The sequence below is a fragment of the Syngnathoides biaculeatus genome, chromosome 4, assembly GCF_019802595.1.
Source record: "Syngnathoides biaculeatus isolate LvHL_M chromosome 4, ASM1980259v1, whole genome shotgun sequence".
In the NCBI taxonomy this organism is placed as follows: domain Eukaryota; kingdom Metazoa; phylum Chordata; class Actinopteri; order Syngnathiformes; family Syngnathidae; genus Syngnathoides; species Syngnathoides biaculeatus.
This window is the reverse complement of record NC_084643.1, coordinates 28,404,116-28,476,204: the sequence shown is the minus strand read 5'-3', so window position 1 is coordinate 28,476,204 and position 72,089 is coordinate 28,404,116. Positions and strand designations below refer to the sequence as shown.

The 72,089-nt window shown below is 39.7% G+C and overlaps 1 long non-coding RNA gene across 1 annotated transcript; it reads left to right on the top strand.

The window, feature by feature from the left end:
* The first annotated feature begins 12,080 nt into the window (after nucleotides 1-12,080).
* LOC133499426 (uncharacterized) lies at nucleotides 12,081-67,030 on the top strand. The gene is made up of 3 exons (XR_009794650.1): nucleotides 12,081-12,464; nucleotides 62,651-62,781; nucleotides 65,898-67,030. It is a non-coding gene; the product is annotated as an uncharacterized LOC133499426 (long non-coding RNA).
* Nucleotides 67,031-72,089: the final 5,059 nt, after the last annotated feature.

Here is a 72,089-nt window from a genome sequence, read left to right as displayed (position 1 = left end):
AACCTTCAGAAACTGTTTGCAATCTCCAACTTCATATTTTTATTTAATCATTTTCCAGTTTTTTTACGTGGTGTCTTGTATCCATTCAGGGAATTCTATATAATGTTGTGTTCTATGATTTTAGGAGTATAGTAGACCTAGGCCCCAGAGCTCAGTGGTTAGAGCATTGGTTTGGTAAACCAGTGGTCATGAGTTCATATCTTACTGGGGCTTCTACTCCCCAAGAGGGGTTGCGTTAGGAAGAGTATCCCGCGTAAAAACTGTGCCAAACAAATATGGGCGTTCATCTGAGATGTTATGCTGGGGCGACCCCTAACGGGACAAGCCGAAAGAAACTTACTTACTTAGACTTTCACTATTCACGACAGATAATGACTAGGCGCAGCATTGTGAATAATTGAAACTGAATATGGTGGTAGGTCTGGTTAAAAACAAAAAAAAAGTAATGAGTTTCAGGAATTTTCCACCAAAAAAAATGATTAGGAAAAAAAAAGTCAACTAACATGAATTTGCAAATGCATTTCCAACTCCTTACCTGTGATTTCTCCATTTGGTTAGGTTGCTATTCCACTCATGATCACTAGATACATTCCAAATTGTTGCCAACCAAAGAAACAGTCTTTCATTTGTATGCAAATCTCTGCCAAATTTTCATGTGATATTCATCCGTTTTCTGTAGTTTTTGCAGATAATGAGGGGCCAAAGACTGTTTGATTACGACAGAATAACATAACCTCTGTTGCTATGATGGGAATAAATGTGGAGCTGGGATCTTACTCCTGGTCATTGCAGGTTTTGGATCTATTCTAGTGGGATATAGGCCTACCCAAAAGCCTGTGCAAATTCTAGGCCCGTCCCAAGCCAGGATAAATGCAGATGGTTGCATTAGGAAGGACATCCGTCTTTGCCAAACATTAGGGTGAAGCACCCTGGTGGATCACATCTTGTGCAAACAAAGTTATCTGCAGGAGGTTAATGACTGTGTGGCTAGGAGGTTACTGAATGTGTATAAAATGAATCTGGTGGTGAGGAGGAAGATTAAGCAGAAGGGCAGAGCGGCGAACCATGTGGTGGAAGCTGGGAAACGAAGTTTGTTGTGCCGCTCTTCGGGAAGAGGTGAGACAAGCTCTCGGTGGACAGGAGGAGCTTCCAGAAGACTGGAACACAGTAGCCAAATTGATCAGAGAGACAGGCAGCAAAAGAGGAGACGGAGACTTGGTGGTGGAACTGCCAAGTACAGGAAATCATACAAGGAAAGAGGTTAGATAACAAGAAGTGTGACACAGGATTGAGGAGAAGAGAAAAGAATACATGGAGATGTAATGTAGGGTGAAGGTAGAGGTGACAAAGGCCAAACAAGAGGCTGAAGAAGAAGAAAAATATCTATACAGGTTGGCCAGACAGAGGTATAGTGATGGGAAGGATGTGCACCAGGTTAGGGGGATTAGGGATAGAGTTGGAAATGCATTGACTGGTGCCAGTAGTGTGATGGATAGATAGGAGGAAAATGCGGGTCTTTGGACTCCAAGAATTGTGTCGAATTCAGAGGCATTTTTCATGCTGATTTTTTTCATCATCGTCCGAATTGTACGACCCTTGAATCTTTCCAACTTCGAGGTTCCATTGTGTAAACAAAATGTTTAAAAATACTGTAATTACTACAAGCCGCAACTTATGCGGATTTGCGGGTGATTTGTGCATTTTTTCTAACAGCCGCAAGGGGGCACTCGAGCGGAAAAGGTAAGAGTGACACCGGTGGAATATATGTGCCGAGAAAGTGACTTTGAGCTCTATGTTTTTTTTTTTTTTAACCGGCTCTGTTAGCGCTGTGTTACTGCCGTGTGTCAGTGATTTAGGTATGTTTTTTTTTCAGCCGGCCCTGTTAATGCTGTTTTACCGTGTTGCTAATGTGTAGCTGCATCAGCTGTTTTTTTTTTTTTTTTTTTTTTTTTTTCACCAGCCCAGTTCGTGCCATATGTTAAGATAAGGTAAGATATTAAAACTTTGAAAACTATTTCTGTGTACCGTCTTTCTTTGTAAGTGTGGGCACTTGCGCCTTTTGCACAGGTGGGGTTTATGTATGTACCAAATAGTATTTCCTTTCCAAATGTAGTGGGTGTGGCTCATAATCCAGTGTGCTTTGGGGGCCGGAAATTACAGTAAATATGTATAATGAAAAAAAAAATTTTTGCTAGTAAAATAATTTAGAAAAGACTCAAAACTCAATGTAGGACTTGCTACTTGACTCGGGTTTTCCTTGTCTTCACTTGGGGCTTGACTCTAGACTTACATGTCAACAAGGGGGTAATATCATAACATACAGTACAGACACAAGAGAACAAATGTCTCAGAGAGTTGCTGTAATATTAGTTGTTTTTTTTTTTTTGTTTGTGTGTTTTGTTACATTGTCCTTTAACATTGGCTGCCCCATGTGTGTTCAAATATCCATTGCTTAAAGTGTTATAACACCACAACATCATTGCCATTTGTGTAGCCTGTCTATGGTGTTTTTCATTGTGTTAGCCTTGGGCTAACTGACCCTCTTAAGGCAATTATGTGTTTGTTTTGATTGCACAATGTGTAATTCTTTTTGTTTTATGTTGACGTTGACAGTAAACATCAAATGGGAGATGCAATTAACAGCTAGAAACCTTTTTTTTTTAAATTATTCACTATTGCTGCTTGTAGTGAAATGAGTTGCGTTCACTGCCACCACCTACGCGTTCATATTGTAAACATTTGTTTGCAAGTCAAAGCAAAACAACAAACAAACAAAAAACATGTGTCATATCTCAAAAAAAGTGCGGGGTGGGTCACTAGCAAATCAAGGTCACCCTGTACTTTTGTATTTCAAATTATATAAATGGAGTGAGAAGCAGGTTTAATTTGCACAGTGTGTGTTCTGTTTAAGACAATAGAGCGAGAGAGGACATTGAGACAAAGAAAACAAATTGGTGTGGACAGTTGAGTCCTGCTCCTGCATCACAGTGTTCCCATGGTCATCCCCACAACCAAGAGATTTCTTGTCTCTTCTCATTAAACCCACTGATAGGGAGACACCAGCTAATGTGCCAGTCAATTTCCCCTTCCCCTTTGTCCAAGGGCTCTTCCTTCATTCTCTGACCCTCATCTGTTACAACTAAACTACACGCACACACCCCTGACTTTCCCTTTATCTCTTACTTAACTGTCAAAGCCTATCAGACCGGTGGAGGACTGACAAGTGTGGGATGACCGGGGTGAAGTGGTGGTTGGGATGTGCCACTCATTGCTGTGTTTATCAGCGCAAAGGCCAACGACAGCAACCTAATCTGACCTGGCTGCTGATGGCTCGTGGCTCCCTGGCTGCATCTCTGCTCTCAAACAGACCCAAGGAGCCTCGAAGATACCCTCTGGGAGTAGGATAAGCATTTACTTGTGCGCCCACACACACACACACACACACACACATACAAACGAAACACATGTATGTACACGCAATCGCAGACGCGACTATTCTTAGCTCCAATTTCAGATGCGACCTTCTTCTCCTTGCCACTCCTCAACCCCGGCCTGTCATTGTCTTTGTGATGTTTTGCTGCAAGTTTCGGTCATTAATTATGTTTGGTAGAGTTGTCACAAGCATCTTATAACAGCACAATTGTATCGTAGGGCTCATTCTCTTTTCTTCGTGGGTATTTTTTCCTCTTAGGTCACTAAAGGTGAGGGTCAGCCTTGCCTTGCATCCTTTCAAAATTTTACCCCACTTCCTCAGTGTTTCAGGAAGAGGACTGCACTCTCCCAACTCTCAGTGCAAGGTGCTCTTGAATTTAAAGTTCCCACTCTGCTTGGCTGTTGTTTGGCACTAACAGACTATTCTTAAAATACCTACGAAGTTCCTGTTTTGTTCTTTTCCTTCGCTGGAGTAAAGGTTGGCATTCGCGAGCAGGCACCTGCATATGAGAGTGCTCGCTGAAAAAATTTGATCTCATTTTCTTTTTGGCTCGTTGTTGTGCCGGGCCAATGTTTACCTCAGGCAACATGTCATCCAGTGGATCAAAGATTACCCAGCCAATAGGAGGTGCTTTTCAAGCAGCGAAGCTGCGAAATCCACCATTGAGTTTGTTTTACTTTTGACACCCTCTCAAGGCTATGTAACATTTATCCTGGAAGAATAATGTCCAAACTATCATGCATCCTCAATACAAATCTGCTTTAGCTTGGTGATAATTCCATGTGGTTTAAGACTTGATCAAACCTTTGCTGTTAGACGTCTCTCTTGTTCTTCATGTTGTCATTCCTCTGTGTTCCCTTTTAAGATTATCTTCAAAATGGTTGAATTAGATAGCGCTCCGCATGGCTCTGTAGCCAAGATTTTACTGTCAGCATCAAAACCGGCCCATTAACTTATGAAGCCCTCTTTGGCAAACCTCCTTTTCCCCCTCCATTGCCATCAAACACACTATTATCCTTGGCCAGTGTAACATAACTCTGACAATGAACAGAGGATTAGAACATCTCACTATCTTCAAGCGAAGCAGAAAAATCTCCTTTTACTAGTCCATGGTGAACACTGTTTGGCAGCGTTTTCCTCTACAGATTCCCGAGAGGCTTGTTTTTTTTTTCCATTTTTTATTTTTTGCCTTTTACGACACAATTGCTGTGCTTGCAATCAGCCAACATGTGGCATTGTGATCCAATCACGGGATTTCATCCCCCCCTCCACGCATACATGGTTAAGTCTCTCCCTCTATTGTGGAGGAATCTTCAAAGCAGTTGGGAACCGCAGGGGAAAATTGGGAGTTGTTAATTAATACAACAGACTCTCTACAAATGATTTATTTTCCTGATTCCAAAGATGAAAACAAACATTTTTTTTGTATTGAGTCCATTGACAGGCACATCCCTATCCCCGTCTATCCTGGATGGTGAAATGTTGCTCCTCTGAGAAATTCTGCTGTTGTTACAAAAAAAACAAAACAAAAACAAACAAACAAAAAAACAGTGAAAAAAACATCTGTTTATTTTTATTGGATTTCATTGGATTTCCATTCATAGAGATCATCTGTTTCCATCCAGTAAATTGACAACAAATGTTTTTTTGCTGAAATTATATTCGCAGTGAAAATTGCCAAATTACAGCTTTAAAATTTTCAAATTAATAATCATCAATATGTAAACATGAATACAGTCTTGGAGGTGGATAACAGGGTGGATTGTGTCTTCACCCAACGACCAGCAGGGTTAATCAGTCCTGTCCTCCTTTTGACACACTCACCAAGCCTCACACATACTGCCTGTGGCATCACAATCGCTGCCAGATGCTGTGACTTTCTCTAAGACAATTCATTTCACAAGTACATCCGAAGGGGCGATGCCGACAGTGGCCTTCGAGGGAGACAAATGAACACAAGCAGGCATGCATTTGTGAATGATGGCCATACGCCACTGGCAGTGCAGGAGAAGGACACATAGGATGAGGGTGAGTGGAGTCTCATTCACAGCCTTGCCCGAGGACACCTGGATAATGTGAGACATCTTTTCTCACACCATTTCAGCAAGGCCCATGGGGATGCATTGTTTCATTTATTTATTTAATTATTTCTCCCCGTGCTTGTGTGGGTTTTCTCTGGGCGCTCCGGTTTCCTCCCACATCCCAAAAACATGCATTAATTGGAGACTCTAAATTGGCCTGAGGTGTGATTGGGAGTACGACGTCTGCATGTGTCTTGCGATTGGCCCGATGGCAGCCGGGATAGACTCCAGCATTTCTGCGACCCTTGCGAGGATAAGCAGCTAAGAAAATGGAGAGATGGGTGAAGTTCCCTTAGTATCTTTAGCAGGGTTGGAACAAAAACAACCGTTTCTTCTTCTTTTCGGCTTGTCCTAATAAGGGGTTGCTACCGAGTGTCATCTTTTTCCATCTTAGCCTATCTCGTGCATCTTCCTCTCTAGCACCCACTGTCCTCATGTGGTCCCTCACAGCATCCATCAACCTTTTCTTTGTCTTCCTCTCGCTCTTTTGCCTGGCAGCTCCATCCTCAGCACCCTTCTACCAATATACTCACCCTGTCGCCTCTGGACATGTCCAAACCATCGAAGTCTGCTTCCTCCAACCTCGTCTCCAAAATATCCAACATTGGTTGTCCCTCTAACGAGCTCATTCCTAATCCTATCCAACCTGCTCACTCCGAGCGAGAACCTCAACATCTTCATTTCTGCTACCTCCCATTATTACCCGTTTTGTGTTCCACTGAGAGATCCCGTGTAGCACTCATGGTACATGTGCAACCTTTCAGAAATCATTGTCTTAGAGGACATTTGTTTTTGGATTGCTATGATTTTCTTTGATCTATAAGCCAGAATTAGGTTGCAATTCATTAAGTTTCTCACTGCGCACAATTCACGCATTGCATTTTATCAATCAATCAACCGTAAGAGATGTGCTTAGTTTTAAACTGTTGTGGTGGTTATATAGATGTTAATTGTGCAGATTTATGGTGGATAAGACATGCAGAGCAAGCCCTTGGCAGCCAGGCACAGTGCCCTGCCCCAGGGGAGGGGGGATGATGGAGAGCAAACAGCTAATAATTAATACCCTGATTACACAGGCTGACACAACATGGGGAGACAAACTTACACGCAGCCGGGTGTGGACCTGACCAAGACCGATAGCGCAGCGGCATGCAAGTACACACACACAGATGCACAAACACACACCTCCTAAAAGCAATCAACGGCGGCACTCACATAGTTATTGCTATAACATCTACATTTCCACAGTTAGGAAGTATGAAAGTGGAGAATGCCGCAATAAACACTTCCCGATAGTGTGTTGACACGTCGTCATGAGATGGTGTTTGAATTTTCACGGTAAACACAGGATAGGTCCTCCTGTCAGTGTTAGTGGCTGAAGTAAATAAATCACCAGACCAACTGCTAAATTCAAGTTACCATGTATCCAAATGATACCAATAAAATGTGTTTAGGCTGTAACAATGCCACCCGCACCCTCTGTGTGTGTGTGTGTGAATGAAATACCCATGCCATTACCTAAGCCAGGATAACAATATAAAAACATCACTCTTGTTCGCGCCCAGACTTGAGTTGCTTTGATTTGGATGTGCATGCACAGGTCTGCAATGGATTCCATATGGCCACCCACTTCTTAATATAAGCAGCATCGTCTTACTCTTAGATGAGGTGATCCCGATTTCTCAGAAACCTCAAGTATGTTTCGAAATGTGCTTGACATGTCCAGGATTTCCTTCCATTTGAAAGGATACAGCGTTGATGTGTGTTTTCACAACAGTGTGGCTTTCCTACCTCATAATGGCGTGTGCGGCTTTTTGTGTGTGTGTGTGTGTGTGTGTGTGTGTCAGTGAGAGAGAGACAGGTTGTGTCTGAGTAAGAGAGACTAATGAGATGCCAACCATTGAGGGACCATCCAGGGCCCGGGGCCACAGTCTTGGCCACCACTTCCTTTCCTTCATGCCACATTGACTGTTTCCATTACCACAGTGGAAGGAACAATAAAGAGCTGACGTGTGGATGTGTGGTCTGCCAGCAGAGCAGAGGCCTGAACACTATAGGACATATTAAACTGTGCTACTGGAACCTAAACACGAAGTATTCTAGATTTCCGCAAATAGTGGTGTAGGGCATTTATTTACCCAACTGCAGATGGCAGGGTGCCTTCTAGGAGGGAGGCCTTTATTGGAATAAATGCCTTTTTGGAATAAATCAATGGTACATGTGTTAGTTAGTAATTATTTCATTTGGAACTCGAGTTTAAATCAAAATAAAAATGCACACTACGGAAAAATTTAGGAGGAGAGTCCGACATCATGAAACTGGACAAACGTGAGTCCACTTGTACACTAATTTTTGTTCAAGACACCTTCTATACCTGCTGCCATTTTCCAAATATGTGAGGAAGTTACACACAGACAAAAATGCTCAAATGGTGGTCTTCGCTTGAATTACACCCTGTGGGAGATTCCCCCCATGGACTGAGCATATAAATGAACATATTTCTACTTTTTATTAATTCAACTATCAATACAGGAATAGTATGAATGATGAGTATAAGAGAGGTTCCATTTAAATTCCCATTGAGTATTTTTGTAAACCTACGGACTATAACCAACAAGAACATAAACTTGGTTTGATGAAATTTAACTCGTTTGAAGCGAAAAAGTAGAGAACATTGCAACTTACATTTGTCCATTATCAAGCAATAAAAAGTGTTTTTAAAACACATAGTTTACATAAAGTATATAAATACCCATGACAGTCATTTTTTTTTTTTATCAACAATGATCTCACCTTAGTTCCTCCACCAAGGATACTTCCTTCATATTTAAACTAAGTTCAGCATGGATTAGTAAAATCCTTGAAGACCCCTTATATGATCTCCACAAAAGAATGCAAATGACCCAAATGTTCATTTTTCAATGATTTACATTTCATGATCCCAATAGAAAACCATTTTAGCTGGTATTTTTTTAGATGTTGCTTTGTCACCACACCAGAAATGCCACCTTGTGTGGCCACAGATACTGTATTGCTCATACTTTATACCACTACTGCCCATTCTTTGGAAACTCCTGAACAATGTTTTCCGATAATTAAAAGTATACCAAAGAAAACATCACAATCTAAATGTGTTGCTTCATGTTTCTACATATGGATGCAGTAAAATTCACTCTGTCTGGAAGTTTGCAGATTCATATTGACAGTTACATTAAAAAAAAAAAAAACACGACTTGCACTGAAAGAGGCAAATACAGTACACTAAACAGCCAACAGTCAACAAAGTCCTTTTCTTACAGTGAACTTTTAATTGTAAACAACATATTCTCTATTTTCTTTAGCACCATCCCATCTGCTTTCTGAATAGAAAAAAAAGAAAAAAAATTAAGGACATTTTATGACAAAGCCCTCACTGTTGACCCCTGAGTATTACTTGCATAAGAGCCAAGTCAATGCTGAAAGTGATTAAACCAGAAGAAAGGCCTTGACTTGGCAACTATGTTCCAAGCATACATTTGCTTACTGTTTGGAAAGGAATGTCTCATTTCTTCCTTCCTTTGCTTGAGAAGACGATGACACATTTGATCCCGTCTCGTGGCATCACATGTCAGCCTCCTCATCGCTGTCAGTCTGACAGCTCACAGCCCGGCAGGCAAAGGATCATGGGTGCTGTGTCAGACACAACGGTGAGGTCGGAGGAAGGCAAGTTAAATGGTGTGTGTGCGTCGCATGCGTTACCATGTGTGAGTGCAGGGGTGTCAGTCTGAAGGGATGGATACATGCCAAAGGCAAGAGCAACACCATGTCAGAGTGATAGCAGACGATGCCCGTTGCACGTAGACTAATCCAAACAGGCAGCGCAGCCATGAAACCATTCCCTCCCTCGATTCCTGGACTCCCCGCCTACACGTGTGTGCGTATGCATGCATGCGTGTCAGCAGGGCATCCCAAAGTGAAGAATACTTTAGTCTGCAGAGGCCACATTTCATTATCCTACGTTTTATCACGTTTGAGTGGCCCAAACTGAGGAGCGTATTGATTCCAAGTTTCCATCAGTCCTGTCGAAAAGAAGCACGTCTACAGATTTAACTCTTCCGTCCCGTAACACTACACATGTGCACTGTATAGCGGGGTTGTCAAACTCATTTCTGTCATGGGCCACATTGTACTTAAGGTTTTCTGCACAGGGGTGTTTTGAGTCTGAACCCAAATATGTTTCTTAGCCTCATTATGTAGTATGTAAATTGATCAATAGCGAGTTTTGAAATCAGAAGTCAATGGTTTGTTCAACTATTGTTGAAGTGACTACAATATTTATTTTGATACAAAGTTCAGCAATAATCATGGAAGTTGATGCCTATGCTTTTGCAACACACATAAAATGATGAGACCAGCTGGATCTTCCCCCGAGGGCCATGGTTCTGACACCTGTGGTGTACATGAATAAATGCTGCTTCTTTTTCTTACATATTGCTTTGTTTTTCATGCACTTACAATCTAATTGAATCAAATTTACTGTGCTGGTAGCATTCTGTGCCCCCTGAGATGCTAGCATAAAAATTACAAGTTCTCTGATTTAAATACTTCAGCTTGTTTCTGTTTTAGACTGGTAGTCTGCTGCTTGCGTAACATTGCCTTAAGTGACATATTTGTAAACAATTGAACAAGCCGTATTTGTGACAGCAAGTGCCACAAATGAGTGTGTCAATTTTTTTATGTTGTCTGGCATTTTTTTGTGAACGCAACTGAAAGTAGAATACATTATCTGTGTCTATACAATATGAGGAAAGCAACATGTAACTCCCAATTCACATGTGAAACTGTTTTAGTTCACAAAGCTTGATGTAGTTATAAATTGATATGCATATTAATACACATTAGAGCCACAATCTTGTGATCATCTGCATTATTCAACAGAATATATTCATTTAGTAAAACATCCATTGTCTTGACTGCATGTCTTTACTGGTGTGAGCAGGAATCTATTCCAACTGACTGTGGGTCACCCTGGACTGGTCGGCAGCCAATCGCATAGAGCACATATCGATGACAACCATTTATATTCACACCTATGGACAATTTAAGGCCTTTTCAGATTCTCTTAGTTGCTTAGGAAGTTACCTTTCCTATCCGGAAGTACTTGGAGGAAAGGTTGTTTGAATTCTACACAATGCTTAGGAAAGGTGCGTTAATGCTACCTTTAGCGTACGATAGGTAACTCCTGAGCAACATACACTCCTCAAGGATACACTCCAAGTGAACAATATTGTTCAAATATTATCCATGGGTCACATGTGTGAATTATTTCAAAAGGTACAGGATGTCTTTCATTTTAACGTTGAGTAAAAAATGTCAGTCAGTTGGAAAAGTGGAGCCGAATTATTTTGAAACTTGGCTACCCTTTCCTATATTCAATAGGAAGCTACTCTTCGTGTTTCTTGACCCCATGACATATACTGACAAAGGTTAAAGAAAAGTGGCGTAAAGTGGTGTTGGACTTTCTCAAGAGACCTAACTTCAATGAACCAAACACTTTCGGAATGTGGGAGGGAACTCTGAATAGGAAGGTCAGAGCTATGAATAAGATATGGTTAACACCCAACCAATGTGCTCCCTGTATTCATTAAAAAAGATTTGAAATATATTATATTGTTGAAAATGATAGACTGTTGTTTTAGAATATTGCAAACTACATCCACAAATGTACTGCTAAAATAATACATCTCTGACAATGTAAAAACAAACAAAAAAAAGAATCTTTATACCTTGGTAAAAGCAGATTTTTTGATACAACTCTTGCATTGATACCATTATGTCATGTAAGGGGTTCAGCGAGTGCTATAACAAAGGCAACTCCAGGGCTAACGGCGGGTCGTCGCCCGTGATGTGTCCGATTTACGACACTCCCCGGTCGGATCAGGTACATGAAATTCTCCCTCCCCGTCCTGGAGCACGTCGAATCAGCCCTCGATCGAAGTCTTTGTCGGAGGCGGCATGGTGGGTCAGCTGGTAAAGCGTTGGCCTCACAGTTCTGAAGTCCTGGGTTCAATCAAGGAACTGCCAGTGTGGAGTTTGCATGTTCTCCCCGTGCATGCGTGAATTTCCTCCGGGCACTCCAGTTTCCTCCCACATTCCAAAAACATGCAACATGAATTGGACACTCTAAATTGCCCCGAGGTGTGAGTGTGAATGGTTGTTTGTCTGTATGTGCCCCGTGATTGGTTGGCAACCAGTTCAGAGTGTACACCCCCTCTTGCCCGTTGACAGCTGGGATAGGCTCCAGCGCTCCCCCTGACCCTCGTGAGGATGAGCGGTGAAGAAAATGAATGAATGAATGAATGAATGAATGAATGAATGAATGATATGTAAGTGGTAACCTAATGTGGCTGGTCATGTATATGAAGATATTGTTAAACAGTTTTTAACTCATTGTAATTTTTTTTGATTCAATAAAAATAAAATTACATTAAATCAATCAACTAATTAATAATAATTAAACGCTCAATAGATAAAAAAAATGAATACATGACGTACATGCTTGACGTGATGACCTCTAACCTGTTTCGTCACGTGACAAACCCGGAATTTTTCTTCCTGGGAGTTGTCGTTGATTATACATTTCACCTGTTGACGTATTGCGGATGGAATTTATTGGAATTTTATTGAAATGTGCGTTTTCCATCGCATTATGATTACAAATAGAAGCATCAACGCACTGACTATAACATTTTTTTTGCGTTTACATTCAAATATATATTTGTATGTAATACAAAATATTGAAATCTGACGGTATCAGGGAAACCTGTGTTTTCATACTAGAAGCCCTTGTAGTTACAGCAAAATCTCCCCACGTATTGTCATAAAGGCAACAATTAAGTGGAATTGTTTATTTTTCCTTTCACATCCATCCAAAGTGGATGGCGCAGTCGTAACGGACTACGTCATCGAAGGTAGGCTCTATTTCTCATCGTTCTACTTTTCTCATGCATATCTAATTGTTGGCCTAACGAAGCCTTTCAAACTTGGAGAGGAAAGGTTGTGTCACTGTTCAATCCACATTTCTTCCAATTTTCCGATATTTCTCTTAAATTGTGACGAGACATGTTTTGACTGATTGTATTAAATATACGTACGTATTGATATACCATACGTTTGTGTAAGTGATGATTGCTATCCGAAACTACCAAAGTTGATACAAACAGTAGGTCTAATTTAACAATGAGTACTTCTTACCTATCTTCATTGTGGTTTACTAACTCACATTTTATAATTATGCCCACAAAGGTCTGTTATTTTATTTAGTTGACTATGACTGTTTAATCTGAAAATAGTTCTTGTCATAATAAACCTCTGTTGCAGTTAAAAATCCATCTTTGTTGTTTTATGAGTGAACCAGGCGTCACTATCTTCTCAGTGTTTATCTATGATTGGTTCACTGCTTTCCTGTCTGACACACAACTCAATTTCCGTGGTTTTACTATTTACTTTTCCTTAATGTATAAAGTTTTTAATAGAACCCCTTTATTGATGAGTTTACATCTTGCTGCTCCAGGGACAAAATAACTGAAGATAAGTTTTTCTTGGCAAGTGTTTCAATTTAGAAGCCATAGTCAATCACAGCTTGCCGGTATGAATGTGACAAATGTCATTGCCGTGGTAGCTCTGGTCTTAAATAAATAAATGACTGTGCCTGCAGTGTAATTGCCCATCAGTACTCGGAATATTGCATGATTTTGAGATCTGCGCAACAAGGAACATGCTGTAGTTTTGGACAGTGCGTGGAAATAGTCCTGAAGATATGAATAGTAGCCCTATAATAGTTGTGGCTTTTGAAACAGCAGTTGGTTATGGGGTTGCCTTCAAATCCTTTAAACTGTCCACTGCTGTCAAGACCAAAAGCGCCCCACATGTCCTGTGATTTGACCAAGTTCTAATGCTTTTTTCAGGTGTAAAAAAAAGTCTAAGGATAATTGGTAATGGGCAGTGGCAGTAGGCCCCCCTCATGCCACCTGGATAATCGCACTGCTCCTGCTAACCGCTGCCTCTTTACTCCTTTTGTACACACGCACAGCACGGAAAGATGTTCCTTGGAAACAGAAGGAGCGAAAGCTGGCTCTCGCGATGGGGATGTAAAAATAGTCCTCACACTGAACAACAAGTTCTGTTTTGATGTAATTATGGTGCAGGAAAAGCCTGGTTTAACAGGGAGGGCTCTCGGGCAACTGTTAAACTCTTTAACGGAGGGATTTGCTGTTGCAAACGGGTGCACCTGGCTGAGCTTCACGTGTTGAACCAGGGAGAATGAAGAGACTGACATAAAGATGTAGACAAAGAGAGGGCTGAGGGACAGAGATGACACGCACTCCTACATGGCTACGAGGAACACCTGAACCTGATGAGGACCTATTCTAACTTCACCACAAAGAAGAAACAAAAATGATTTATACAAGCTGTGTCAGAGACCCCTCCCAGTGCCACTTATCTTGATTCATCCATCCATCATCTTAAACACCTATCCTTGTCTTAATTCAATACATTCAATTCTGTAACAAATAAGACTATTTTAGAATATTTTAATCTTTGCTTGGTTTACTAAAATAATCAAATGGAAAGAGGTGGTGGGTGGGTAATGCCTTCCATCTCCTAAAGTAATCCAAAGCTTCAGTCAAGTATCCTTTAGGGCAAATTGTAATTTCTATCTGGACCAAGATTTTTCCAGAGGTTCAACAGTTATTAATCGACTATCAAACTATATACTGTTTAGAAATCTTGTTTAAATGCTCTTTGATTTTTGTAGTTCTCCTTGGAAGTAGACATATCTTTGTGTTTAATCAGAAGAAGCCTTCTGCAAACATCTAATTTTGCAGTTTTTAAACAAATGATCAACATTTATGTTGATTTTTTTTTTTTCTGACATGTTACGGAACAGATCAGTCAATCATAATCGACTTATGTTAGAATAATTCCTGCACTGCCAATATGAAATATTGTCAGGACATTATATCATAACAAAGAAATGGAAATTAATAAAAACTGTTTAATTGAAAAAATAATTGAGATTAACTGATTATGAAAAATAATTACTTGCAACCCTAGATCTATTATTACATTATTTGATAATTGTATTTTTTAAATTTATTTGTTGTAGTGTTGTGGCATTTTTTTTGTTTGTGTGTGTGTGTGTGTGTGTGTCTGTGTGTGTGTGTGTGTGTGTGCGTGTTTGGGTCTTAGTGTAACTTGTGTAGCTTAATTGCTACTTTGCAAGTCTGTCTGTTTTCTTTACTGCTTATCCTGTTCAGACTCATGGAGACCTGCAGCCTGTGACAGCTGACTTTGGGTAAAAGGCAGACTATACCCTGGTCTTGTTGCCATTGAACTACAGTTCACGAGTCTTTGTGTATGCCTGCGGGAAATGCACAGTCACGACGTCTGTACTCTTTTCATAAATGTAATTAGTCAATAAGAAAACTATCGATCTCTTCTCACTTTGATATATTTGAATGAGGAGTCCTACTATATCTAGGGTTCATTTGACCGAGGAGCCTCCAATGCCTGGTCAACAAATGGAAGGGTAGAGGAAAAATAATTTTCTGAATTTATCAACACAAGGGGGCGCACTTATCCTGTCCCTGCAGCCGCATACGAGCTGTCGCTGTAAAGCAAAACAATCTTTTCCAGCCCATTGTTCCTCTTATAAATCATGAAGTCATGAGCGTTTCTACATGTGAGGAAAAATACTGAACTCACTCAGTCCAATAATGCTGACCACACCCACCTGCACATGCTACTTAGAGGATACTATTATTTTAAAGAGCAATACTGTACCGTTTGACAAGTCTCCTACTACAGAGTGGTTGAGTTGTAAATACTGCTTTGAAAACCTTGTGAGGTCAGGTTTGGGGTCAGTTCTAATTCCAAAACACAATAGCGGTCTCCATCATATTTCTCAACACTTGTTCAGTCTTGTGGCATTGAATGATTTGAATTCCTACTCTGTTGAGCTTCCCCCCTCTGTGAATTAATTAGTCTTTGCCAAAGCGGGCCACATTTGTCATTTGAATTTATGCTAATGAGTGCCAAGATTTCATGTAAGTGCTGATAGGCCAGAGCAGCTGCTCTGTCCTAGCGGGGTCTAACTGTCCCAGCCCCCCCCCCCTTTTTTTTTAACCTCTCCATCTCTCCATCTTCTCCTCTGCCTGCATCCCCATCCCATCTTTCTTGCTCCCCATTGCAATCTTTCCTTTCAGCTTCTGTCCTCTCGCACTTGCTCTTTGCCAGTTGTCTCCCCTCCCTTGTGTAGCCTTATCATCACAACACCTCCCTTGCTCCCTACCTCCTGCTGGTCCTGGCCTGCATGACCTGTCACTAGAGGAGAAGGCCTGTGTCCCAGGCTGATAAGGCGGCTAATTATCCAACATGTCTGGACACCAAGGGAAGTGGATGAGCTAACACAAAGCAACACTCTTACAAACCTCTGTGGCCTGTTGCAAGAACAGTGTCAGACATGCAGCAGGTGCAAACCAGGCAGGTAACTTGGTGAAAAGAAGGGACAAGGAATAAAGGAGTCGGTGATCTACAGTTTTTTTTTTTTCTAAATCTGAACGCTCTAGCATTGTTGCCTCCTTATTTGATTCTGTAGAAATGAGCACTTTGGTGATCTTTTCCAATGTTCAGTTGTAGTCAGGGTGAACTCTGCATTCTGTAATACTCAATATTTGAAAGGTGTTTCATGGAATGGTCAAGTGGTTGAGACAGTGTGCCAGAAAACTAGGCAGAATTATTCATTTTCTACTTCTGCCCAAACTACAAAAGTCTGGTAGACGTTTGTTAGTAGTTCAAGTCTTGGGGTATGGCACCGAAAGGTAAACCTGCAATTACTTTTAAGCCGGGAAGCATTTTCAGGTCATTTTTAAGTGTGCGAGAAAGTTAATGTAAAAACCTGACATTTTGACAGTTGTGAAAGTATCCCATGAGCTGAAATTCAGTTACTGTAGGGTCTCTAATTGGTTTAGCAAGGCATCCCAAAAAAATGCCATATTTATACTTTTTAGACTTAATCAAATTACACTGGGAACTTTATATGTTTATCACATCGCTCCCAACACCCTAGAGTGTCTTCAGTAATTTGGCTCAGATACATTCCACCTACTCAAAGAGGAAAGTAAGGACTAATGTCATTTTGAGGGGATTATTGTGATCTTTCAACACATCTTTGCATGGTGTTAAAACGAGGAAGGGAAGAGCAGGAAAAGTGATAAAACCACACCATAGAGACTCTGTTTTAACGTTCACATATTCTCGTTCTCTCTCTCTCTCTTCTCCAATCTTGCTCATTTCTCCCTCACAGAACCAAAAGCCATATTATGTGCTTGTCAAGATGGATAAACCCCTCAGCCAAATGTTCAGATGAAAACAAATAAGTAGGAGACATTCATGTAATCGCTTCTGCCAGAGAAAGGCTTTAAGAAGAACATAAACACTTTCTGGAAATGTGCCTCACATGCACTAATTCCCTCCTGCTTTTGTTTGAGTCTCATTCAACTTCAGGACCATTTTATACTGTGCTGTGATGGGATGTCACTGTCGGAGACACGCTTAAAACTACTTTGCAGCATGGTTAGCATCACTGAAGAAAAATATGAGCTCATATTACCTTGCTGCTTGTATAACAGCAATGATTATATTCTGGGGAATTGGGAGGGAGAAAAAAAACCTTAATTAACCTGGATTGCAATTCTGAGTACAGCAAAGGCATAAAAAAGGGGGGCTCTGCCACTACTTTTTAAAATGATCAAACTCAGAGTGCCTTATTATCAGGTCATGGTTGCTCTTTGTTTGGAGTGGTGTGTTTTTCTATGGCATGACTGGGTCGTTTTCACATGAGAAAAGTCCCCCAACTGTCACGGCACTCCCACAATTCTTCGAGCCAACCCTTCGCGTAAAATTCCCATGGTGGTGGTCCTTGGACAGCTCACAGACGCACGTTCCAGCTTCCTCAGTCGGATCAAGAGTTTGCTTTGCTTGTCACGCCGCAGTGCGGGTTCCAGCTCTGGTCTAGATAGCGAGAATATAGTACAGTGAAAATAAATGACAATCCATTCAACAGACCTCCTTTATCTTAACTTTTATTATGTGTCGGTCAAGGCGAAAAGATAAATAAAAGCATGTTGCACAGCTTTTAACAGCCCACAGTGGACAAGCTATATAGGTAGAGGGATGAGTGTCCTGATATAAGAAAAACTTGTCCAAAGTGTCCTAAAGGATGCCCCGAAAGTTGGGAGAGAAAAAGCTTTGGTCTTTTTAAATATTGAAGTGTGAGGACACGCAACTTCCCCACCACTCACTCTGCTCACGCGTCCATTTCTTCTCTCAGTCGTGGCCTTGAACTAAAAGGTCTGCCTCAGTGGTCAGAGTTAAAGCTTTCAAGCCATGTTTCAGCTTAATGTCGAATCTATGACAACAAATCACATCGACCTCAAATGACGTCCAGCGCTAAAGTCGCCTGTCCACCTAGCAGTACACTTCAGTTTTACAATGGCCTAAATTTAATATCACAATATTTGTTCTTAACATCAATATTCAATCCAACCTGATTTTATTAGTTTATAAATGTGTAAAACCAAAGCAGACCAAATCGATTTACATAAAGGCAAAGGTTTATTAAACAATAAAGGAAACAAAGAAATACATTCCTTTTCCCTGCAGCTTTTTTCACAAACTTCTCAAAATAGCTTGTCTGCAAGTATGTACTTTATACCTCCGAGTCTTCAAGGCAGTGAAAAGTGATATTGTTGCCCTGTGCGACTAGTCCACAAGTCAGTAGTTGCAGAAAAGTCTTTTACAGCCGACACACTTGCCGTAACGTTCTGTCTCACATTGTGAACTTGAGGCAATGCTTCCTCTGCAAAGTATTTCCTACTGGGCAACTTCTATATACGATCCAATGTTTTCATGAGCTTTCTGAATCCATCTTTTGCCTCTGTATAAATAGGGAATTATGTCTTTGGCTACGACTAGATTTAAAATTTCCACTCTCTATTTGGTGCTCATTCTCTCATAATGAGAGGAGCTGAACATACTGTGAATCTCTGTCTGTCTCTTTGTCTTTTTTGGTAGAATACATGCCTCGTATTCGATTAACGTGCTTCAATGTCAGGTAATAGAAGAATAGATTTGTAGTGTTGCCTGTCTTCATTGCATTATAATTCCTAAAAAATTTTCAAGACTACTGTTGTTGGTTCCGTATCTGCCTGTAACCACACCATTTCTCATACTGTATGTTACATGCATAAAAAAAAAACAAAAAATTCAGACTCCAGCATTATTTCCTCCATGTGATCTCCGCAAAACAAGCTCTACGACTGGTGTCACAGAGCAACGCAATCTCAGGGAGTATAGAAGATCAAATCAATGATCCCCTTTCCCTATTAAATATCGATCGTATTGAGGTTCATGATACATTGGTCAGAACTAGTCTGATAGGGCCTTGCAGCCTCATCTTTCAGCTGCATATAACGTTTAGAAAATTATCCTTGAATAAATCAAATGGATCACTTCTGAATCATGACACAGACATCAATGTAAAGTTTAAGGGCTGAAGCTCCAACATAGATAAGCCTGTTAGGGCTTTGGGCCAGCTGGCAGGTTTCTACACGGGAAGTCCCTGGGACTGTAATATTAGGACAGTTAAGGGGCTAAAGAATGACCAGACCTCCTTCAGAATTGGTTGCTCCAACTAAATGGAGCAGATCAATCACACTGGACAGCACTGTGACAGTGTGTTAAAGATCTGTAGGAGGGTGCAGTGTTTTTGGACACAGCAGCCTTTTGCGAGAATAGCTTGCTGACTGGCACACGCGCACAGCCATTCCTCTCTCTTTCCTTTGGCCCACCAAGCAGATGGCAATGGCAAGGATGCAGGCGGCAAAGACCGCTCTCAAGCTGGAGACACTAGTGATGAGAGAGATTGGGCTGAGTAAAATCTGGAGCGAGCTCTGAAACAACTGATGATGATGGAGAGTAGACTTGTCAGCCGGGTCTGGGTTGGATCACAGGTCTGGTCTGGCCTGAGCCAGGGTCTATGAGGCGTGGCTCCGGGTAGTGGTTTGGGTATATAGTGGCTATGGTGGTTCCAGACAGTGATGTAGTATGGTAAAATGTCTGAGGCTTCCTTGGCTCAACTTCTGTCAGGGTGCATGTGTGTGTCCCATGAGGTAGTGCGAGCTCTGTGTTTAGTGGCATTCAATGATTGGGCCAGTCTAACCTCAGAGAGAAATACTCAAGAGGCTGGAGTTGGAGAAAAATGTGACCTACATTCTCCTATAGGAGAGAGGCTGTGTATGAATATTTCGGTTGCAGTGAACATGCACAACTTTTAAAATTAGATTTAAATTCTGGCAATGCCAAATGTGATTTTAGTGTGGAACCTCCAAAGTTCAACACAATCTGTTCTGTGACAGTGTCACTGGGTGCATTGAATTATAAGTTGTTCTAATCAAGAACATTTTTTGTGTATGTCATAATGTACACTGTACAGTGGCAAAATCTGTTTTGTGATGTTGAGTGACTTGATTCGAAAGACATGCTGTGCATATGAAATACGAGGCAGCAGGGTGCAGTAGTGGTTACCCATGTCTGCTTTACTGTGTAAGTGACAAATTCTGGGGTCTGATCTTGGGTTCTAATCCTATGTGGAGTTTGCATGTTTACCCCTTGCATGACTTTTCTCTGGGGTCTCCACCTTCTACTCAAATTCCAAAATAATGTTGGGCCCGACACTACCCGAACAACATGGCTGAATGCGACTGAAGTGGACCATCGCAGAAACTTTACAGTGGGCAAGTCTTCACCGTATACCAAGCTTTTGAGCACCGCACATCTACTGGCGCAGTGCAAAGTAATAACTTACCCCTTTGTCTGGTTTTGAGGCGCTACTTACAATCTACTTTACCATATTATTTTTACTGAACTCCAAAAACATGGCTCAACTGTCATGGAAGAAGCGGATTGCTGCAAACAGAAGAAATGGTCAGAAATAAGTGTTTCTGTGTGGATAATTTGAGATGCTGTTGGCAATGATCATTCACCCATTTTACTAACTTGGTACCAGAGACTCTGTGCTGTGCTTTCCAGCCACAGATACATATACAATGATAAAAATAGTTAAGTACTATGTTAAAATACTATATGTCAAGCTTTTTTTTTTTCTTTAAATAAAGGTGTTTTTGATTGTTTACATCAGACAGTTGGTCACTCATGAAAACTAGCTGCCAATCCCTGTACACAGTTAATTCGCTTTATGCTGCTTCTGTCGATGTGATGCAGCAATTGGGTTAACTGAAGATTTTTAATTGTCCATCGCTATTAATGTGATTGTGGTTTATTTTTCTGCGCCTTGCAATTGAGCGGCAGACAGTCCAGGACCTACTCTGCTTCCTGCCTGAAATCAGGTAATATAGGCTTCAGCTCACCTAAGACCATAATGGGGACAGGCATTGTAGAAAATAAGTGGATGGCCCTCAAGGATTCCGGAGAGTCAATGGTGGATACTATGTTGCTCCCAGTTAAAAATGACCAAATCATTATGATCAGAGGCACTTTTGGAGTTAACTTTAGAACCTCTCTGATCTGAAGCCTAATCTCATAATGATGTCATGCATGATTGTTTAAATGTCATTTTTTTATTCCACTTGTGAGACGACATCTAGAAAGTTTTGGCTTAACTCTGAAAGCCTTGATTTGGAGGATTTCTAATTTGTACAGTTGTTCAAGTGACTTTTTCTGTTGATTATACATTCAGTTCTTTTCAGTACTTTATAAAGTACTGTAATAGCGCTTGCCCTTACCTTCTTATTGTGGTAAATATTCACTGCGTTATGATGGTTAAAGCGCACATAGAACCATTGCACATCATGTGTTTTATGATTATGGATGTGCTTTGGTAAATACTATTGTGATGGTTGGAGTTGAATAGTTCATATAAAATGCCACCAGCGGTTGATACTTAATCCATTTGTGATCCGTTTCTTTGTGTTACAGAAACAATAGGACTGAGTATTGGCTTGCGCTGCGGCTTTGTTTCCAGTCCAACAATGAATCCTCCGTCTTACTTTGATGCCAATGCATTTTAAAAGAAATGCTTCAAAGTTCCATGATAGGGATTTTTGTTTACATTTGATAAGTTTAAAATTTTCCGAAATGGTGTGCTTTGAATTGGCTGCAATTAATTTTCCTACATTACAATAATTGTGTGCAAATTCATCGTGAGAATGTAACCCAGCAATCAGAATTTCCAATATTTATAAATTAATGCGTTTTAGTTTTCGCTACAGGGCTATTGAGTAGGGTAAATATTTTTGGTAACTGTGCCCCAGATTTGAACACAATCCAGTACATGATGTTGGTTGGTTTTTAAATTGTAATAAAAAAAAAAAAAAGGAAAGTCTGTGAATTATATACTTCTAGGCTCATCATAAAACCTTAACTATGCAGCCATTTTTACGAACTGTTTTAGCATTCCTAGTCATTCTATGAGTATACATTTTTGAAGCATTGTAAAAAATAAATGGTAATAATACGATTTAATCCTTCAGATGCTCACATTGGCTGATATCTTGCGTGACAATGGTTTGAAATACGTTTAGTTTGACTATTTGCGATTCTTTTACTTGAACTCAAATCACCCAACTTCTGTGGCATTCCTTTCACTGTACAATACTTATATTACAACATAATCACGCTGATAATCTACTACTCAGTTGGGTCTCTAAACGTTTATTGCCCCAGTCCATGTCTGTTTAGTTTCACATCCAATGCAGAACCCCTCTGAAGAAAATTAAAAAATATTAAATTAATCCTTTCCAATTGCCTTGGATGATTACCAGCACAGGCCAATGACTTCTAAAACTACTGTATTTATCAGTACCTTCACTATTCACTATGATCGCCGTCTAGCCAGTACTCTGGACATTGTAACTAATTGGGGATCCTTTTTTGTTATCACTCCTCTCATGGTGGTTAAAATGTAAACAGTGGTGTGATGAAAGTGCCGTTATGGCGTGGAGGGAAGCGAGCGACGCCACTTCGGCACTTACACGGCATGCCTTATGAATAAGTAATGGAACTGGACGTGTAGTGGTTAGTCATCGAGGGGCAAAGTCCACGCATCAACCCCACCTCTGTTTGCCTTGTACATATTTCATAGGATTCAAGGGTGGTAGTGAGATGTTATATGGGATGGGGGGTGGAATAAAAGGCACCTCGCACAGGCTTTCCTCTGTTCACTATCATGGGCCTGCAATGCTTAATAATATTAAGTATCCTCTCCTTCACCACTGATACAAGTTCATGTTCTTTTTCTCCTTTGTGTCTTCCTGCACTTGGCAACAAAATGGAAGAGACTGCAGTTGAGCTCATTGCAAACCAGGGAGAACACAGCACAGGTTGTTAATGTTAGTTTTAACAATTAAGACAAGGTTTCCTTACAGAGTCCAGATGACCATTTCCTCGAGGACTCTGATTAAACCTGGCATGGAAAAGTACACATAAGCTTCCATGGTTCAGACGAAGAAATAAAACAGTTAGTTGTTTTACTTAACGTGTTTACATGATGTCACTCATTACCTGTTTGATGTTTTGCATGAACTTTGGAGCTCTCTTAAAGTAATATTTAAATAGTTTCAATATAGCTTCAGCTCCATGTAGCCATCGATCTACAGTCCATGGACTCAGCTTTTCATTAACAGCCACATTGCTTATTAAAATGAGCTACTGCCGAATGTACTTGACTGATGCTGACGGTGAGCCACGAATCGATGACCTTCATGATGTCATAATGGAGGTCATGTTAGCCGATTTGATCTGGATCCCATTTACTTACTGCTCAAACAACACTTTGAATTATTGATCTGAAGGCGGGAAAGATGTCCTTCAGAACACTATTACACACTGAAGGCTTTTTAAGAAGTAACAAACTGGCCCCTCGTCATCAATTAATTGGCTCATTGTTAACTCTTACCTTGCAAGATCAAAAATACTGGTATTCACTACTTTAGTAAAAGTACCAATGGTTGTGCAAAAAACTGTGGTAAAAGTACTGAAGCTGCTCCCTCAAAGTACAAAACGTACACTCTTATACGAGTAAAGTAAAAATGTAAAAAGTCTTTTTTTTTTAACCCAAAAATAAAATATTGTACAATTAGTGAGAGTTCTGTTTCTCTTCAGATAATTGGCATACATTTCTCCGGGGCGAACAATGAACAAAACAAAAATAAAAATGAATACACAAACATTTATTTGTATTATTGAAATCATTTTATATACAATACAAAATTAAATTTGTTTCAACTTTGAAACATTTGCCAATTTGCCAAATAGGAGTGTTTAGGGGGTATTCACTGAAAATAGTTGAAAATGAGCAAATCGGTTTATTTGTTTTTGGAACAGTGGTTAGCACATCTCCTTCACAGTTCCTAGCACCAGGGTTTGAATCTTTGGATTGCCTGTTTGGATATTGCATGTTCTCCCCCTGCATGTGTGGTTTTCCTCCTGGTACTCAGGTTTCCTCCCACATCCGAAAAACATGCATCGTAGCTTAACTGAAGACTAAATTTACGATAGGTGTGAATGTGAGTGCAAATTATTGTTTATGCGATTGGCTACGATTGACCTTTTCAAGGTAGACACGATCAGTATTTTTAGGGCTGATCAACAATCAGCAAGTTTTGACATATTTATTTGTTGGTTGTGCAATGATTTTTTTTTCAATTGTAAAGTGCCGGTATGTGACTTATCTCAAAAGGTTGGAATTCAGTGCTCTGGTCATGACATCTGTTCAACAGGATGTCAGCATGTTTCCACACAACCACGAGCGGTAGCAATAGCTTGCTAGGCTACGTAGTGTTTTGTGGCCCACTTGCAAGCTGCATTGTATTAAAAGTACTTGAACATACCTCTATGCAAGCCTTACATGAAGTCCTCCAATGTCCTGGGCCATGGTCTTCTTATAATACAGTCGACGTGATCCATCAATTTTGTCATCCCACGGTAATGAGTGTATCCAGTTGTATTTGAGTTGACCAGATAAAAGCCCACGAATTGTAAAAAACGGGATGCAGTGGGATCAGAATACAAGTTTATTGCAGTAGTCTGACATAGTGCAATCGTGAACGACGAAATTTGTCTTGTTTGATCCGCGCATTACATGTCTCTCTGAGCCTTCATGTCTCTCACACTGTGCCATTTTTAATAACATTATTGGCCATCAGATATATATACAGTACTACATAAAAAGACACAAAAACCATTTATAATTGCTACTATATAAAAATAGAAAAGCTTTTGGATTCAGAAATACTGTGCATGATGGCGAACCCTTTCTCAGTGATGTCACTGATTGGATCAGCGAATTATGAGATCAAAACCGATCAGCGGATCATCCAAAAAATGCCAATCATCGGCTGGTTCCGATTAGGCAAAAAAAATCGGTGTAAAGTCTAGTTCAAGGTGTACCGTGCCTCTCACCCAAAGCTACAGTAACCGTACTGTGTATAAACATACTTTGTGACATTTTGGTTTGCCAGTGTGCTATAAAAATTTAACAAGGTAGAATACACTCACGTGTTGCCTCAAGGAAGGTCGTGGTAATGATAAAAATGACCACAAAAGTCATTTTATGTAGTGCTACATTCACACAATAAGAACACAAGCACTGAGACCTGTAAAGAGATTAAATGACTGTGGCAAAACTTTCATACTCAAATTAATTTAGCATCCTTTTCTTGTAGAAGGAAAAGTTTTGTATTTTTCAGATACAAATTTTAGTACTCTTCACTCTTTGTAGTACAAAAAGCTTGAATGTAGAAGTAATATTTTCTAGAGGACAACAGAAATGTGACAACGAAGCACACATCACATTTAATGGATGATCCAGGAATGACTGCTATGTCACTGGCTACATTGTAAAGGCCAGGAAAGTTTCTTCTTTCCTTGGATTTCCTTTTAAGTGAAGTTGGTAAAACAAAAAGGCCTCCGAGTTTGCACCTGTTTGAGGCAACTTCAACCATTTGCATCAAGCGTATTCTTGCCAGCGGCTGTAGCTTTCTTGAACTGTGCGACACAGGCAAATATTTTCTTAGTAAAATAACACATTAAATGTACCTAACCTCTTGGCAGGATACAGCCATTGTGCAAGCACTGCCTTCTAATCTGGAAAATGGATGAAAAAGGTCACTACCAGAGCCTTGGCTGTACACCTCTAAATATAAAATATCATATCCAGCCCTTGTCTGTTTGCAGTTTTTCCTTTTTGGAGCGGGTTAATTGGAGGTGATTGTTGTCCAGTCACTAGCTTCTGGCAAGCAAGCCTGCGGCCACACATCTGTCTTGCTTTGTTTGAGTAGTATATGGCTGATAAACATACAGTACATTCAGGGTAAAATGAATCCTATTTACTCAATTAATAGCAAGCTTCAAAGACCAGCCAACATGAGACATTAAAATGATGCTACTCAAATTACATGATTTAACTTGCATTCAATGAGCAGAATTTTTGTTTTTTTTCCCCCATTATTTCAGCTAAGTGGTCAGTGTTGGCGCTGCTCCATGAAACAGTATTAAAAAACATCTCCTAGCCACGCTGTAGTTTGCCACAACATGTGTGTTTAAATGGCTAAACCTTTAGCCACACTAAGCCAATTTGTGGTATGAGGGGACCAATACACTTTTATTTGAGCCCAATTTAAACTACCTAGTCATCAATTAGGGTTACAAGTGCATAATTTGGAAAGTACAATAATTGTAATATATATATATATATATATTTGAAATATTGCAATAAGTTTTTGATCTACAATATTATTCACTAAAAGTAAGAAATAAATCATTCTATAGCATGACCAACGCATCAGATCTACCCAACATATGAACAACTCATTCCTGTAGGCCAGGCCTAAATGTTATGATGAAATGGTATGAATAACAAAATAATTCCTTTCCATTACAGTCAAATTTTAACTGATTGGTTTAGCTTGATATTTTGTAAATATGTAATAAAACAACACTTTTGCCAGAAGCAGAGTGATCGATACGGCAGATAATTAGCATTTTATGTTCGGTTTTAATGTCATAATTTGCCGATTGATCAGCTCTGCAAAAGACATATACTGTCGCCTTTGTGTTCAAGGGTTAGGGTTAGGGTTATCACTGCGCTTTATCTTGTCAACTCAAATGCAACAGGACACACTTGTTACCATGGTGACAACGCATGTATTATTAAAAAAAATGGGGGGAAAAAACGTGTCCTGGTGGTCACTGGTGCTCACAGGATTCCGTTCATTTAAGACTTACTTGATGTATTTTCACATAATTTTAATATGATACGGCTCGCAAGCAGCCAACAAAACGTTATGTAGCCAACAAACTACTACCAGCGTTGTCGAAACATTGTTGAAAGATTTGGTATCTGTGTGGAATAATTTAATTACAGTCAAGTAAATAAGTTACAGTAAGTTATCACCAATGATTTCTGTCATGTTTTAATGTTGTTTTGACATTATGGAATAGAATGCATGACCTGACAAGGGCAAGGATTTCTAACATTTATGGAATAAAGTTACATATTTTAAATTGGAAAACCTCTTGGCACACTAACAAAAAAAAATGTCAAAAAAAGGTAGGCTTATAATAAATTCTGTATGTACTTTCTACCATGCAATAAAAGAGCATTCATTTGTTCTGTCTGTCATTTTGCCTCACTGGCATAAATAGAGGAACAAAGACACATTATTTCTTGAAAATGAACATTTTTTTGAGCAGTTGGGTAAAATTTGATAATTGCATACAGTATACAAATCGCTCGATGCACACTAATCTGCCATGCCACACTGGTTGGGAATCACTGGATTTGGGAATAATTTTGAAGATACCCAGTATAGAGCACACACGCACACCCAGTAAATGAACAAGACGTTTGCCATAATTTTTCGAAGATAATGTGCAAATTTTTCCCAAAATATTTGCAAAAAGTAATAGAGCGGATTATATTTAGGTATGGATGAAAAATAAAAAATACACTCACATTGTATAGTTGTATACAGGTACATAGGTTTAAAAAAAAGGTATACATATACATTTCGATATGATATTCGATGTCTTATGTTACACACACACACACACACACACACATATATATATATATATATATATATATATATATATATATATATATTACGGTAATGTGCGCCACCAACCTGACCTCCTCACGGGAGCTTGCCATTTTACGATCATTTGCGTAGCATATTTGTTGCTACTGCACTAAACATCAGAACCGATTTCCCTTGAGTTTTTTTAACTTAAACCAAGACAAAAAATGTCAACTACAAGGGCTAGTTGTGCAGCTGCTTTTAAAAGAAATGTGTCATCGCTGCCACTGATGATGTGGCCCAACCTCAAGCAAAACTACGTGTGCTGAAACTACGTTGTATGATTGTAATGGGCACATCCAAAAAAAAAAAAAAATGGGATAGCGCACACAAATGAAATGGTCACTTTTTTTAAAAGCGCCAATTACGCTCATTACTACGTAGTTTGAGCTCTTTTTTTGATAGCGACCTGACGCGATGAAGAGCTGCTACAGATTGTAGCCAAATGACGCAAAAGGCTGCGCTGTTAGCAGGGTGGACCTTCCCCTCAAAGACATGAGGAATAAAGGAACCAAGACTTTTGGGATTCAAAAAAAATCTTTCCTCACAAACGCCATGGGTGGCACAGAGGACGACATGCTTTGGGAGCAAGATGGGGGATGTTTATGATGCACTGCAGAATGCACCGGAACTGGACCAATGATGAGTTCAACAGTGATGCAACAAAGGTAGGTACGATGGATATTTTTCACGTTGCAGCTGAGTCACATGGTTCTTTTGAAGTCTTTGCCAAGGATGTGTAATGTAGTGGATAAACTCCACTATGCACAAATGTTTTATGCACAAATATTTAATGTAAAAAAATGCTCAAGTTAAACAGTGTAAAATTACTTTATTTATTTAAGACTGTAATACGTGTTATCAACAGTATTAATAAAATGTTATGTAATCATTGAGCATTTATTTAAGTTGGTTGAGGGATTCTATTCTGACAATTGCAGGGACAAGGAGAAGCATGTCCTGTGGCCTGTCTCGAGATTATATTACCGCTACGTCGGTACATGCACAAAGGTTATTATTAATGTTTGTTGTACAGATGATTTTTTTGAAAAACAATACAAATACAAACAATTAAAGTACAAACCTAGTAAAATAGAAATACAGCTAATTCGTAATATTTTGAGTAAATGGAAAGCAGCAAATTGGTGGTGCGCATTGTACATTGGTACCAGGGTTTTCCAATTATGTTCGAGAAATTAAGGTAAATAGTAATATCGCTCCATCTTGTGTTTGGATCAATTGTTTTCTAAAATTTTCTGATTGGTGATCGACCGCAAAAACGTTATTGTGTAAAGCCTGATGAATGTACAATAATACATGTTCACACAGGATGCTGTGCCTGAATCGGAAATTAGTTTGTATTTTACTGCACACAATACTTAAGAACATGGGCAGGTTAAAGTCATAAAAAATCACCAAAGATAACCTTTATAACTTACACAATAGAGAAATGTGCATAGTTTCAGCAGCAATTGTGGACATAATATTAATATTTAACATAAATAGGATGCCGGAGAAGACGTAATTACATTGTCTTATATGTACTACTTGTATGCGTGCGTACAAGAAGTACATTGCACAAAATAGAAAACAAAACTCTTGTCCATTAAGGCTGTAACATTACAAGGTTGTGTAAAAATGAATAAATAAATATTGAAACCATAATTTATTAATGATTATCATTATGACTGTTGCACGGAAATGTTCTTGACAATTTTTAAAATATGGAAATTCACAGTTCTGAGGTCCCGGGTTCAATCCCGGACCTGCCTGTGTGGAGTTTGCATGTTCTCCCCGTGCCTGTCCGGGTTTTCTCTGGGCACTCCGGTTTCCTCCCACATTCCAAAAACATACATTAATTGGACACGCTAAATTGCCTGTAGGAGTGCGACTGTTGTCTGTCTCCATGTGCCCTGCAATTGGCTGGCCACCAGTTGAGGGTGTACCCCGCCTCCTGCCCGTTGAGAGCTGGGATAGGCTCCAGCACTCCCCGCAACCCTCATGAGGATAAGCAGTGAAGAAACTGGACGGATGGAGGGATGGATGTTTTGGAAGAGAATTTTTTATTGATTGGCAGCTTTGGTATTCTGTAGTATGAAGCAAAGCTCCTCAGTTAATCATCATAGCATTAGTCGAAATTTAAATAAGGCATTATTCTAAACTGGCTCTACTGTGCTCACATGGAGTTATGTGGGTCAGACTGTGTTCCTGGAGGCTAACTGCAGGCTGCAATTGTGGGGTTTGGCTGAGTCAGCATCTCTGCGGGACCAGGATGCTGTGCTTTGTTCCGCTGTGACTAGGCAACCAGCCTCAATGTTTTGTGCATGCATGCAACTGGTGTCCTTCTCTTTAATTTTAAGTCTGGCTGTGTCCCACTTACAACCCATGCAGTCAGGACAACACAAACTTCATAATGTGTCCCAGTTGGGTTGTGGAGTATGTCGACTTTTTACAATGTGGCAAATATTTTCTATTGAATGAGACATTGTGTCTTACTATTTCATTTTAAATGGTCAATTTGTTTCCCTATGGAAAGCTGTGCCATTGTGTGTCTGCATTCTTCTCTTGCTCTGGTTTATTCTGTGCAACAAATTAGACATGCACATTTGTAGCAGTAGCCATTTATAATAGAACACCAGAAGCATTACAAAAAATATTTCTATTTGTTGAATGTCAGAATAATGAGAGGATTTTTTTTTATCCATCAACCTATTTCTCTGAGCTGCTTATCCTCAGAGGGGTCGCGGAAGTCCTGGAGCCTATCACAGCCGACTTCGGGTGAAAGGCCTACTACACCCCGAGCTGTTCGCCAGTCAGTCACAGGGCACATATTAACATTAACACATCATTGCCTCATGAGCCCTACCCTGTGGTAGCATACATGCATAGTAACACATACGCTAGTTTACATGCATACTCAGGGTCACCAAATTAATATCCAACAATACTATCTATGTAACCAGTGTGTTTTGTTGTAAATGAATGAAGTAGTCACACAAAAATATTTACAGAATTTGGATCATGGTGCACACATAATTTGGAGAAAATGTAAGACATTTAAGTGCATCTTATGGTCATGAAAATACAGTACATATCATCCATAGGTGTTTTAATACTGCATCCATTCGCGGAGATGGGGGTTAAGGAACGTAACCCCTACGAATACTGACACTTGATTTTTAAAAAGCTATCATTTTTGCATTTCGTGACATAATACATCAGGTTCATGGTTGTGCATTTTTGGTTTTAAGGTTAGGGTATATAGGAGCATATATGATGTATATATGACGAGCAATAAGATATATTTTTGTACAACTACACGTTTTGAAGTAAAAAAAATGTTCAAGCTTCAATGAAGAAATCTCGAGAGAAATTACTTCCATCCAAGGCAGCATGGTAAAGCGGTGCCCTCACAGTTCTGAGGTTTATGTTATCCCCATGCCTGTATGGGTTTTCTCTGGGCACTCAGGTTTTCTCCCACATCCCAAAAACATGCAACATTAATTTGACACTCTAAAATTGCCCCTAGGTGTGATTGTGAGTGCGGCTGTTTGTCTCCGTGTGCCCTGCGATTGGCTGGCAACGAGATCAGGGTGGACCCTGCCTGCCTAGGCTCCAGCACTCCCGCGACCCTTATAAGGATAAGCAGCTAAGATATTGGATGGATGGATGTTCCTCAAAATTAAAACACACTAGGAAATCAAACCATTATCTTGATGTCAACCATCTCTACAACAATTTGAACATGAACGCTGCGACTGTTTGTTACGATGTGTCCTGCGATTGGCTGGCAACCAGTTCAGGGTGTAGCCCTCCTATCCCGCCTCCTGCCCATTGACAGCTGGGATAGGCTCCAGCACTCCCTGTGACCCTTGTGAGGATAAGCGGCAAAGAAAATGGATGGATGTATGATGATCCATTTTACTTTTATTCCTCTCTGGCCACATTTGTGATGTTTTTCACCAACCTGACTCAAAGGTTTGCTAATTACAGACCATCAGATTGGCCATACATGACACAGTGACTACACTGAGCATAAAACACATTATCGTTGCTTGATAGTCTCCTTGACATGGTTTAAAAAAAAAAAAAGCCACACATTTGACTGTACTCATAGTTTAAAAAAAAAAAAAGACACTTCTAACAGCCTAACATTGTTAGTAAAAGACTTTACTAACTTTATGTTCTCTAACTTCACCTTTGTCATAGTTTCATATTCGGCCTCAGCCTTTCATTTAACTATAAAATGCTACCACACTTTGGCCATTTTGTCTTTTTTTTTCTCTCTCCTTAAATCGGCGTCACATTTTGCAACATGCTATGTTGCTGCTTCTCAATCGAATGCTTCACTTGCGGATCCACACATCATTGAGCTAAGTGAGTTTTCATATATGCCACTACCTCCTTACGTTTTCACGACCGTCTCCGCTGCCGTTTTGCTTTTCAGTGTATTTTTAATACCCAAAATGCAAATTTTGACAGTCAAACTGTGATGCGAGACCGCTTAATTAACTTGCACACATATGTAGGTATTAAGTGATGTTGTAATTCAGTGGATGCAGATATTTCATGCTTTTTGTGTTCTTGATCATTTTTTTGGGTTCGAGGATATAATTTTTGTGTGTCAAGGATATGTAACACATATTAAATGATATTCCTAAATTCATAACATTACCCAAATTTTAAAAACTCCTGAGATGCAGAACATTTTTTTGCATGACCAGCTGAAAAACACTGGGTTATAACAGGTTGGCCGTGAGCCATGCCCAACGTCCTATTGCCTCTCATGTAGCACTGACATGGAACACATTACTCTTTTATCACGTTCCACTGAATATAAATTGAGGGACTAATTATGTATGACTATAAACTTAACAAAATCTAAAGATGTCATTTCTGTGAAGATGTAAATCCTGATTGATGGGATGCCAGAGTTTAATGGCCTGAAGGCCAGTATGAAGTCTGGCATGTCTTCACTTTTTTCCATATTGATTTTTGCCAAGTTTATGTACAATATTTGTGATTTACTCTTTTCTCCCTCTTTTTTTTTCCTGTTAATATGCTTGGGAAAGGTGAGTGGTTGGTTGGTGTGCCTTTTATGATGAAACAGTTTTTCTGTGAAGCAGGAAAGTTTGCAGATGACAGGTTCGGACAGGACAGGGAGGAGCAGCGGGCCTGGCAGTGTGGTAAAAGTGTAAAGTAGGAGCAGCTTGGTAGTGCCTTAATCCTGGAGGTTGGTTGCATGATACCAAATTTACTGATTTACATGACTTTCAGGTGACGATAGTCCAGTCGATATTGACTAATCAATGACGTTACTGTTTTTCTTAAGTTACTTTGTGCGGCAATGTTGAAAAATTAAATGGGGAGGAGGGGTAAAAATATTGTTGTGCAGCTGTGATCGTGCCAAGCACAGTTTTGATCACATACAGTATGAACTTTGGCTGCTGTACTCAATTTTCACCATTTTCGGTCCATTTCGATGTGCCAGGTTTTGACCAAGTGGATTCAGTCGATGTTCACCAAAATTACATTTTCTCTTTTTCACGCAGGGTCATTCTTGTTCTTTTCAGTTTACATTAGGAAATCCCTTTACCACATAATTTTCAACATTTTCAATTCAGATGAGTCCTTATGTGGTTCTGACAAAGATCAATACGTTCCTTAATTTTGGCCTTCACACATTCAAAGGATTCAGACATGGAAAACTAGAGTATATGGAAGGGATTCACAATTTTTTTTTTATTCTTTTCTTTGAAGTTCAGGTAAATTCTAATGATGTGCTTGCTCTCAGTTTGGCCCGGAAAATTAAATGGTTCAAGCGGATGCCACTGAAACCCAAAATGGCCTGTTTAAGTGTCTGAATTTCAATTTGTCAGACTAATATTCTGACATTTTTCTACCAAAGAATCAAGGTTTCAGTCACAGATTTTCTTAACTTACAAAGTGTTCCGGGCAAGAAAATTTGGGCTAATTTATGACCTAAAAAGTCTAGCCTATTTTCAGCACTATAAGGCGCACCGAAAAGCCTTTAATTTTGTCAAAAGCTGACGGTGCGCCTTAGAATCCGGTGCGCCTTATATATGGATCAATATTGAGCCTTTAGTGCAGTTCCATCTAATGGATGCATAACGTAACTTCAGCCTCCACTGTAGCGTCTATTCTACGCGCCTTATAATGCGGCGCGGCTTCTGGTGCAGAAAATATGGGAATTTAATCCTTATCGAATTCTTACAAACCATAAAAGCTCCTATCTAATGATATTGTTTAATTTTATATACATGTCCTCTGAAAATGTTAGTATCATACCTACCCTGAGGTAACTACTTCGGTTCAGCCACTTACGTACTCACGAGTGAAAATCCATGGACACTTCACGGAGTTCACATAATTATAAAGCCTTAAGTGAATGTCCTGATTAATTCCAAGAACACGTATTGTTTACTGTATTTTAGACACATGGATAAACTCTCTCCATCAAGCCATTAGGTAAATGAATAAGCGCTGTCTTGGGGCTGCAGAGATTGAAAAGATGTTGACCAGGACTGGTATAGAACTCAATTCTTAATGTCTGCAATAACAGAAGAGTGAGATGTTAGGATGATGCAAATGGATATATTGTGTTCACTATTTCGCAACGCCAACGTGGTAATGAATAATAAAGTCCTATTCATTTCTTCCATCTGTGCTTCGATGTGATGAAACCCCTCTAGCTTTTTCTTGCATATTAACAGCATTGCTGAAGTTGTACAGATATTTTGGGGTAAGTAATCCATTTGAGAAACCAATAATGTTAATTTTAAAAAGTAATTTGATTTCTATGCAAATAAGTGACGTAACAAATACATTTTTAGTGACCGAATGAAGCTCTTCCACACATTACCTGAGAGAGGCTACTGCAGATATAAGGCTATTTAATTGTTTGAGTGGCTCAGAGCCACTGGTTTTTGCTCCTGCAATTACTCTGTCATTTGAATAATTGCACAGTGACCCATTTCTTAGTCCAGAGTGCCTAAATACCATTGCAGGACATTATGATCAAGTGGAGGTGAGTCATTTTGGGGATTTTTGGTTCATTTGAAATTGATGGCAATGGTTATGAACTTTGCTTATGATTGATGTTAAAGAATCATAGTTTCATATGTTCAGTTACTTTTGTTTCCTTTGGGCAAATTTGAATGTTGAAATTCCGTCCAAATACATGATAATAACGTAACACTAAATCTGCACTAACTGATTTGTTTCAGAATTAAAAATGGCCGGGAATATGAAATAAAGAACCTTGTTGGCTTTTCAGAAATATGTGAGCTGTAGTGATTCTGACCACATTATTAAATGAATTATAAAACCTGTAGGCTGTAATAGTTGAAATTTACAACTGACAACACAACTGAACCGTGGGCCGTTGCTCTGATGTGCATGTACTGTAAATGGTACGTCAGCTGACCAAGCATTCGTAGAAAGTGGTTTTCCAGTTTTCACAAGAAGTTAATCATAGGCATGCACAAGAAAAAAACTAGATTTAATTTTTTATTATGTGGCAACCAGTTATTATCAGCAGCCATGTCGATCAAGTGTTATTGCTCTGGAAGCATTCCTCTCCTCAGCACAATGGTACACCATTTTTTGTGTAGAAGGGGTCTAAAAGTTGTGGAAGTGGAATTGATATCATAATGTGTGAATCGAGCTAAATGTTAACTTAAAAAAAGCAATGTATTTTTGGGAATTATTTGACTTTGTCTTTGTTAAATGGTCACTTGACTTGATATAAATCAGACAATTTGCGCTTCCTCCCACAAAAGCCTTTGTACTCCTCAATTGACAAGAACAAGGGATTCCTTACTCTTAATACTTTTCAGTAAATTAATCTCAGTGGGAAAACATTATGCCAAAGGAAAGAATCCCTGACCAACAATTTGCTTAAACAATACATAGCTCCATCGTTGGTCACGGCTCCCCTTAGGTTATTCCAAAGCTTGAAGAAGCAGATATGACGACCAGGATTTTTCAACATTATCTGATTCCTGATTAATCGCTTATAATATATATATATATATATATATATATATATATATATATATATAGATAGATAGATAGATAGATAGAGAGAGAGAGAGAGATGTGTGTGTATATATATATATATAATATATATATATATACATCTCCTGTAAAATGGCCACAGCAGTGCTTTTTTCACTCAGTGACTCTGTTAGATTATTAGATGCATGACAAATTCTTGAATAACAATAATTTCTGGCAGTACAGCAGGGTGGAAGAACTGAGCGTTGACTATTCCATGCAGTAACCCAACATTGTAGCGTTTTCATACACACAGGCATCATCTGTGTCAGTTGAAGCTGTGATGCTACCCCCAACGGCAATAAAATGTCTGGTTAACTTGCTCCCCATTAGGGTGTTACTATCGTTGAAACGGAACCCCTGGAAAAAGGTGAAAAAAATGCTGGAACTTACAGGGGGGTAAAGTGGGCCCTCTTTTGATCAAATACCGGTCACACAGCCTGATCTTTCTGTCTCTGCCTTGAACCATCTCTAATTAAACACAATTAGACAAATCTTGCGGACTCCACCATAATCCTCTGGACCGCAGTGCGAGCAAGAGAGAAGACGAAGAGAAGTGGGACTTGGCAGTAGAATGGACAACACATCCCAGAAGAACAAAGCCAAGCAGAGCGTCTAATGTATCAAACACATGGATTAGCGGTTAGCTGGGAGCGCTGGGGCCGAGCGGGAGCCTGTGGTTTCCAGCTTTCTTGGAGGCTGACTTGGCCCTGGGAAGGACAGGGGGCCCATTTGGTCTTGTGGGAGACTGCAAGTGTAAATTGACATCTGTATAAAGATAAGTAAATATGTTATAAATCTGTCAGAAGGAATTTATTTTTGTTTGAACAGACAGGTGCTGTGATTATTTTTTTTCTCCACATCCATGTAACCAGAGTCCCTGGATGAAACATAGAAAGAAGAAATTGAGGAATAACGTTGAACTGTTCTGTGTATGCCATGCTGAACAGACTTTATATTCAGTAAAAGACATACGTTATGTTTTTTTTCTGGGACGTGTGGTATTCATATCAAAGTTACATTTTAGTAAAGTTGCATTGTTTGCAACTTTCTTGCAGAGTTGTGCTGTTATCTAAAACGATGAAATGTTAAAATCCATCTGCCTATACTGTACGGCTTGTCCTTATTATGGTCATGGGTAACTGGAGTCTATCCAAGCTGACTTCGGGCAAGAGGCGGGGTACACGTAACTGGTTACCAGCCAATCACAGGAGAGAAAAGGCCAAACATCCATTCACTCTGACACTGATGGACAATTCAAAGTCTTACTTAACCTGAACGTGCACGTTTTGGGAACGGTGAGGAAACTGGAGTACCCAGAGAAACTCAGTGCAAGCACAGGGAGAACAAACTCCACACAGATAGTCCAATAGATAGAATCTCTTGCCTGTGTGAGACGTGCTAACCATTTGGTTTGATTTCCTTCTGTTACATCTCCTATTTATAAATCAAATGAGTTAAATTTCATTGGATTCTATTTAGCCCCAGGTTAATATCTTCTTATCCCTTGACAATGCTCACAAACTGTCAATGGGTCTCTTTCTGAACTACCTTGGGTTAATGATTGGAATCCTTATACTGACATACACGTTGGAGGCCTCTCAACCCGCAGAGTCCTATAAGACAACTTAGGTAACTTATTGAAAGTACAAGAGACTCTGATGTAGCAGTATTGCCCAATAATATATTTTATTGTAACCATAACAAGAGCAAACTCACAAACAAATGGTTAAAGGCTTCTGTATTTGAGAGCATATTTTGTTGTTGTTCAACAGTAAACCCCCCCACCCCCACCTCTGGGGCTCAACGACATGTGAGATCAAGATCACTGAGTGGCTCACTCAGCATAACACATCGTCTTCTTTTCCTTTTGGCTTGTCCAATTAGGGGTTGCCACAGTGTGTCATCTTTTTCCATCTAAGCCTATCTCGTGCATCTTCCTCTCTAACACCCACTGTCCTCATGTGGTCCCTCACAACATCCATCAACCTTTTCTTTGGTCTTCCTCTCGCTCTTTGCCTGGCAGCTCGATCCTCAGCACCCTTCTACTAATATACTCACTCTCTCTCCTTTGGACATGTCCAAACCATCAAAGTCTGCTCTCTCGAACCTTGTCTCCAAAACATCCAAGTTTGACTGTCCCTCTAATGAGCTCATTTCTAAACTTATCCAACGTGCTCACTCCAAGCGAGAACCTCAACATCTTCATTTCTGCTACCTCAAGTTCTGCTTCCTGTTGTTTCTTCAGTGCCACCGTCTCTCATCTGTACGTCATGGCCGTTCTCACCACTGTTTTCTAAACTTTGCTCTTCATCCTGGCGGAGACTCTTCTGTCACATAGAACACCAGACACCTTCCGCCAACTGTTCCACCTCGCTTGGACCTGTTTCTTCACTTCCTTACCATGCTCTCCATTGCTCTGTATTGTTGACCCCAATTATTTGAAGTCGTCCACCCTCGCTATTTCTTCTTCCTGGAGCTTTACTCTTCCTCCTCTGCCCCTCTCATTCATGCACATATATTCTGTTTTACTTTGACTAATCTTCATTCCTCTCCTTTCCAGTGTGTGCCTCCATCTTTCTAATTGTTCCTCCATCTGCTCCCTGCTTTCACTGCAGATAGTTCATAAAATTAACTGGGTAACAATCACTTCACCGTGATGACCATATCATTAAGTTGACTTTGAAATAAACAATACAAGAAGCTTCCCATGGATGGTTGTTGTTCAACATTCTTCATATGCTGACTTGTTGAAACAGAAAGGTAACTATAAACTTAACTTCATACCCCAATCTTCTCACCTTTCTTCTTGTGCCATAAATACCGTAATATTTTCATAACCATGGGAAGATGATCTCTCACTTGGCTCGTCATTTCGACAGACCCACTTTTGACCATGTATTATTCACATGTATTCAAGCCCCACTCTGGCCCAGAGAGGAAGTGCTCTCTCCCATTCTCCGTCACAGGATATCAACCTCTAATTCATTATTCAACATGCTGAAGCATGGGCACTCAGTCTAACTCATATGATGCTGGGACTGAGGAGCATAGTTAAGGACTGCTGAAGATGGTTCAATCTCTCGAGGTTTCTTAACATGTTTACTGTACCTTATTCCAAACTTAGAGAAATGGACAAACTGGTGGAGAATTGGATGAGAAGAAGTAAGATACTTTGTTCAGATGATTTACATAAATTATGTGGAGTGTTGTACTGCGATTAGTTTTTTCATACCTTGTGGTGGTAACTGTAAAAGAGACAGAAGAAATTGACAATACATCTTATTATGATCAATTAGTCATGTTGGGAATAAAATCATGAAAATCATGCATTGTGGTACAAATGAATGTATACATGTATTACTATTGTAATAATGCACATCGTCAATGTCTCCTCAATTGTGATGCAATGTAATAAAGATCTGATTGTCCCGAAATGCTGTTTGTTTGTTAAACCCAGTGAAATTGGAAAGAGAAGGCTTGTCTATATTTGTACTGCAACATTATGGCCAGGATTTGTGCATGCTTAGCAAAATCTGACATTTTCTTATTTATAGTGTGGTTCCAACTGTCTAGTACAGTTACATGATGTGGCAGGAATTCTTCACTAAAATAACATGCATTTTGCTTTCCTAAACCCCCTGATGCAGCATTTTCTTAAAGGCACTGTCTCCAATTTGACACAATGAACCTGAGTGATATTTTGAAAACTACCATAGATGGAAAAAATATATATTTTACTTTTGCTTAGGACTATGTTCACTCGACTTTAATCGATCTGAAGTTGCAGTGCAAATTTAGGGGGTGGTGAAAAGTGGCGCAGAGATCACATCGAGAGTCTGGAAGAAGATCAATCTTCAATAAATTGGGTCAGGAGATTCATGACAGCAGGGAGATTATCTGGTTTTGGGTCACTTGTACCCCTGACACAGGCAGCCGCAGACCAGTGGGCAAAACAACTGAGTATCATCCGTTTCTACACTTACTTCCTGAGATTTACTTTCCACCCTTCTTCATAAAGACTTCATGATACCAATTTTTATCATCCATTAACTGTTGCTCCATCCCTTTGTCATTTTTTCCCCTGTAATATCACCCCTACCAATTTGATCACTTTTGCTAAAACTATAATTGAACTATAGAAGAGACTATTTTGAGGTTGTTTTTTTCCCCCCTTATGACTGTCCTTTACTCTTTCGTTGGTACACTAGGGTGTTCACGTGATTGACAGAAAAGACCCCAGAAAACGGAATTCAAACAGATTCAAGACAATAATTAATATTTTATTGAATGGCATTGGAAATGTGACACAAATTTGATTTTAAACTGAACTAAATGTCCTAATTTCCTTTTGTAAGAATATGTTGTATATGGGGGGCACGGTGAACAACTGGTTAGAGCGTCTGTCTCACAGCACTGAGGACCGGGGTTCAAATCCTACCTCTACCTGTGTCGAGTTTGGATGTTCTTCCTGTGCTCACGGGGGTTTTCTTCAGGTACTCCGGTTTCCTCCCACTTCCTTAAAACATGCATTAATTGGAGACTCTAATTTGCCCTTAAGTGTGGTTGTCAGTACTGGGTAAAAAGGCTCAACAGCGGTTCTACTGTCTGTGAAAACTGAAAAGACCGAAAGCCCCATCGCCGATCATGATCTCCTTCGACGATCAAGAGCATCCTGTGCAGCAGGATCACCATGTGGTACAGCGTCTGCAACATCTTCTCCCGCAAGATCCTGCAGCACACTCTGAGAACAGCTGAAAAGATCATCGGTGTCTCTCTCCCCTCCCTTCTGGACATTTATCACAACCACCTCACCTGGAAGACCACCTGGATCGTAGTTGACCTCACTCAGTCATTCCAATGCCTCTTCAAACTGCTGCCAGCAGGAAGGAGAATGCAGAGCTTTTGGGCCAAAACTAGCTGGCTCAAAGACAGTTTCTTCCACGAGGCAGTCTGGATGCTCAACTCCCTCTCTGCTTTACCCCATTACCCTTCCTTAACACCTACTATCACCCACCACCATCCACTCTAGACCATAAATTCAGCTCATGCACAAACCGCACTTTAAGCACTGTATTCGCTTTACCCTTGCAACACTGTGTACATTATCCAACTAATCATTCTGCTACACTATGAATGTCTGTCCATTTATACTCAACGGTGTACATTGATGCTCTGTCAATAGCACACGTATGTATATATGGGAATTGTTCCTTTTGTTAACTTAGCCAGATTGACCATATTGTTTATATTTATAGTATAATGCACAATCTACATATTTTAGACAGTTTTTTATTTATTTTTTTTTACAACAGTTTAGTTACTGTATTGCAGCACAGCAGGTTTGAGAGGAATGCTAAGGTATGTTGTATGTATAACATCTGACAAAGTAACTTGAACTTGTCATTGTCTCATCTCATAGCTACAGTATGTACTTCTTTGACACAGTATTCTAGTTTACTTCCGAACAAGCTAACAAATGTCCTAAAATTAAACCTCTGAAACTCTTGACCAGTAAAATGTGTGGCATCCATTACATTTTATTTGAAGCACTTTACTTTCCATATATGCATTATCTGAGCTGTTTATCCTCACAAAGGTCTCAGGACAGTCGGGACCTATCCCAGCTTTCTCCAGGCACCCTGAACTGGTTGCCAGCCAATTTGCAGGGCATAATGAAACAACCATTTGCACTCTCAATCACACCTCAGGGCAATTTAGAGTCTCCAATGAATGGATGTTTTTGGGATGTGGGAGTAAACCAGTGTGCCAGGAGAAAACCCCAACATTCACGGGGAGAATATGCAAACTCCACACAGGCGGGCCTGGGATTTGATCTGTGAACTGTGAGGCAAATGCTCTAACCAGTTGTTCACTGCACCACCGCAGGTTATTGTATTTGTTTTAATTTTCCCTTCATTGCATTCCTTGAAAACTGGTTATACTGCAAAATATTTTGAACGGTATTTATTAGAGCTATAAAGATTTCCTTTCCCAACAATTCAATTTGTCATGATTTAGCATGGCCAGTTCGATTCAACATTTAGAACGATATAATCTGAAACAATTCAGTGGCTGGAAAATGACACTCCCGCCACCATGCTTCATTGTAGGCAACAGATACTTGTCTTTGTACCTCTCACCTGGTTTCCACCACACACGCTTGACACCATCTGAACCAAATAAGTTCATCTTGACCTCATCAGACTACAGGACATGGTTCCAGTAATCCGTTCTTAGTCTGCTGGTCTTCAGCATACTGTGCATTATCTTTAGAAGAGGCTTCCTTCTTGGATGACAGCCATGCAGGCCTATTTGATCAAGTGTGCGGCATATGGTCTGAGCACTGACAACCTGACCCCCTTTTAAGCAATTTCTGGAAGCACTCCTACCTTTATCTTCCAAAAACAATCTCTGGATGTGATCTGAAGAACATGCACGCAGCTTCTTTGGCCCACCATGGCGAGACCTGTTCTAAGTGGAACCTGTCCTGTTAAACCACTTGATTGTGCAGGTCACTGTGCTGCAGCTCAGTTTCATGATGTTCACAATCTTTTTAAAACCTGGGCCATATTTATGTCGAGCAACAATTTTGTTTTTCAGATCTTCAGGATGTTTACCATGAGGTGCCATGTTGAACTTTCAGTAACTCAGTATGAGTGTGTAAGAACTGTAATACCAAATTTAACAGACCTGCTACCTAGTCACACCTGAGACGTAATGCTAATGAGTCACATGCACTGGGGAGACAAGATGACTGAGCTCAATTTGAGCATTTTTCACTTAGGGGGGGTACTCACTTTTGTTTCCAGTGTTTTGGACATTAATGGCTGTATATTGAGGGAACAATACATTTATATAAACTGTAGTCTTATTACTTTTCATTGTGTCAGTCATTTCTTCAGTTTTGTCTCATGTAAAGATTAGATTTAGATATGTGCAGAAATGTGAGTGATGTATTTACTTTTGTGAGATACTGTGTGTGTGTGTGTGTGTGTGTGTATATATATATATATATATATATATATATATATATATATATATATATAATATATATATATATAATTATTATTTTATTTTTTATTATTATTATTATTTTTTACATCCAGAAGGGTAACTTGCCAAGGTCAGGTACATCCAGTTGGATCGTAGGAGTATAAATTGATACATCAGTGTAATTAATGGTTACATTGCTATTATTTATCTGGCCGTTGGATACTTTAATTTCTTACTTTTTAACATATTTGAGTATGTTTTCTGTATTACATGTTTTATAAAAGGCACTGATGGTGATGTGGTACACACCTGACTTTGATGCGGGCAACATGGGGTCTTTCATCTGAAGTTAGCTGGGGTAGGCTATGACACTCCCGTGATCCACGTGAGAATAAACCCTGTGGAAAATGGATGGATGGATGTTTTATGAATAAATAGTCAGGTAAAGATAAACATGATATTCATGTCATTTAATTTTAAGGTGAAATAGTAGAACGCTTATGTATCATTTTCAGGATCTAAAATGACCTATATCACGCGATAACATTTTGTCCATGTCATAGACAACTATTAGGGTAGATGGAAAAAGTTACCTTTTGATGGTCTAACACCCATCCATCCATTTTTCAGGGGTAGCGGGAGTGCACGTTATACATTTTAAGTTTAAAACAATTTCATCTTTATAATTACCCAACAGTATGGACAATGGATTTTTCTTTTCCACATTTCAGGCTACTCTTGTTTCAAAACATTCTTAGTAATGCATATATTGTAGATAATGGATGTACAGTCCAAATACATGCCAGATAGCATAGCATGTTGGTCTCCAACCAGTATTGGTCGCAACATTTTTCTTCATTTTTTAAGTTATAACTATACCGTGTCCACAGAATTATCTTTGCCCACCCAACGAAAAAATTGTTTATAGAAATACATTGAGTTTGGGAAAGAAAACCACACATCAAATACACGAGAAAAAGTATAAGATTATGTAACGCCCTTCCTCAACGAATTTAATTATCAATGCTGTGATTATGTTGTTTTGTATTAAGTGCGAATAGACTGCAAAATTATAAATATTAGTTTTTTTCCCCCTCAACACATAATTAGATACATGAGCCATACACTAATAAACTGTTTACTTGCCTTAGCAGGTTCCTCATTCCACTAATAGTGCATGACAAATTTTGCTTGTTAATAATTGTGCCTGTTGCTTGCTGGAGATGATGGATGGGGTGCAAACAGCTGTGGCATCAAAATGCATTCCATGTAAAACAGGGTAGTGAAGATGCATGTGTGTGTGTTTGCACTTTGCGTTGTTTGGCACATTTTCGCGGAGGGGTGTATGTTATCCTTGTCTTTTGGAGTCAGACCTCAGGCGATGTCTAATTGGAGTCTTCACACTTTCAGGCTTGACTCACACTGACACGCTCGACCTTGGCTCCTCTCCCTTTGCCATGAAAAGGGAAAAGAGTGACACAGAAACATGCCGCCTTCTTCACTGAGAAGAGAAAGTTCGCTGCTACTTCTTTCTTTTTTTTCATTTTCGTTCTCGCTGTCTTTCTTCTGCTGCTGTTCTCGGCTTCAAGAAGAGTCGTCAACACTCTCTTCCTTTTGTAGAGATGAACTTTTCAACCATGGAAGGATGATTTAAAAGACAAACAAAAAGGTCATATGTATCTCTGTTAATGCTCGAGACATTTTTAATCTTAATTACAGTGCATTTCTCAAAGGATGTCATTTTTTGTACACTTATTAGAATAAGGGGAAAGCGCTAAAGGCTCAACACCTCTACTTCTGGGAATCCAGCCATCAATATCCCTCTTTCCAATCACTATACGTTGCAACACTTGCTCCCTCAGGTCCCGCTCCCCTTTTAGCTTCCAAGGGCCTGTTTATGGGCTTGATTTTCTCTTCCCATCAGGCGGCATTGATCAAACAGCACACTAAGAGTTGTTCAAGGTAGACATTACAACTGATGGCAACCAGTACTGCACACTCTTGTGTAAAACCAACGGCCATTATTCACCTGATTGCCCTCTCCTCCATCTCTCAGTGGTGGACATTTTGTCATGTGGCAGGTATTTATATCACACCTCTTGTGTCAGATGTGAAGTGCAGGCTTTCTGGTGTGTTCCATTTAGTTATTTAGTCCACAGGGAGGACCTGAAGTATAGTCTGCTGCATGATCACTATTACTATGTTTCTTCATAACTTGGAAACAAACTCTCATTTTATTTTTACATTTGTTTTATTTGGACTCAAAATATGAATGCTTAAAGGAATACGCCACTGAATAATAAAAAGCCTTAATCCGTTAGCTCATCTCATATGTACTGTACCTTGAAAATTTAAGGTTAATCCGAAATCATTTATTGGTCTTTTGAGAAGATTTGTATCGGCAATTACGAATTTTCATTGGCACCGCCATTTTGGCAAGTCACATGACCTACTTGCGCGGAACGTGATGTATTCTGTGCGTAATCAAAGACATTGTAAACACATGCAGTACCACCATCATCTGGTGGTGAGGAGGTCTGCCTCACATTTCTGAGGACCAGGGTTCAAACCCGGCCTCCCTCTGTTGCGTTTCCTTGTTCTTTCCATGGTTACGTGTTTGTTTTCTGGGTAGTTTGGTTTCCTTACAGATCCCTAAAACATGCATGGTAGGTTAACTGAAGACTAAATTGTCCATAGGTGTGAATGTGAGTGTGAATAGTTGTTTGTCTGTATGAGGCGCGCGATCGGCTGGTGACCAGCTCAGGGTGGAGACAGCTTCTGGCCTAGAGTTGGCTGAGATAGGCGCTCGCATGCCTGAGGCCTTTATGATGATAAGTGGTATGGAAAATGGATGGATGAATGTTCATTGAGGTTAGTCCTCTTAAAATAAATGTTGCAAATCTGCCAGAAAATCCAAACCACACACACCAAGAGTTCATCATTTGATGCCCTTGAGGTACATAGAGGTGTACTGCACATTATGCTGATATGTGATTTTATCCCTAGTGACAGTTTTTGTGGAACTTTAAATCTGCACAAAATTTTTAAAGGTCTAATCCAGAGGAAATGTATTTTATTTGTCTATCATACAAATGTAGCTAAAATTTCATAAAAAAATATTTAGGGTCAATGTCAGTCTCAAGATTTTGTCCGAAATGTCACTTAGATTTGGCAAGTTCTGTCACTCCCCGGAATGTGACATCACATCAAGACAACATTTAGCCAAGGATTGAAAAAGTAAGCAAAGCTGGTGAGGAAGTGTGTTGTATACGGCTGTTCTGCGTCAAACGCTGACGGAGTCGACTTACATGAATGGCCGAAAGATGAACAGATAGGCAGGTTATGGACCAGGTTTGTGAAGACAAAATGGGCGCATTGGACTTACAAATGAAAGTTGACAGTAATATGTTCCAAGCATTTCACGGAGGACTGCTTTGAAAACCCGGTCCAGCGTTCACTTTGCTTAGGTAGCAAGTAAGTACGTATGTGTTCAATTGTTTAGTATTGACAAGTATCTACCTCGTTTTAAATGTAAGTGCAATACCTAGACAGATATATATGTCAGCCAATATCTATATCCAGGTGATGTTTAGGAGGTGACAACATTTGGACACTGTATAAAGTTAGTGTACTGTTGACGCTGAGGTCTTCCTGAAATTCGACGACAGCAGTGTTTGCTCTCAAGTGTTAGGTGCATTATTTAAAATACGGGTTGAATCTTTAAACGCAGAATCATACCGAAGGTTTCGTTTTTTTATTTTACACCGACTCAGTTGCTAGTACAACAACAAACGACTCACTATTGTGTGGAAACGGCTTGAGATGCTTAAACGTGTCTGAATTACATTATTTCATCAACAAGCTATACGGAAATTTCTTCTTCAGTCTATGTTTTGGGTACGAAGAACCACGTCAACTTCGACAGGTCTCGCCGAATCCTGTTCTTGTTTTGTATTCGTCAACTCAGGTTCGAACATGTATGGTTGAATGACACCTGGAAGGGATGTTTTTCGAACGTGGGAAGAAGAAGAAAATTCCTCCTCTTCAGTTCCTATCTCTTCCACAGAGCATTCCACAAAAACTTCGTCACTGCTGTCTATCTCCTCTAGATACCACTCGCGTGTATGATTGTCTATATAGGAAGTCATTTTCTTTACTGGTATTGTCTTGGTGTGACGTCACATGGCAGCAGCTTCAACAGAGCCTCGGTTTGAAACAGACATCGGAGTCATTTGAATTACAAAAAAAATGTGCACTTTGGCGCTAATTTATTTCATTTCTGTTATGTTGAGAATTTTTTAAATATTTTTTAAAAATGAAAATTTAGCTACATTTGTGTGATATATAAATAAAATATAGGTCCTCTGGATTAGACCTTTAAGTCTACACATCCCAGTTCTGATATCACGTTATGCAGTCTAAAACATTTAGACCAAAATAAGTAATTTCAAAACATTTTCCACCATTAATGTCCACTATAACCTGGACAATTCAGTGTTTTAGAGAACAGAAGTGAATGTGAACAGCCACTTTTAAAGGCAAGGGCGAGGGAAGTGGCTTTGGTCAAAACCAATCACATTCAAAATCATGTTAAATTAGAGTTAGCGCACAACTGCTATAATTGAAAGTGTCTCTGATTAAGCAAATAAATTTCAGGTGTTCATAAAAAGCAAAAAAGCTACATTTTCCTCTCTCCACTCACTTTGTAATCACTTATAGGGGAAGGGACCCTGAGGCATTCCCGGGTCATTCGGTAGACTGTCTCTCCAGCGTTTGCCGGGTCGTTTTCGGGGCATCCTCCTCACCAAAGTGCCGTCCACTGGGCATCTAAATTAAATTCCTGAGCTCGCATCTGGTTCCTCTTGATTCAAAGCAGCAGAGATGCGACTGAGCCATGCCTTTTTTTTTCTGCAGCGGAGGAGTCATTCAAGTGCAAAATGTTTTATATTTTTGCGTGTGAGGTCAGTTTCTCTTACCAAATAAACAAATACGACGTGTCAGTATGACTGTTGCAGAACGTCTTATTCACTGTTCAGGTGACCCATCTTCTTTGGTGGTTTTGATGTCATTACATACACTATCTTTGTGAAGCAGTCACAGTGCGCCACTTCCTGGCAATAATTTGAACAGGTAATCAATTAAATATACAGCGGTTTTAACTACAGTGAAAATAGAAAAAAAAAATGTGGATGACTTTTTTACCAAGTACCACAGATTCATAGCCCAAACCACTTTTTCCCCCAGTTTTAAATGTTTTATTCCATTGTACTTAAATACTTTTAATCCTGTAAAAATATTGAGTTACCTTGTGTATGACATGCACTATACAAATAAATGTGCTTTGCTTTATATTTAAATCTGTAACATAGTGTCATCGTACATATGGAATAGGCAGCGCAAGTAGTAAACGCAACAATGCTGTGTTGCTTGTGGGTCACACCGTCAAGGCATGTGTGGTAGCTTTGATCTTGAGGTAATTCACATGCATACTGCACATAACGTTGATTACACCAATTCTAGATTGAGACTGCAAAGTACATAAAACAGGATGAAGCAGGAATAAAGGTCTAATTTATACTAAATGGTGATGTTTAAGATGATGGGAGGCAGGCACGAGGACAAAAGTATGACCTTTTTTTTCCTCACACTTCACTGGCAGCCATTCCGAGCGATTTGATTTTGGTAGTTGAGCGCGACTGTGTCCATGCATCTAGGTAAGCCCCAGTTTGGCATAATAAGACCACCTCATTTGTTTCATGGGCTTACTGTGACACGGTTCACTGTGACCTCAGCCTCTCAAATATGTGTCACGTGTTGTTGGTAGCAGGGGTGTCCTGTCTTTTCAGAGGGCCTTTTGACACACATGAACACGCCAATTCTTTGTGTGTGTTGTGCACGCAGAGCAGGCTGTGTACTGTACATATCGAGACATCTGAACAATGACACTTGATTGTGCTTAACCCTGACTGTTGATCTGTCTCAATTCATGAAGATGGGCACATTATGGAAAACTGCCATTAATTTCATTTATAAGACCTTTTGGAGTGCGTGCTTGCCATGATGTGATCGTTTTTTTAATGAGCTTAAAATATCTTTTAGCAATCAATTTTGATTTTTATATAGTTTATATAGTACAGCACTCACTGTGATTGCGCATATGCGTCCGTGCACCATCGTACTCGCAAATCTCCACAGTCGAGCACGAAAAATCACACGCGTAAAATTTGTTACGAGTAGAACTTCATAGATATTGAAAGACGTACGTCTTTTTTTTTTTTTTTTTTTAACATGGAAGCACATGGTTTATAACAACACCTGCTGCTCAGCCTACTTCTACTTCTTAGTTTGCCTGACACTGCACCCTTCGCTCTTAAAAGGGTACACTCATGATTACAAACAGAACACGCACCCGCAACTTTATACTGTATCTGTGGGCATGACTGGTTCACCAAACCCGTAACTTTATATCTGCGGGCATCACTGACCACACCTGTACATTTTTTAAATTTGAGTGACTGTAGTACTGTGCAGTCACTGATTTTCTTCCGCAGTGACTCTGACAGCTAAGCACATGCATTAAGTTGTTGGTGGTGTAGTTGTATATGCGTTAGGTGAGCTGTCTTCAGGATGTGTCATGTGCATTGATCTGCTGACCAATTGGGGATTCGGTAATGCCGTGCGGCCTCAATGACTAAAAAGGAAAAAAAAAAAAAAAACAGATTTTACTGTCATTTGTTTTCTGGGGTAAAATTCCTTAAAATTTTGATTTGGGTCATGAAACTGTTCGGCACAGAGTTGTCATCGTATGGGTGCTTAGATATGCAAAACAATACAACAAAAGCCAAATCTCTTCTACATTTCAGGAAACAAGTTAACAAAACCCTAAACACTTTTACATAAGACAAAACAAATGAGACAAAACCTGGAAATGGAACGTCCTACAGAGCTAGCAGGTTCCTTTCAAATATCCACATTTTTCCTTTAATTCTTGCCAGCATTCTCTCTTCAACAACCTGCTTCTTCTTAAACTCTTAATCTTATCTTTTTATAATTTACAAAATGTGATCAAGTGCAATATATTGTGTATATACAACATTAAATGCTTCTACTGGGTCGCTGTTCAGAGCATCCATATATACAATCACTATTTGGAATGGACATCTCATTACATCTGTGTACCTTACCCTTCCCGCAATGCAGCAGCTGATAATGTTGAAGCGGGGCGGGTCTTTCTGAGGGAGGGCATGGGATTTTTAAGGATGTCTGTGAAATGGGACGTTACCTTTCCAGGTGTTTCGGCTATGTTAATTTTTTTCCTTGAAAGTAAAAGTGTTTGGGCTCTTGTCAACCTGTTTCCTAAAACTAAATGTTTCACAATTTGTTATATTGTTCTTCACATCCAGGCCACCATATTATAGTAACTTAAGTGTAAAATAAGTAAGGTTTTATGATGCTGAGGTTTACATAATTACAGTATATATATTCACGTTCGATTTTTACAGGAGAATTTTTTTGAAAATTGGAAAAGTCTACCAGCAACAAATATTGTTCGACTTTGGAAGTTCAATTATTAAATGCTGGGAATACTGTGCAAATCCCTCTGTAAAGGCTTTGTTTTTCTTCAGAATTGAGTTAACAGTGTCTCATTACATTTATGACTGTAGCCAGGGACCTTTGGGGCCTGATCGTTAGATGAGGACAAGCCCTCTTGTTGAGTCGCGTCTCAGAGATGCACAGAGAAAAGGTCCTTAAGAATATCTTTATCACACTGAGACAGGAGGCGCAATTATGCCTGCCACAGTTTCAGGAAGAATGCGCAGATACCCGTCATGTTGAGTGGGTTTGAGGCTGTAGGCGGCGTGCCACGGGAAGGTCAGTGTGTCTATCTTGTCTCTAGATTTGTCAGCTCTGCTCCTACTTGTTTCGTTAGCATAGAAGAGGGAAAAAAATAATAAAATGTTGCTGAAGTTGCTGCACTACAATATCTGAATATCTTAAGAGTTTAATTTGGAGTTTTTCTACCAAACAGTTTCGGTCAGTTTATGTGTAGCCTTTTTGTTGAAATTGAAGTGAGTAAAAATGCCATTAATCTATAATAGCCTTTCCCACCAAAAAAATTAACAAACACGATAGCGCTATTTAATTTACGTTACAAAATACATAGTGGTAACATAAATAACTACAATGGAAACAATGCAACAGTTTCTTAATAGTAATTGCTCTGACTCCTTCTGATGTGTGCGCAACTTGGCCTCCTGGAGTCAGCATTTTATAATCATGGATACACAAAAAAAGAAGACTCTCAAAACTACTGTCTCAGTAAACTGCTGTGACAGCTTTGTTATCATTATATTATCTGTGTACATTTGTTGCTGCCCAATTGGTGTTCAAATATGTTGCTTGAAGTGTTACAACACCGTGACTATCAATGCCATTCATAAGCATAACAGTGTGAGCCCTCTTGAAGAATTGTCTGAGAATCTACTGAACTGTTGGTTATTGTGCTTTTACTTCACTACCACCATACACTACTCATTCTCAAAATTTTGCTAGCAACTTAAAGCAAACAAAAAACAGTACATTGTTGACAGGCACAGTAAACCTTTAAAACGTCACCGTACATTGTCATCTTTTATTTTTGTCTCACTGGTATATGATCATGTTTATCTTGGCTGGACATTATCATGGAGAACTAAACAGCCATATAATTATACTTATCAGTGAGTTACTGTATATTTGTTAATAACTTTTTATGTAAACCATATTACAAGGTGCTAATGCGCTAAGATAATCTGACGGGTCTCTCTTGCACCATCGAACTTTGCACAGTTTGCGTTCATAACATCACACAATGCATGCATTCGTAATACGTACAGAATCGGCGATAAACACACCATGAAAGTGGGTGCCAGAAGAAGGAGGGGGCTCCCAGGGGTCTCCCTGTTCTCATTTGTACCTTATCCATATCTTTTCTCTGGTCCCATCTGTTTGCCTGCTCAAATCCCCTTGGCTAGCACTAAACGCAATGCTGTGTAGGGAGAAACGAATGGGCAATATTTGGTATTTAAATGCGGTCTGTGTGATGCATGCAATTGCTCTTATGAAGCCGTGTCCCCTGAGTAACATTAAGGTAGTACTGCTGAGCATGTTTCACATGCAGCTGGGAGAGGCAGCAGCACCCACACACTGTAAACTGAGCACAAAATGAACAGGATAGGCAGTTAAGAGGGAATAAGTAATGCTCTACCAGCAGGCTCTGCTTGTTGTGCGTATGAGTTACTTTGTAAAACATTTTTTTTTTCCTCAGCGGATGCTTATTTCCTCATGACTCACTTCACTTGTAAGGCAATTACCCTTTCCCAAAACCACCAACACCCAATGTCTTGTGCTGTAACAGAACACAACACAACAGCATAGTGTTTCATGTCACATTGAATGACTGATTATACTGTAGATCTGAAACAGTAGCTATGATGATTACTGTACACATACACCTCAGGCAAGGGGCGTGTGGAGAATGTGACATTGTAAAACTGACTCCCTGTTGGTTTTGACAGGTGCAGGGAATTTGAGCTTGCTAAATCCTTGGTCGGGACATTGGACTTCATAACACGCCCTCTGATCCCAGAGTGTGTCCCCTGCTCACCCAGAGGACGACTGCCTTTTGTTCGTAACGCACGGTTGACAAGTACCTCCTAAGGCCTTGTGTTCTCCTGGGGGATGTGCCAGTGTGACTCACAGACAAATACCTACAACTTATTTTCCATTTATTAACACATGGGAAACTTTTGCAGAAGGCCTTTTTTCACAGCCACCGTAGGTAAGACTGAAACAACTGCGCATGACAAATAAACACCTGCAGATTATTTCATGCATATCAGTTGGTGTTAAGGATAAAACGGTTTGATAAACTGCTAAAATAACAAATTAAGTACAACCGCAGTTGTCTTAAAACTGTAATTTCTATCTTTGCTCATAGTCCCAAGCATTAGATAAGTAAGGTGTTATCATAAGGAGAGGCGAGCAACCCATCGATGTAATCAGTGTCTTTCTTTTATGGTTACGATTTTCTTTTCAGAAATTTGAAGAAATCGGATTTTCCTCTTTGTGACTTCTGGAGTTCTGCTGGCTTTGCATTGAAGATATGAATAGAGAGCTGCTGCTTCACTAAAGAGGCTCCATTTGTTAGTCATTTGGAATTGGTTTGGTTTGCAGCGTCAGACGGGCGAGCAAAGAACAGGCCGCCGCAAATTGTAAACCAGAGAGAGTAGCCTGGTAAGCAATAGGGCTACACAATTAATCTAATTGTTATTGTGATATTGGCTGCCACGATTAAGTGAGCCTGATCCTTAATTTTTTTTTTTTTTTTTTTTTTTTAAATAATGCAGGCACTGCTACGTATGAAAAGTACTTAATTTGCAGCAGTGTTTGCAATCTAGTCAGTCAGCTACCAGAGGGTGAGGTGTGGTTAAGATTTCTTTCCGGGCCCCCAACGTGCTCTGTGGTCGTCTTAAAAATAAAGCTTGGATTGGCATTGATGTCCATTGTAGTAATATGTGAACTTTTATTTTGAAGTTGGCCCTTTCAGGACATTGGCGGAGAGATGCCATGTCAAGATAAGACACCATAAAGAATCTTTGTAGCAGCTGCCTTGACTTCAACTTTTTGGCTTGCCTGATCACAGTAAAATAACCCCAGAAAGAGAGGAAAGTCATAACTGTCGGTGTCTTCGCAGTTTGTGACCATGTACAATTGACTAATGGTATCTGTCCTTGACAACTTGGTATTTTGTAATGAAAAGTTGTTTACAGCCTAATTTTATCATGTTTTATGCATTAACTGTTTGATTATATGACATATTTAGTTACCTCTTTGTAAAGTAGCATCTTAATTGAAGATTAATTTTGTGCTGAAAACTGTTAGCTATAGAAAAAAAGTAGTGCAATAATTATTTTCCCTAAAATTAGGAATAATTGTGATAATGTAATAATTGAGATGACAATATTGATCAAAATAATTGATTATTTTGGCCATAATTCTGTCACCCTAGTTGGCAATCACAAGGGGTTCGACGATGGGCGGGTCACTGAACATTGTCAAAGAAAGAGTGTCTTGTTTATACAATATGTTGCAAAAGAGCTCATTGATCCACACACTAATGCATTTTATGTGATAAGCAACTATAAAGGTGGCAAGCAAACAAATTACACTGTTGACTTAAAGGATACGTCTACTGTTTGTGTAGATGTATGACACCATGTTTTCTTTTCATTGAGCAAATATGGATGTTGTGTTTGAGTGCACTTTTTTTTTAATAGAGCACTCTGCTGTTCGAGTATTGTAGCAAAATTGTCTTCACTGTTTTAAGTCTATTAAATACCGTGCATTTCATCTGATGTAGATTAAACTTTGTGTGAATTTGCAATTTTCCCTTTCCTTTATACCTGATTCTTAGTGAAGTGTTTGAGTGCTTTTGTCTTTATTTTAGACTAATGAGAAAGTGAAATAGGGTCATCATCCTTCCTATATGCCTGCTTGGCTGCCTGTGTCGGCTGCTCGAGGTTGTCACGCTGCTTTGAGCTTCTCATGTGGCGTATTAGGCAGGACAATCATTATTAAGCACATTTCAGGCTCAATTACCGCTCAAATGCACAGCCATAAAGGCTCCACCACAGGCTCCCAACAGATGGTTGTGGGTGTCAGGTAGACAGCCCTTGTGATTTTCTCCATCAGACCTGGAGCTGTGATGTAGAGGATCCGGGATTCATACTGGTATGGAAATCTGCTCATTGCGATACTGTGTGATTTAAACACTAATTATTACCACAACATTTTACAACACATTGGCCAGTGATTTGCCTATTCGAATTAGCGCCAACACGTATACTTGTCTATTTTTCACTTGCTTTTGAAGTGGGACTGTCATCTCTATAAACATTCTAAAATAGATATTGTAATGAAAAATACATATAACAGTATTCACTTCAATGTCTATAGGGGAAAAAAAAAGTGAGCGGAGAGCATGTGATCCATGCACAAAGTTGCGCAATTGAGTGTCCCTCAACATCCAAGTGGCCGCCATATTAGTCGGGTCCTCTGTCCTTGACGTCATCGTCACTTCCGCCATTGAAAACGCGCAGTGCCTGCTGCTATGGAAGCCGAACAACAGAGATATTCAGATTTTTCCAACGCCCCTTCTGACACCGAAGCTCTTTTCAAAAAGGACAACACCACACAACCAAGTGAAGTTACCTGGGCAATATTACATTATTGTTTCGAACCCTCAGGGCAATATCACACTATTGTTTTGAGGCATATTCAGATGATATCCCATCACGGCCAAACCGCATCCCGTCTGATCCACTTCTGCGGCGGAGATGAGCCATCGCGGCTCATCGCAGCCGGCCGGTGTGGCTTATGACAGAGCCGAGCGGTGCTGCTTTAGGGGGGTGCTCACAGACGCCGCAGTACTGAGCAACACAGTTGAGCCGGGGCGCTTTATGCGCGCACGCGACTGAGTAACGCATTTTCGGCTGGGTTCTTCAGAGCCGCCACCGTCGGAAAGCCCGACGCGCAGCCTTCGCAGAAGCTGTACGCCGAATGCGGCGCCTCAGCCGGTGTGGCTGATTTTCGGTCCTGTGGTATATAAGGAGGAGGTGGAGCTATGCTGCTTTTAGGGGTATGTTCAAAGTTGCCACCATACGCGATGAACTCTATCGAGACGAGGCTGATTAAAACATTGTTGGCTGGGCGACGCGCACATCGACACATTTCATACGCGGATGTTTTGTTACGTTATGAGAGAGACCGATTACGTGGTCCGCCCCAAACGGTATTTTGGCTAACACGAAGGAACAACGAGTTACCTTCCCGGTGGTAAAACTAATGGAAACAAACGAGTCCACGAGGGGGTGCCGCTGTCCTTTACGTCACTTCCTGCTTCTTCTCGAAAACAAATCCCTGAGAGGATTTTCATGGCGGGAGTTACAAAAAGCTGTATACGTCAAAATCATGTTTTGTGGTGAAAAAACGCATTGGACCATATTGGCTCTGGGTTTTTCATTAATAATATTCCAAAAATCATCCATTTCATGACAGGCCCACTTTAAATTGGCTGCAAGTCTCTTACTAAATCCTTTTGGCCAGCTGTGCTGCAAAACAGCAACTAATGATAAAAACCATTTCAGATAACCTAAAACATTTACCTGAAATAACCCTGAAAATTATGACAGTCTCTTTGGTTTCATCACAAGCCAACAAATTTCAGCAAATTACTCAGTCATGGTTTGCAACATTTCACTTCTTTTATTACAAATTGCAGCAGCCCACTCAATTTTTAGACAATATATAAAACAGATTCCAGGCAGAAGAAACAGCAGACTTCAATGCTCATTTTCCCAATTCTGCACGGCCCACAGGGAACCATAGAATTCCTTGGAGTCAGAGCGCTAAGATCCTTCTAATTGATGGCTATTGATTAGTAAGAATGCTGGAAACACACCCCAAAATAGCTCTCTACTGTAAATGAGAAAATAACAGTGGTTAAATAAACGTATGGTGTTTTGTCTCCCCACTTTCTGCTTTTGTCAACAAGGCACACAGCCACAGACATTTATTGGGGTTAAAAAGTTTTTAGAAGAGCTCTGTCTTGCTTGCAAGTGGAAATGGACAGTTCATTTAAATAGACACTGCTTGATCTTGTGGTGGGTTATGTTTTTTTTTTTTTTGTTTTTAACTCTGTGATTGGCCCCAAAAATCCTCATAGCCTATCCAAGGACCTTTTCCAAGTTTAACAGTGGAAAAGTTAACATGGATGGCTTCATTAATAGTAGTTCAACTGAAAAAAGCCCCTAAAAGATGCAAAATAGACCTCTGTACTGATTTATTGCACCTTTACAGCAAACGTTTAGATCAAATACAGTGAAGAAAATAAGTATTTAAACACCCTGCTATATTGCAAGTTCTTCAACTTAGAAATCGTGGATGGGTCTGAAATTTACATCGTACGTGCATGACCACTGTGAGAGAGATAATCTAAAAAGAAAAATCCAGAAATCACAATGTATGATTTTTTTTTTTTAGTGATTTGTGTGATACAGGTGGAAATAAGGATTTGAACACTTGACAAAACCAACATTTGGTACAGTAGCCTTTGTTTGCAATTACATACGTCAAACGTTTTCTGTAGTTGTTCATCAGGTTTGCACACACTGCAGGAGGGATTTTCGCCCACTCCTCTGCACAAATCTTCTCTAGATCAGACAGGTTTCTGGTTTCAGCTCCCTCCAAAGATTTTCTCTTGGGTTTAGGTCTGGAAATTGCCTAGGCCATGCCAGAACCTTGATATGCTTCTTACGGATCCACTCCTTGGTTTTCCTGGCTGTGTACTTCGGGTCATTGTCATGTTGAAAGACCCAGCCACAACCCATCTTCAATGCTCTGACTGAGGGAAAGAGGTTGTTCCCCAAAATCTCACAATACATAGCTGCGGTCATCCTCTCCTTAATATAGTGCAGTTGCCCTGTCCCATGTGCAGAAAAACACCCCCAAAGCATGATGGTACCACCCCCATGCTTCACAGTAGGGATGGTATTCTTGGGATGGAACTCATCATTTGTCTTCCTCCAAACACGGTTAGAGGAATTATGACCAAAAAGTTCCATTTTGGTCTTATCTGACCACAAAACTGTCTCCCATGGCTCCTCTGTATCATCCAAATGGTCAATGGGAAACTTACGACGGGAATTGACATGTGCTGGTTTAAGCAGGGGAACCTTCTGTCCCATGCATGATTTCAAGCCATGACGTCTTAGTGTATTACCAACAGTCACCTTGGAATCGGTGGTCCCAGCTCTTGTCAGGTCATTGACCAAGTCCTGTCGTGTAGTCTTGGGTTGATTCCTCCCCTTTCAAAAAATCGTTGAGACACCACGAGGTGATATCTTGCATGGGGCTCTACTCCGATTGAGATTGACCGTCATGTTTAGCTTCTTCCATTTTCTAATGATTGTTCCAACAGTGGACCTTTTTCACCAAGCTGCTTGGCAATTTCTCTGTAGCCCTTTCCAGCCGTGTGGAGTTGTACAATTTTTCGACTGGTGTCTTTGGACAGCTCTTTGGTCTTGGCCATGTTACAAGTTTGAGTCTTACTGATTGTATGGGGTGGACAGGTGTCTTTATGCAGCTAATGACCTCACACAGGTGCATCTGATCCAGGATAACACATGCAGTGGAGGTGGACTTTTAAAGGCGGACTAACAGTTTTTGAGGGTCAAAATTGTAGCTGATAGACAGGTGTTCAAATACTTATTTGCAGCTCTATCACACAAATAAATACTTACAAAATCATACATTGTGATTTCTGGATTTTTCTTTTTCGATTATCTCTCTCACAGTGGACATGCAACTACGTTGAAAATTTCACATCCCTCCATGATTTCTAAGTGAGAGAATCTGCAATATAGCAGGGTCTTCAAATACTTATTTTCTTCACTGTAGGTGCATCCAAAATTAGCCACTCGTGACAGAAGTAATGTTACAAGTATGTCAATTTACAGGTTTGCTGATTAATGCATGTGTGAAACAATTAAAATAACTATAAAAAATAAAGCCTTCCAGAATGTATAGGAACATTTTATAGTTTTGGACAAAACTAATCCTTGGTATGCAAAGGCAATATCTGCCATGAAAAGAATATTTACACAGACCTACGGGCAAGGATATGTAAACAGGTGCTGTGCACACAAGGAATAGTAGCAGCTACTATATTTCTGGTGATTGTTGACAATCCATAATTTAAGTTCCAAGAGAAAATAGAATAAAAAAAAAAAAGACAAAGGTGTAGGCACGGGAAGGCCACAATTACAACCGCACTGCATCAAGCACATTTATTTATCAGCAATTTGGCAACTCAAGTTTCATTTCAAATTGGAAAAAGTACACTATCCCTTCAGGATTGAATAAATCAAGGCTATAATTAAAAATGAAAAGTTTACACTAATCAATTGTATTTATGTTTCAAACCCCAAGTCAAAATAGGACATTAAGGCAAAATGACAGAAATGCAAGTTAAAACTCTGCCATGCAAAGTTATAGGCATACGCATAAATTCTGCCAGTTTCTCGGTGTGTGCTCATCTTAGATGGATCAATGCAAAATAGAAAAGTGTCCTGTGGCCTGACAACAACACATTTCAAATTATTTTTGGAAATGATGGATGTCATGTCCTTGAGGCAAAGAGGAAAAAGGACCATCCAGATTATCAGAACAACTTCAGAAGCCATCATCTGTGATTTTTATGGTGGTGTGTTGGTGCCCATGGCATGGGTAATTTGCACATCTGTGAGGGCACAATAAAAGCTGATAAATACATACAGGTTTTGGAGCAAAATATGCTACCACCCAAACAATGTGTTTTCAGGAACATCACTGATTATTTCAGCAAATGCTGAGCCACCTTCTGCACATGTGTCAACATTGTGCATTCATAGTGAAAGTGTACGAGTACTACATTGACTTGCAAGCAGTCCAAATCTGTCTCCCATTGAAAATGTGTAGTGCATTGTGAATCACAAAATGTGACGACGGAAACCCCTGACTGTTGAGCAATTGACCCCTCCTTAGAAATTGCGCAATCCGTGTCACTGACCAAACAGAGGCCAGAGATCTGCATAAACCACGCCCCCTTTTTGCTCCCGCCATTTTCTCAGACAACATTGCATGGTCCAGTATAGGTTTAGTTAGCGTTTTATCGCGTATTTGGGTTCTTTAACAATAGAAATGGTTAAGAGGTGTAGTCATGGACTTTATAATAGTGACGACAGGTATCCTGAAAGGCTAGTTGGTGGAGTTCAATTCGTACACTTTCCAAAACCGAAGACCCAGTACGAAAAATGTCTTTGATGGATCAAACTTTGTGGAAGACCACATCATCAACTGAATCCATCTAAAATCAACCGGAACAGAAGACCGAGTACGAAAAATGTCTTTGATGGATAAAACTTTGTGGAAGACCGCATGATCAACTGAATCCATCAACCGGAACAGATATGTTTGCACGAAGGTAAGTCCTATATTTGATTTTAAATACATGTCTCATATAAATAAATTAGCAGTTCTTTGCTTGCATAATACAGCTACGTGTGATTGATTGACAGATTTGATCTGTGTTGAGCGATATTTTGCGATGATCTGACTGCATAAACGTGTCCCTTTGTTCGAGGCTACGGTAAACCGGACTGTGTTAGCACGAATATATGCCCTATATTTGATTTTCAATACATGTCTCATATAAATGAATTAACAGTTCTTCGCTTGCATAACATAGCTACGTGTGAATGATTGACACACTTGATCTGTGTTGAGCGATAATTTGCGAGGACCTGACTGCACAAACGTGTCTCTTTGTTGGTGGCTAGCGAGCTAAGCTAAACCGGACTAGCGAGTTCTAAAAGCCTTCGACGTGCACCGAGACACCAAGACTAAAGGAAGGATGTTTGAGGACACTAAAGTAGTAATTGTCGTACTCGGTCAGGACTTACGTAGGTTCGGCACTAATTCAAGAATAATCATTGAGGGGAGAGCGTGACGTTACACAAAGAAAACGAGAGAAACAACTCGTAAATCAAGCCTCACCTTCTTTTCCTTCATACGGTGGTTCACAAATGGCTATACAGATACATATACAGATTCTGCACACAAGTGTGATATGTAACGAAAATAGTAAACTGTCAATGACGAATTCGTCTTTGGGTTATAATATATTATATTATGTGGCTTCTCAGTCTTCCTCTGACTCTGGAAAGATCTCGCGCTAATATCAATGATTTCTTCATCGATATGCATGTAAATACCATTGAAATACCGCTCGCTGAAATACTTGAACCCTGCTGTCTGCTTTTCAACGATATTTCACTGTTAGCTAAAAATGCGAGTGAGAAATCAGCCGGTAAATCGGACAGTTTCGCTCTATTCTTTTCTTGCTGCTATTTTTGCGAATTGTTTGTCTGACGTCAGCGCACGTGGCGTGACGTCACCTTTCAATAGGCGTGGTTAAGTGCCCTATACGGAGGGGTCAATTGTATAGAAAACAAGAAAGGGGTTTGGAGGTGGGGGTTACACTGACAAAGGCTGAACAATTACTGTCCCACCCCCTTACAGCACTGATTGTTGATAAAAAGGAAAGGTGATGTAACAGGGTGGTAGACATGCCCTATTCCCAGCTTTTTGGAAATTGTTGGAAGCTTCAAATTCAGAATACAAAAAAACCCCAAACAAACAAAGTTTCAGTTTCAACATTAATATTCCTGACTTTTAGTGTTCGCTCAAATATATATATATATATATATATATTTTTACATTTTACACAAAGTCCCAATTTAATTGAAATTCGTATTTGTAATAAAAACCCTAATAATGTGTTCTCATTTTTATGTAGTAATATATAAAAACAGAGCTAAAAAAGTCATAATTTTTCTAATTTTCCTGCAGCTTTAATCAATCATCCAATTATTTGAAATACATGAAGAAAAAATACAATAAGAAAGGGAAACAATGTTTTTTTAAATGACTACTTTATGGATCAGTCTAAATTAATTCAACAAATGATCACGTTCTTAAAGGACCTTAATGATTGTCTGGTGGAACAAATTAAATAGTGGAGCGGATGTGGCCTGCAGGTCTATATCCTGAGTTTTTAAGCATATGGTACTTTCAATAGACTTAACACTGAGGATCTCATTATGTTAAAAACTGATAATCGGCATGTCATGGAAATAAATGCTGCTGTTTTTTTTTTTTTTTTTTTTTTTTTGTCTGACAGCAATGACAATCACACTTTAGAATAACTATTTTATAGCTTTGGGGAAAGGATAGTGTCAGTGCCTGTACCATGTGACAAAATGTTCTGTATTTTCATTTGTATTTTTCTGAAGGAGCTAAACCATTATCTTATTACTGCAGTGTCAATGTAGATAAAAACTGTCAGTCCAATATAAAACTGTCCAGCCAAAGGCTTTGTGTTATGGGTAGGTTCAGCAAAGAGACATTCCGTAGCCCTCAGATAGTGACTCACTCTCTGCTTTACAGACAGCCAAATTATATAAAGATAATCACATTCAAAGATAAGCCAGTTGCAGTTCCCCTCGGAGCACACAATGTTACTTAGTCACTTGAGCCTGCCAGGGAGAATTACCCGTGGCACATGTGAAAATCTAAGCCTATAGGCCAACCGGGGGCACAGTTAAAACCTCTTCACTTGCTTATGGACCAACAGAGCCTTGGTTTCAATTTGGTATCCTCCAAAACCCTACAAAACAGTTTCCTACCCCCACAGCCCTAAGAAGTCTTGATGCCTGTTCTTTTCATGACTGCTGCTTTATATTTCATATCTTTTTCACAAGCCTCATTTTTTATGCTTTTGAAGTTGCTTCACACCCTCATTTCAACCAGCTAATAAAATTACAAAACCAACCATTTGTACTGTAAACATTTGATGTTGCAAATAAGAAACTAAGACGCGCTGCATGACTGATTATGATAATGCTGATTTGCTTGTGCTATTTTGACTCTGAGGCTCCAGGAGCTAACGTAAGTAACAGTTTTATTCGAGCACATCAAATCAAGAGCTTTGGTTTTCCTCCAAAACAACCTAGAGATACAACAGCAACGATCTTTGAACTGTAAATCACATTTGAAAGCGGTTCGCATCTCCAATTTGCCATGTTTCAGCTGCTCATCAGAGTATCTCCCGAGTGAAAGTGAGAGTGTTGAAGATGCTACACTTTGCTTTTTTTAACCACCCACCTGTGCCCGTTCCACCCACCTCAGCATCTGAGTCACACTCAGCCTGCCGTCTCTTTCAGATGGGCTGAGCGGGAGAATCAACAGTGCAGCACAGGACAGCTCAGCCAACGAGTGTGGGTGGATCAGCCTTATGGCTTCAGTCATTCATCCATCCGTGATGGCATCAAAGACACAAAAGCAGAGAGAGAAGGTGAGCGCGCGAGAGAAAACAACTCAAACGAGATGTCAAGCAGGGAATATGAGAATATGAGGGGGAGGTGAGGATGCAGACAGAACGTGAAATAAGAAAAGCAAGAAGGAACGGGACAGACAGGCCAGACATATAGAGAAGAAACTGCAAGGCAAACAAAGCAAACATGACAATTGTATTCCCAACGTCCATCGCCTGACACCCTGGAAGAGCGGTAATATTACCTTCACTACAACTCATGCCCAGGAACTTCCTTCAGTATGAGCCTTGGCATGAGCGGTGAGGCTTTTGTTCTGCCACATAACATTAGCGGGTGGGCAGGCAGAAGAGACAGGGCCTGCCTCGGAGACGTCAGCAAAGAATGTATGAGACCAGTTCAACATAAGCAAAGCAATTGTACACAACTGACACAGGTGACAGTGACGCTTCCCCCTGCTTGACACTAATGCTATTGAGATTCTGTCTCTTTTGCATCTGCAAAGAGATTTACCCGGTGTCGTTACTGTTTTCAAGCCAAGCGTGTGAGTTGAGGATCTCTTAATTTGTCATCTTTTCAAAGCAATATTTTCATTTAATCAAACACATGCCTACTTCATTATTCTTGTGTTTATGACAGAATACTGAATGCAGACACGTCCTCGACTCTTTTCTTTCTGCCTTTGCCTCAAAATGCATAATTCTTGAATACATTAAGTCATTTCTCCTTTGGCTATGACAAGCACAGTTCTAAGAAGCTATCCTCCACTAAGCTCCTCGACATTGAGCCTTGAGAATGATCTTACTTAAAGACTTGACTGTTGGGAGATCATCTCCTTTTTTATATTGTCTCTTCATTCACAATTTCCTCCAGCACTAAACATGATCTCACTGTGAGGCCAGTGCTGCTAAAGAGCACTTGCTCATCCCATCAAGGAATCTTTGTCCTGAAACGCTGACGCTACAATCCTTACATTGGAGCAAAAAGCAGATAGATAGCCATGTTGTTCCATCCCCGTGATTGGGTGTGTGCTGTGTGTTAATGTGATTAGTGAGAGCTCAACACCTTCGTGTTCAACCAGGCAGATACTATTCAATAAGTCTTGTGTGCTTTCTTTCACCCATGCTTCAAACTCTGTGGACATTCTGTGGTTTATCTTAATCCTTGGGGAATATAGTAAAACATTGTGGAAACTGACATTGACCTCATGATAGCCAAGGTATATTATTATTCATGAGTCTAGCGAGACTGTTAAAGTGAAGGCCACAAAGTAACTCTAATGAATGGAGTTTCATGGAAGTGTTTTGTGATAATCACACATCCATTTACATACTAAAAGAGAGTCTTTTTTTTTCATAAAATCTTTGTTTTCTGAACATTCTTGAGAAAATCTAACACAAAGTCCTTGCAATTTATGCTCAGACACAGATTTGACCTTACACCACGAGTCCAAATGCTCAATTGCAATCCTGCCTATATTCAATATTTTTAAATGCAATTTATACTGGCATTTGATGTGACCTAGTCCATATCTCTGTTCCCCTGAAATAACTTGCACACATATCCAGAATGGAGATGAGAAACCTGTGTTGTTAGGGCATTTATTGGATTATAACTGGACTGTTCTAGTTAGCTTTAGCTACTATCTTACACTACAGTGCAGTGCATTTTTTTGTTGAATTTGATCTTTTTATGTTGTTGTTCACATTACATTGTCATCAGTTTTTTTTTATTGCCGTTTTGTAGCATGTGTGTTTTTTTGAACAATTGTGGCGATTGTCACCTTTTGATGAAATCTGATTCGGATGGACACCCCGTGTGCTTCCATACTGCAATCGCTTCGGATATATATTTATGTCCACGATGAAAGAGGCCTCGGTGGGATCTGAAAAAATCTGAATTTTACTGTTCACATTGACATGCAAAAAAATCATATACAAAAATCGGAATTATAATTTAATAATTTAGGAGATTTAAAAAAAAAAAACAAATTCAACTTCCACACTGGCACTCAAGATAGTACTGTCCTAAGTGCTTGTGCTAAGACGACCAATAGTCCAGTCCAAGACAATCTACAAATGTTTTTTTCCCAAATTGAATGCCTACAGCCCAAGAAACTAGACAGTCTGTCATGGGGTACACTCAACTCACTCCTATACCAAAGTTCTGATTCTAGTGGTGCTGAAGTAAAATACAGCCCTTCAAACATGAAACCCACTTTCTTAGATGAACACACTTGGCTCTCACTGCCCTTCTCTGAGGGCTCTACACTCATAGCTCCTTCTCCTCCCACTCCTCCTTATGCACCATCCCACCTTCCTTTTTCCACCCATTGCTTTGCCTTCTGTTCCATTTTTCAGCCCCCTCAACCTTCTTAGCTACAGTCGATGCCCAAATCCTTTGCAATGCACAGCACAAGCGAGAGAACAGGGAGAGAGGAGGTGCTGCAGTTGGACAAAGGCGGTGTAGAATGAGAGGAACTGCAGGGAGGTCTGCAGAGAGAGCAAGAGAGAGAGAGAGAGAGAGAGAGAAAGAGAGAGAGAGAGAGAGAAAGAGAGAGAGATTCAAAACAGAAATCAAAACAATTCACCCAAGGTACAGTGATAGATCATTGAGCTAACATGGACAATTATTGAATTCCACTTAATTTGTCTCCAAATCACTGTTGACAAATGTTTTTTCATCTTTCTATCCCAATGAGGTACAGTTTAAAACAAAGGTGAACAATTGAAGTAATAAGTGATCTGTGTATCCACCTGTAGGCATTCGTAAATATAACAAATTATTGTAGCAGCTTGGTGTTCAATTAAACAAGCCCATACTTTCACTAAGTAAATATGTGACTAAGATGATCATCATAATTTCAGTATTCATACTTTTGTGGTATTTTTGTTTGGTGTCGCAAAATTTTTCAAATGTAAAATTGATATCTAGGCTCTGTAAAGATTGGGGAACAATGCCGTACTGCATTGCAGTGGTGTTAGAGTGAAGGCCAGCGGCCACAGATTGCTGCAAAAGGGTCCTGTGATTAATGTTCAGAGACAATCTAGGACGCAGAAGTGGAACCACCATTAATTCAATAGCTGCGTGATCACAATTATACTGCGCACTAACTTTTTTTTTTTTTTTTTTTTTACAGGACATGTACATGCTGTACCTTGAAGTTTCTTTGCATCAAAACATACTCGAAAGTGTGTGTGTGGGTATGTGTGTAATGCATGTTTTAAACAAATTTGGGGAAGGGGTGAAAGGATTACAGCTGTCTCGTGGCTGTGGGAAGGAGCAAAGCATTTCTTCCCAATGGTCATTCCCATGAACCCTTTGCACTGCAGGGGCACAGTGGGAGGCAAAACTAAGGACAGGGGAGTGTATCACCGCTGGCGAGACGATGCACAGTCAAACTGCCAGCCAAACATAGTAGAAAATAAATTACTGATGGGATTTACTGTAGATCAACTCTTAAGCAGATTTTTTTGTTTCTAAACTTTGTAGCCTTTTTTTTTCTTGGTTTCAAGACTACATATCAGACGTCACCTTTGCCGTAGCATCAGTCCATTGTCAACAGGTTTTGCCCATGTGAGATCTACCAGGCACTCTCTATGGAGGGCATGATTAGGACAAGAAGGCTGGGCATCCCAGCCCCGAAAGCAGCCAGAAAATAGACCCATACTATGATAAGGGTGAATAATCCAGAACAGTTTATGGAATTTACAAGCTTGTCATGGTTTCACTCCCATATCCTCCAGCAAAGCACATTTACTGTGAAGGAAACGGCAGAAATAATCATATCATGCAATGGTGTTCAGGGAGCTTGAGGAGACGGCTAAACTTCCAAGTCCTTCACTGTCACAGCTTGAATGGATGACTTCACAGAACTTTTCCTGGAGGGGTAAAATGCCTTGGCTGCATGTTTCACATCCTGGCACTAACTAGTTGGATGTTTTTGTTGAAGACTACATTCCATGAAATATGTTTCTGTAATTTTTACGATCACATTAGAATTCGGAACAGATTTGTTTGCTGTGAAAATGTTTGTTGCGTTCGGTCTGGCCAGACTGTCTCCCGCAGTGGTGTGTTGTGTATGAAGTTCGAGACCATTTATCTGTAAGCTTGTACAAACACATGTACACTCACAAAAACAAGATGGCGCCTACACGGGTGGACGCCTTAGTAACACGATCGCTATTATTGTCGTTGGTTTTGTCTTTTTTTGTTTGTCTTGTCATAGTGGCTGTTTGTTGTCGTGAAATAAAGCTGATTCTGAACACAGTACTTCATGATTCCATGTTACCCATTACTATCAAACATTCAGTCTATGTATATATTTCTCCCTCATTGCTATTATCTTTGATCTGGAACTTTTTAATATTTTTTAGAACAATTACCACAAAATCTTTTGTATTTTTATACTACACACCACTCTTTAAAAATGTACCATAGGTGTCTGTGGCTGAAGGCTTGTAATATGATGACGTCACACTTATAACATTTGTTTTTTGCTAAACTTTGAATTGATTGGGGTGTTTGATTTCAGAGGTTTGACTTCATTTAGCTCATCTGTCCATTGAGTCCAACACCACCACGTCAGAAAGAATTGCCTATTGCCTGCCAACTTTGAATTGACACTCAACTTTTCGCATATTTGTATGTTAATACAACGCATAACAAAGAAAAATCACAGTGGAGTCAAATGAGCCCTGGTTAACATTTCTTTTTGGCTTTCACATAAAGGTCATTAAAAATGTGACGATCACATAAAATACAAAAAAAAGACTATAATTAAAAAGTGGGTGTATAAAACAATATGTCAGCAGTCTGCATGTGATGAGGTATGCTTGAATTATTTATCCTACACATGAGACCTTAACTTTCAATTCATTCTGTAGTTTTTGAGAACAGTGCCAGTGACACACAGACACAGCGAAAAAAACAAAACTAAATAATACCACATACAATTAATTCCACTTCACATAATTAAAAATAGCTGAAAATCAATCCACTGTCACTTTTTTCATCATGTACCAGTATAGTGTAATTGTAAAATATTTTTAAATGAACAGTGGGGAACCTTATTCTACATTCAATTGCACGATTCAACAGGACAGCACTTTTTTTTTTCCATCACATGTGGAAACTAGCAAACGCATGATAGTAAGGAAGAGGTTTGAGTAACTGGATGTAACATGGTTGGACAGGAAGGAGGAAAGTCCATAAAATTATCGAAGATAATACACAGACCCATGCAAAGAAAACATTAGGCAGAATTGTTATATTGGTGCTGTTTTATTCTTTTTTTTTTTTTTTTTTAAAAAGGAATATAAAGGCTTGATGTTGAAAGCTAGGGAACTGACATAAAAAAAAAAAAAAACAACAAAGACCATGTCTGAAACATCATGTTGTAACCTGGACAATTCTTCCACCTAAAAAAAGAAAACGTTAGTTTCTTACTTTTCTGTAGTTGGGCCTTTGATTTAATTTGTTTTGTGATTTGTAATGAAACTTTAGCTGGAGTTAATCTTTAAAATAATTAGCCTTTACACAATTCTGATTTTTCGGGTGAGAACAAAACGGTCTACTCTGAGTCCTAATGTAAATATTATTGTACATCTGTCAAACAAGCTGAAACATATTCTACATAGAGCTTGAGAAGGCATCCTTTAAGCCTGAGACAACTGCAGCAGATTGCTTATGAAGAGTGGGCTAAATACCTGATGACAGGTGCAGAAGTCTCATTGATGATTTGGGGGGAAAAGAAACATTGATGGCAGTGATTGCTGAAAAGGCTGTTTAATAAAATATCATTAATGTCATTTTTGTTAGTTCATTTTAAAGATAATTCTGTTGGATGAAAATAGAAAGCAATCCTACATTTTGTTTGTATTTTTGTTCTTTGTATAAGTGTCTCCATCATCACTTGAAGCTGCCGCTGTTGTTTCGAGAGAAAAATGGCGACTAACAGCTGCGAAAAATGTGAAAATCTGGTGTTTCTATTCTTTCATTGTGTTGCCTTAATCAAATCACGAGAGCAACACTTGGAAGACAAAGATGTGATTTTGACATGATATCTGAGAATATCACCTATTGTTTTTCACTAGCATAGGAAGAGAGCACATACAATGTCAGTGTCACCTTTTTCCAAGTTTTTATTTTTTTCTGAATTGTATAGAAACTGCTGCATTTGAAAGCTCTACAACACCCATTGAACTTAAAAGCAGTACAAAGTAGAAAGGGAGAATCGGTTAAGTGTCCAAGACCTATCTGTCCGGAATGTGTGTATCATTAAAAAAAAAAGAAAAAACAACTAATGATGGTTTATATTTAAATATCCTTCAACTCTATCTATCTATCTATCTATCTATCTATCTATCTATCTATCTATCTATCTATCTATCTATCTATCTATCTATCTATCTATCTATCTATCTATCTATCTATCTATCTATCTATCTATCTATCTATCTATCTATCTATCTATCTATCTATCTATCTATCCATCCACTTTCTAAGCTGCTTATACTCACAAGGATAAGGACTGCTGGAGCCTATCCTTACTCTCATTTGGCAGTAAGCAGCGTACAACCTGAACTGGTTTGCAGCCAATCGCGGGGCACATAGAGACAGGCAACACTCGCACTCACAATCACTAAATTGTAATATATAGTACTGTGAATTAACTGTAAATTTTGGGTATGTTTTCTCAAGATCTTCTCCTAAATTAAATTAGTGCAGGATTTCACAAACTGATGATTGGAACCGAAGCATGCATGCTCAGTATTACTGCTCCTCTGAGTCACACCTGTACTAATTACAGATCGGTGGCGATGATTCAAAAAAGGAAAAGACCCCCTCCCCGGACAAGTCTGGAAAAATTAACAAATATCCAACCCTGTAGTGTGCAAGTGCAAATGTACAAGCAATCTTACACAGCAGCAACTAGACCCTTGTCTGTGTACATAACCTCCCTGTAATACTCACCCGTGGGAGGCACTTTGGATGCCTTGGCAGCCCATGTGATACATTCTATAGTTAAGTCCCTCTGGTGCATTTGTCTTTGGATCAAACATTTCACTTAAACCAATGACTGTGAATAAAGGCGAAAACCAGCAAATATTAATTTCAAACATTTCAGATCAGTTTTTCAGTGGCACAATGATTCAGTCCAATGTCACGGCACTTTATAATAGCTCATATATATGTGGCCGGCACGGTGGTGCAGCTGTAGAGCTTTGGCCTCACAGTTCTGAGGACCGAGGTTCAAATCGCTGCCCTGCCTGCGTGGCGTTGGCGTGTTCTCCCCCTGCCTGCGTGGGTTTTCTCCGGGCACCCCGGTTTCCTCCCACATCCCCGAAACATGCATTAATGGGAGACTCTAAATTGCTCCAAGTTGTGATTGTGAGTGCAACTGTTGCTTGTCTCCATGTGCCCTGTGATTGGCTGGCAACCAGTTCAGGGTGTACCATGCCTCCTGGCCAATGACCGCTGGGATAGGCTCCAGCACTCCCGCGACCCTCGTGAGGGCAAGCGGCTCAGAAAATTGATGGATGGAAAGTCCTGAAACTAACAACAAAAACAAAGCATTAAAGACATAAAAACTAACAAACCTGCGCTAAAATCTAACAAAAAAATAATTGAATTTGAAAATGTAAAAACAAAATAAAATTTAAGAAAAATTGAAAATCCCAAACTATTATAATCTTTCTCCTGATACCGATCCATTGCGAGTGAGCTACATCAAAGAAGAGGTAAGTATCGTGAACCTTCATTCAACTGCGTACTTTTTTTTCCAAGTTGTAAACTCATCAGCTCAAGGCCTTTGTCTTTTTAAACTAATACAGCTATGGACTATATCCTGACTGATTTTTGTTCTGGTGAAGGTCTTTACTGGTGTATTATTTCAAATGCCATCAAATCATTAATGTCCTTTTGGATGCCAACGAAGTAGAGAAATGACTCACAATATTTCACTCTCTGACATCACAAACCTAATGGCTCCTGTTAAATTATAAATGACTCAATTAGAATTAAGATGTAGGTGATTTGTTACATCAATGCATTAACACTTTTTAGTGATGCTAATTTCCATTAGCTCGTCTCTGGTGTTTGGCATTGCATTTTAGCATTAACATTGCCCGCTGTCACGTTTTGGTTGGACATTTTGGTGATAAAACATGTAATGTTGAATCCCATTTTATGTTTGTGTCAGATTTACAATAAACTTCAATTAGAGTAAAAGTAAGTAAGTTTCTTTCAGCTTGTCCCTTTCGGGGTCGCCACAGCGTGTCATCTCAGATGAACGCACATATATGTTTGGCACAATTTTTACGCCAGATGCCCTTCCTGATGCAACCCTTCTCAGGGAGTGGAGGCCCCAGTGGGATATGAACCCACAACCCCTGGTTTACCAAACCAGTGCTCTAACCACTAACAAATAAAATAGCTTGAAGGAAGCACAGTCTGCCTCTTGTTTTGATAACGGAGTTAGCAAGAATCTTTGTTTCCTTAGTGGTGTTACACGATATCCTCCCATTTCTTGACAAGTGAGAGAGAACAGGTGCTCAGGAATATCTTTTAGTGCATTTAATACCTTGCAAGTGTATTTTAATGAAATGTGTTAAACGTCTCACAAATGACATGGTCTCTTAATCACAGCCTTGGGTAAGTCTCGAACGTTTGACCTCCTATAAACTGATTCATTGTCTATAGAGTATTATAAGACAGTCACATATAATTTATAATTTTTTTCCCTGTAGTCATTCTAAGACGTCACGATCGCACGTTAAAGCATTTTTATGAGTGACAAAATGGCGCTGAGTCAGAATTTCTTCCTTCAGCTGTATTCTGCTTGAGCGAATAAGAGTCATCCAAGTAATTGTGACGTGGTTTGACCTAGGACAGTATCCTCTGAGCACGTCCAATTCCACCTCAATGGGTGCATATTGCCACTTATGCACTTAAGAGAAGCATACTCTCTCTCCCCACTCGTTTGCATCCTCTCCGTCGATCTTGCAGTTGTCTCAACATTTTTTTTGCATCTCACACTCCTCTCAGTACTCACTTTTTACTTTCTCCCTTTACTGTCTGTTCCTCCAGCTCTTTCGATTTGTGCTCATGAATTCTTTATTATGAGCCTAGTTATAATTTAATGATCAGAAGAAAGAAGCAGAGGGACACGCTCCTGCTTCTTTGTTTTTCTTAAATTTGCGCAGTCATGACATGTTGCAGCCACATAAGCTTTTGAACAAAATTGAATTTGACTTAATTTTAATTACAGCGATACCCACCTAAGTTTGGCTGGCAACTCCTGGAAATCAGTCCAAGTGCCAGCATTTTG